The 72,089-nt window shown below is 41.8% G+C and overlaps 1 long non-coding RNA gene and 1 pseudogene across 1 annotated transcript in view; both read right to left on the reverse strand.

The window, feature by feature from the left end:
- Nucleotides 1-483, reverse strand: part of LOC112228045 — a 9,020-nt gene extending 8,537 nt beyond the window's left edge. Inside the window, exon 1 of the long non-coding RNA XR_002949954.2 lies at nucleotides 1-483. This exon is cut by the window's left edge and continues 201 nt beyond it. This is a non-coding gene — a long non-coding RNA (uncharacterized LOC112228045).
- A 6,415-nt stretch (nucleotides 484-6,898) lies between these two features.
- On the reverse strand, nucleotides 6,899-59,023 carry LOC112227597 (annotated as a pseudogene).
- Nucleotides 59,024-72,089: the final 13,066 nt, after the last annotated feature.

Below are 72,089 nucleotides of genomic sequence, written 5' to 3' on the forward strand. Positions count from 1 at the left end.
CTAACAGAGACATCTGATCTTGTGCCTGATAGTCATATACTTTCCACCTCCATGCTGAACAAAACTCTTCTTTCGGATTCAGGAAAGGGGAGGATGGTGGGAAGGAACTCCATTGTTATCCTTTCATGTGCAGCAAACCATTTCCTAACAATGTTGGTTCGGTGGAAGCCGACCATTATCCCACACAATTACATAATATGGCAAATCTGGTCTAACTAAACCTCTTTGGTGTTCTGGTATTAGGTCTCTGTAAAGTGTATTTAGGAAGGCCAGGAGAAGTTGGGTGTTATAGGGCCCAATGTGTGGAATATGTGTGCTCACACCATTCTCAGAAATGGCAGCACACATTGTAATGTTGCCCCCACGTTGGCCTGTTGTGGCAATTGTGACTCGGTGTCCAATGAGATTGTATCCACGCCTCCTGCCTTTGGCCAGATTGAACCCAGCCGAGTCCACAAAAACAAGAATGTGGGTCATTTCATGTCCTTCCAGCTCCATTATTCTCTATATAGCAACAAAATAGAAGGTTTGTTTCACATAGCCTATTCTAGAATTACACAGTTTAGTAAAGTATAAATGTTTTCTGTTCTTATGGGTATTTACAACTTCAAGAAATATATACAGGCATCATTGAAGTACAGTAAAACTCACTGTACAATATACCATGTGCACACCAATGGTTTACCTGAATATACTGGTACCACAGCTCCTACCTGGACATACTGGTACCACAGCTCCTACCTGAACATACTGGTACCACAGCTCCTACTTGGACATACTGGTACCACAGGACCTACCTGAACATACTGGTACCACAGGTCCTACCTGAACATACTGGTACCACAGCTCCTACCTGAACATACTGGTACCACAGCTCCTACCTGGACATACTGGTACCACAGCTCCTACCTGGACATACTGGTACCACAGCTCCTACCTGAACATACTGGTACCACAGCTCCTACCTGAACATACTGGTACCACAGCTCCTACCTGAAAATACTGGTACCACAGCTCCTACCTGGACATACTGGTACCACAGCTCCTACCTGAAAATACTGGTACCACAACTCCTACCTGAAAATACTGGTACCACAGCTCCTACTTGGACATACTGGTAACACAGGACCTACCTGAACATACTGGTACCACAGGTCCTACCTGAACATACTGGTACCACAGCTCCTACCTGAACATACTGGTACCACAGCTCCTACCTGGACATACTGGTACCACAGCTCCTACCTGAACATACTGGTACCACAGCTCCTACCTGAAAATACTGGTACCACAGCTCCTACCTGGACATACTGGTACCACAGCTCCTACCTGAAAATACTGGTACCACAACTCCTACCTGAAAATACTGGTACCACAGCTCCTACCTGGACATACTGGTAACACATCTCCTACCTGGACATACTGGTACCACAGCTCCTACCTGAACATACTGGTACCACAGCTCCTACCTGAACATACTGGTACCACAGCTCCTACCTGAAAATACTGGTACCACAGCTCCTACCTGGACATACTGGTACCACAGCTCCTACCTGAAAATACTGGTACCACAACTCCTACCTGAAAATACTGGTACCGCAGCTCCTTCAATCAGTCACTATTCCTCTCAAATGGCACCTAGTAGAGTTGTTTCATAGTCATTTGATTTTTTTTTTTGAAACTCTGTCTATAGTGGAAATTCTGACAGAATTGATTTTTGCGAATATATTGTTGTCATATATGATTGCACTTTGGATCTCTCTTAGCCTGACGGAATTGTTGGCTGTGACCATGTTGCAAATGTCTTGTTCTTGCTGATGGCTGAATACTGCTGCTCTGCCAACAGCATGAGGTCGTTGTGCAGTCCTATATATGACATGTAGAATTCACAAATACATCGTGCTACAGAGTAGTATATTGTATTCAAATTTTGCTGTATTACTGTATATTCCTCATACATATCTTAAGGTACATTGTGATTTTCAGACTTGCATTTACCTTTACAATAGTTTCTCTATTGTTGTAAATGAAATCTTGTAACGAAAGTAAAATAATCTGTACATATTTACCTGTTTTCCCTACGGAATGTTTGCACAATTGATGACACTGTGGACCTGTTTACATTAGGCTGAACACTATGACCAGCCTCCTCCATTGTAAGACCGTGGTTTATGACATGTCCCACAATTGTGGCTTTGATTTCATCAGGGACTCTTATTCTTTGCATTCTACCTCTTCCTTTATTATGTCTTCACCACCACGCATTCTTACACATCTTCTTTTTTCACTTCCACGAGCATGTAGCTGCTGTTCAGGGTTGTGTTGTTCCTCCGTGTTAAAAAATGGTAGTGATTGTGCAAGCTCCATATATATGCTTCCAAATTTGATTGGTTGATTGGTGAGATTGTGATTCCTATTTCATTACTATGTCACCTGGCAGGTCATTTGCCAATTTAGCAGAGATCACAAACGTTTCATGTCATAGATATTTATGGAATATACATGCATGTCTGACAGATTTTGATAATTGAATGGATAATTTTGCATGTGATTGGCTCACACGATGAAAGAAGTTATGAAGAGTACGACAATTTCACTGAGAATCAACTCATCAGTTTTGATCAGCAAGCCATGTGCATATAGTTATTGTGGAAATTGTATACAATTGTACTCACTCTTTCGCACACCTGCCAAAACACCTGCAATTTGCTTAAATGAATGCAATATTCAACAACAGATTTTTACCTTGTCAGCATGGGGATTTGATCTTGCAACCTTTTGGTTACAAGTCCAAAGCTCTAACCACTAGGTTACCTGCCTCCCCTCCTGTCACACATGAAGGAGTTAAGTGCTCCGGTGTTGGGCTTCTGTTTCCTGAAGAGTTGGGGTCTCTAAATCCTCCATGAAAGCACCTGGGTCTGACAACCAACCAGGCATTACAGGACTGGTCCTGGAACTTCTGTCCTCCTGGCCCAGTGTTCCCATGAATATATACCAAATGGCACCCTATTCCCTATATAGTGCACTACATTTGATCTGGGCCCTGGTCAAAAGTAGTACACTAATAGGGCGCCATTTGGGATGCAAACATTGTGTTTCAGGCCCCTGCGCCTTCCACGCTGTGAGCGAACAGCTCAAACAGGCCGCATTTAGCTGAGCTGAGCTCTAGGCCGATGGGAAGGGGACTTACTGAGGGAAGTCAAGGTAAACAAAATTCCCTACGGCCTCAACTGAGCCAGGACCGTTTAGCAGTCCCCCCCATCTCTCTCTGTCAGTAGCGTTCAAATCATTGACTAGGGGGGGGTTGCCTCAAGGAAGGTTTACTGTACTGTAAGACTTAGTCTAAATCTATACTGGTTCCACACACACATATCCAACCTGAGAGAGCTGCTGGACTGGACATCCCTCCTCATCCCAGACCAGACATTAGAGAGAGGCTGGAGTCACAGCACTAGGCAGCGTAACACATAACACACTACATATTTCAAACATACAGTACAGTAGCTAGTTGCACAGAGCAGCTCCAGTGGCGTGTACTAGGGGTATCATCTGCTCACCACATCCAGTCCACAACCTGAAATCCTGTTACAGATAAAGCATGACTAAGAGGAAACTTCAGAAATATTTGCTGCAGTGTTTTTTTCCTGACTGCTGCTTTCACTCACTCTTTCACTCTACCTTCTTCTCCCACTCTCTCTTTATTCTATCCCCTCTCTCCCTTTTCTTGTTCACTCGTTTACTTTGAGCATACAGTACACAGAAAATGAAAACACAGACAGTGCAAAGCAAAGCACAGGAGGAGTGTAGAGCACCCGTGGCAACAACAGCACAACATTTTTCTCATTTAGAGATTAAAGCCATAAAATACATACCAGCTACGAGATGGCAACGGCCAATTTCTGGAATACCTTCAGTTGAAAATTACCAACAATTACCATCTGCATTTTGTAATTTACATCAATTTACTTCACAAAGCTTTCTTGTGAAAGAGCCTCTTTAATACAGAAAGTTGTCTGAAGCTGTCCACAAGGATTTATGGTTTCAGCAAACAATCCCCAGCCCTCTGGAAGCAACGTAAAGCAAAGAGGAGGGTGTGTTGATTTTGTACAAGGGACAAAATCAAGCACCATCCTTATAAAACTGTGAGATACCAAGTGTAGATGTCAAATCAAACGGGAAGGGCAATTCATCTTGGCACTTTTTCTGCTTAGCCCTGGTACACACTTCCTCTGGGAAAGCTAGCAGCCCCCGAAAGCTCCTCATTCCTGAACTTGTTCACAGAGCTGCCCAATAGAACCAGGGAACGGAATGCAGGACAAAACACACAATAACACAGTGGCAAATCCCACAATAACACAGTGACAAAACACAAAACCTCTAAGTGAAGCATTTTGTACACCTAATGAAATCACCGAGGCAAACACAAAAACATAGTTTTGGGGTATTAACTCTGCTCATATAAGGATGTTTTCATATTTTTCATGCAACATTAAAAGTTGCTTTAAGGTTTAAATACAGTTTATGAAATTTGACGAGATGCAATGAAATAGCATTTGGATATTTTAAGACCGAGGGACAGAAAAAAAAGAAGCGAAAAAACTCAGACAGATCACTAATGTCTTTTCCAGTGTAAAATACTTTCTTTTCAATGCTTAATTTCCTCTGCTAAGCTTAGGGGACTGTGTTATACACCATTAAGAATGCTGGGGAGGAAAGTTACAGTACTCTGAGTGCAGAGAGAGAGAGAAAGAGAGAGAGAGAGAATCCTACAAAAGCATTATACTACTTGTGGTTGTACATGTTTTGAGAGCTTTTCAATGGCAGAGAAAATACCCTTTGATATATGGTTGCAATAATACAAGAGGCAGTCTTGAATTTTACACTCCGCCGTAAATTAGACCGAATGTAACATTACAGAAAGAGCTCCTCGATAAACCCCACTCAAACAAGGTTAGGAAATATTGTTTTAACACACCAATCCATAGATCATAAGCAGGATGTACATTTTTTTTATATAGACTTTATTTAACTAGGCAAGTCAGTTAAGAACAAATTCTTATTTAGATTGACTGACTACCGGGGAACAGTGGGATAACTGCCTTGTTCAGAGAAAGAACAACAGGTTTTTAACTTGTCAGCTCGGGGATTCAATCCCAGCAATCTTTTGGTTACTGGCCCAACGCTTGAACCACTAGGCTACCTGCCGGCCCTACATAATGCGGCCAGGCCTCAATGTCTCACTTAGTGTTACCCCACTGGGCACATACATCAATTCAACATCTATTCTCCTCTGGGTCAACGTAAAATCATTGAAATGACATGGAAACAACGTTGATTCAACCAATGTGTTCCCAGTGGGGCAATACTGAGGACTGGCCACCCGTCAGGGCCTGGTTCCTCCCTAAGTTTCTTCCTGTCTTCCTAGGGGGGTTTTCCTCGCCACCGTGCTTCTACATCTGCACTGCTTGCTCTTTGGGGTTTTTAGGCTGCGTATCTGCATAAGCACTTTGTGAAATCTGCTGATGTAAAAAGGGCTTCACAAATGCATTTGATTGATTGATTGACTACAGACAGGCTCTGGTGCTGTAATGTTTCCAGGCGTCAGGCAGGTATACATCCACAGACTGTTAGTATGAATCCAGTCAGATGCAGCTGCCATGTGTGTGTTTCCTTTAACTGCTCAGATGAACAACAATTTAAACACGCAATAGTGGTGTAACGTAACGTGGCCTGCCTTTCTTTCTTAATTAAGCTCTTTAAAATCCCCAAAATACATTTTGGATTTGTGTTGAAACAACTCACTCTGCACTGGGTACATTAATAAGGGCACACAGAAAGAGACTGATTAACAGGGTGGTATGCAGGGCGAGCAGACACGCACACACGTACACAAACATGTGTACATACAGAAACACAAACACACTCACACAGCTGTCCAGGTTTTGTTGTGGCTTGAACTACAAAAAAAATATTCTGCTTAACGACTTTTGCAAATTGGACATTACTCTTTCGGAACACCCAATGTTCAGTCCAGCTACCAATCATGGCTAGCGTTGAACCACATACACTGCAACAGCAGATCAAGCTAAAGTACACCATTAAATGAACATGGGAACAAATATTTGGCTGCAATGGTAGAACCACTTCTTAAATTTATATCGCAGTTGTTGTTGAAAAAAAAAACTATGTGGTCACAAAAGATTTCTTGTGTGAAAATCCTGTTCTGAAAGAAATGTGATTGAATTAGAAAAAAAACTGGAACATTTTCCCAAACATTGCATTACACTGTTCTCTACGACATGACATTTAAACACAGTTTAATCTAAGCTTCAAATATTTACATTAATGTCACATAAATATAAACATGACTAGTTAGGAAAAAGCTTTGGAAAATGAAAATAATAAAGAATATTATTCTGTATGAAACACGTACTGTCCCTATTCTGAGTCAATTATGGATTAGGACAAAAGAACATTGAAGTATCCCCCATAACATAGTGTTGTTCTCCTTTAGCTCTAGACAACTGTGGCCCTGTTCCTTGGGCCTAAAACATGTCACTGCTGCATTCTGCTCTCATGTCAGGGGACAACTCCTAGCAACAGTTACCCAAGATACAGCCTTTTGACTTGCTCTGTAATGGCATCTAGGGTCTACAAGGGAAGTGGCACTTTGCACACACTGAGTTGTTTGCTTTGCTGAATTCCCATGACGGTTAGAAAGTGGAGTCATGTTTCGGACAAGAATAAAACTAGCTTTGTTTCTGCTCCGTTGGTCAAAGGCTCTGAAAATAGTTACAGCTTTTCAGCGTTTATTACCAATGTTTTCACACATCACTAAAACAAAGTAGAGTGATGGGGCTCAGAGACTTTTTCATCAATGCTGATTAAGTATTTTGTCTCAAAACACCAACTAAAATGCAAAAAATAACTATGTGCAATTACATTATACTGAAAATCTAAAGGAATTACTGTACCAGTCAAAGTTTGGACACACCTACTCATTCAAGGGTTTTTCTTTATTTTTTACTATTTTCAACATTGTAGAATAATAGCGAAGACATCAAAACTATGAAATAACACATATGGAATCATGTAATAACCAAAAAAGTGTTAAACAAATCAAGATATATGTTATATTTGAGATTCTTCAAAGTAGCCATATATTTAGATTTGTTTAACACTTCTTTAGTTAAAATTAAACATTTAAAGAAAGTTTATGAAGGTGTGAGGAGAATGCTCGGAGGAAAGGATCTTGAGCAAAGATATTAATGAAAATATATGTATTTTTTACTTTTTACCTTTTTTTCTCACCAATTTTGTGATATCCAATTGGCAGTTGCAGTCTTGTCACCTCGCTACAACTCCCATATTTACTCGGGAGAGACGAAGGTCGAGAGCCATGCGTCCTCCGAAACATGACCCTGCACAGTCGCACTGCTTCTTGACACACTGCATGCTTAACCCGGAAGCCAGCCGCACCAATGTGTCTTAGGAAACACAGTACAACTGGCAACCATGTCAGCGTGCATGCACCAGGCCCGCCACAGGAGGCGCTACAGCGTGATGGGACAAGGACATCCCAACCAGCCAAGCCCTCCCCTAACCCGGACGACGCTGAGCCAATCGTGCGTTGCCTCATGGGTCTCCTGGGTTGCGGCCGGCTGCGACACAGCCCGGAATCAATTACCAATCAGTACCTTGACCACTAGGTGTGGAAAGGACAAGTGCTTGTGAGCAAAGAAGTGAACATACCTTCACCACTCTGTTCTCGTGCATGGTGATGTAGTTGCTGGGGTTCTGGAACAGGCTCTGAGCTGCGGTCTGGTGGACCGAGGAGTCCTTGGACTTCAGTTAACGAACGAGGGGGCAACAGCCTCCCCAAACGATACCCTGTTACTGCCGCACATGCAGCAGCGGGCAACTGCCTCAGCCAGGTAACGACACAGATTATCATCAGTCTGTAATACAGAGAGAACAAGACATCAGACATCTATGGCTGCATCTCAAATGGTACCCTATTCCCTATATAGTGCATTACTTTTGACTAGGGCCTATACTATGAATACTACTCAATAGAGCTTGTTTACAGGGATCTCAGAACTATTAAGTTACTTTATGATAATATAATAGATAGTCAATTTATAATAGGACTGAATATTCCCAGTAAACACTAATTGAGAAGGATTATAGGTATTTTATGTCCTCCTTCATTGAGATGCACACACTTGCCAGTACCTCTTTGTTTTTTGATTTCAGCAAATTAACAATCAGTTCCAATCCACCGACAAAGGAGCGCACCATTTCCCCTACATCCTAAATGTCAAAAGCCTGTTATTAGCTTGGCGCTCTCAATCTGTAAAATAAAGGGAGCAGAATTGTAATGGGCAGGGAGGCAAGCCGGGGCATTTGAGCAGAGCAGAGAAAATGAAAGATACACACATGCTAAGGAAAAATAAAAAGCCTTTTCATCAGCCTTAGCAAAAATGAAAACCCCATCAGTGCCAGTCAGCCCAATCGGAGGTAATGTGAGTAGCCATGGTTCTGTCCTGCTTTCCGCTCCACGGAAAGTGCCATTGTCAATACGGATGGGCTGTGTGGTGTGCCAGTAGCTATTTCACATCAAGCACGCCAAATAGGTGAGATAGGTTCTGTTTGTTATAAAAAGCCATTTACAGAAATCAACAGAGTAATTTGGGGGGGATTTCTTGCCAAGTAATACGAGGGCCAAGGGAAACTAATACTTCTACAGCAGACCTATCTAATGTTAGCCTATCCATTTGGATGACGAGTTATTTGGACTTCCTTTTCTACCCCTCCATGTAGGTTAGGCCAACACTGTTCAGTACACTAATACTCAGAATGCCTACAGATGTTCTATCTTCATTTGATCACGCTGTTGTTGCAGAGAATTTTCCTGTGCAGCAGGAAATGCTAATTGCAGTGTATTCAAGGTATAAAAAGTCTTCTAAAGTTTGAAATTTCCACTTTAAAATGTCAGATTGGATTTATCCTATCAAAAAATGTATCAACCCATACAAAAAGGTCCATTAATTATAATCCACATAATAGTTCACATTTCCTGTTGCTGCAGGATTATTTTCCAGCTGTGAGAAACTGGTCAAATTAAGATAGCACATCTGTATCTAGTGACCTTTCCATGTAGCCTACACTGTTCAGAAGAACAAGGGACCGGAGTCAGTCACAAAGGAACGGAAGGAGTCAGTGTGTTTCCCTGACCGTTCAGGCCAAGCTAGAACCATAGACCCTGATTTGAGTTCATGGGCACCAGTAATGGGCTGATACCACAGGAGTCTCAGACACTTATGGGGCTACCGCTGCTGGTGAGCCTCTTTCAGAACCACCTCGGACGCAGCCTTCATTGAGGCTTGGCAGATCGGGATGCTTTTTAAATCATACATCAACATAATCGTCACCTAAGGGGGGAATATACAGCATCAAAGGTGCTGTAAAGTACTTAAGTAAAAATACTTTAAAGTGCTACTTAAGTCATTTTTGGGGGTATCTGTACTTTACTATTAATATTTTTGATTACTTTTACTTTTACTTCACTACATTCCTTAAGAATATTATGTATATTTTACACCATACATTTTACCTGACACCCAAAAGTACTCAATACATTTTGAATTCTTAGCAGGACAGAAAAATAGTCAAATTCACACACTTATCAACCTAACGTCACTGGTCATCCCTACTGCCTCTGATCTGGAGGACTCACTAAACTCTCATGCTTCGTTTGTAATTTATGTCTGTGTGCCCTGGCTTTCCGTAATTAAAAAAAAAAGAAAAGAAAAAGGTGCCATCTGGTTTGCTTAATATAAGGAATTTGAAATTATTTATACTTTTACTTTTGATACTTAAGTACATTTTAACAATTACATTTACTTTTCATACTTACGTATATTTGAAACTACATTTTTTCAGACTTCCTCAAGTAGAATTTTACTGAGTGACTTTTACTCATGACAGTTGGGTACTTCTTCCACCACTGAGTATCAGGGTGTCATACACAGCTACTGCCATCCTGTAATGTCTCAATTAATATGGAAATAATGAACCAAGATTATGGAAAGTGTATAATTAGAGAGGGCAGAATGATAATTGTCACAAAGCACGCTCCATCTACATTCCATCAACATTATATCTCCATCTATGACATTATTGCCTCGGTGATTAAGACCTTTAAAACCTGTTTGGGATAGGGGGCAGTATTTTCACGTCCGGATGAAAAGCGTGCCCAAAGTAAACTGCCTGTTACTCAGGCCCAGAAGCCTGTTACTCAGGCCCAGAAGGATATGCATATAATTGGTAGATTTGGATAGAAAACACTCTAAAGTTTCTAAAACCGATAAAATAATGTCGGTGAGTATTACAGAACCTATTTGGCAGGCAAAACCCATCCAGGAAATTTAAATTGGGTTTCTATGGGAACGTAGATTTCTGTGCCACTTGGTTGCAGTTCCTATTGCTTCCACTAGATGTCAACAGTCTTTAGAAATTGGTTGATGTTTTTCTTTAGAGAAATTAAGAAGTATGGCTATTCAGAATGAGGGTCGAGCCTAGTGTGCTCTTTTGTTTGGGGCGGGCGACCTGAAACTCGCTCCATTTTCATTTTAGCCACAATTGAACACAGTGTATTCCGTCTTAAACTTTATCGATTATTTACGTTTTAAAATACCTAAAGTTGTATTATATTTGGACCAATATTACAGGTAACCTATTAGATAAATGGTAGTCATGTTGGGCGAGTTGGAACTGGTGTTTTTCTGAACCAAACGCGCCAAATAAATTGACATTTTGGAGATATAACGACGGAATTAATCGAACAAAAGTACCACTTGTGATGTTTATGGGACATATTGGTGTGCCAACAGAAGAAGATCTTCTAAGGCATGAAGGCATGAATTATATTGTTATTTCTGAGTTTTGGGTCATGCCTGGTGGGTTGAATTATGATTGTCATGAGTTTGTTTGATGGGTTGCTGTCCTCAGATAATAGCATGGTTTACTTTCGCCGTAAAGCCTTTTTGAAATCTAACATGGTGGCTGGATTAACAAAACGTTAAGCTGTATTTTGGTGTATTGCACTTGTGATTGTATGAAAGTTAAATATTTCTAATAATTTACTTTGAATTTCTGCAATTTCACCGGATGTTGTCGAAACGTTCCGCTAGCGGAACCCCTAAAAGGTATACGGGTCAACGTTCACAAGACCGCATGCCAGATGGATTACTAGGACGTGTACTCTGAGCATGCGCTGACAAACTGGCAAGTGTCTTCACTGACATTTTCAACCTCTCCCTCTCTGAGTCTGTAATACCAACATGTTTCACAAGCAGACCACCATAGTCCCTGTGCCCAAGAACACTAAGGTAACCTGCCTAAATGACTACTGACCCGTAGCACTCAGATCTGTAGCCATTAAGTGCTTTGAAAGCTGGTCATGGCTCACATCAACACCATTATCCCAGAAAACCTAGACCCACTCCAATTTGCATACCGCCCCAACAGATCCACAGATGATGCAATCTCTATTGCACTCAACACTGCCCTTTCCCAACAGGATAAAAGGTGTTAATAATGCTACGTGAATTCTCATTGACGTGGCTGTAGAGGAACAGGTTGAGAGCTTCAAATTCCTTGGTGTCCACATCACCAACAAACTATCATGGTCCAAACACATCAAGACAGTCATGAAGAGGGAACAACAAAGCCTATTCCCCCTCAGGAGACTGAAAAGATTTGGCATGGGTCCTCAGATCCTCAAAAGGTTCTACAGCTGCACCATCGAGAGAATGACTGATGACTGACTGGTTGCATCATCGCCTGGTATGGCAACTGCTCGGCCTCTGACTACAAGGCACTAAGGAGGGTAGTGCGAACGGACCAGTACATCACTGGGGCAAAGCTTCCTGCCATCCAGGACCTCTATACCAGGCGGTGTCAGAGGAAGGCCTAAATAATGTAAAAGACTCCAGCTACCCTAGTCATAGACAGTTTTCTCCACTACCTCACGGCAAGTGGTACCGGACCACCGGACCACCAAGCCTTAAGAGCCCTGAACATCTAATCAAATGGCTACCCAGGCTGACTATTTGCATTTTTACGATTTTACGATGCTGCTACTCTGCTACTTTATTATCTATGCATAGTCACTTTAATAACTGTACCTACATGTACATATTACCTCAATTACCTTGACTAACCAGTGCCCCTGCACATTGACTCTGTACCGATACCCCCTGTATATAGCCTCGCTATTGTTATTTTACTGCTGCTCTTTAATGACTTGTTACTTGTATTTCTTGTTTTTTTTGTGGTATTTTTCTTAAAACTGTATTGTTGGTTAAGGGCTTGTAAGTAAACATTTCAGTGTAAAGTCTACACCTGTAATCGGTGCATGTGACAAATAACATTTGATTTAATTTGATTAATCATAACCCCCTCCCTTTGGAGGTTGTGTGGGGTTGTGCTCACTTGTAAAAGACATTTACATCTCAATGGGACTCACCTTGTTAAATAAAGGATAAATAAATCAATAGCCACACCAGTTAACCACAATCACACTAGCCTCAATGTGAGTGGCCTATTTCACAAGGGACAAATCAAATAAAATGTTATTGGTCACATACACATGGTTAGCAGATGTTAATACGAGTGTAGCAAAATGCTTGTGCTTCTAGTTCCGACCATGCAGTAATATCTAACAAGTAATCTAACAATTTCACAACTACCTTATACACACAAGTGTAAAGGAATGAATAAGAATATGTATATGTAAATATATGGATGAGTGATGGCCAAACGGCATAGGCAGGATGCAGAAGACGGTATAGAGTCTCAAGCCACCAGCTATACATATCAGATGAGTAATGTAGGGTATGTAAACATTATATAAAGTGGCATTGTTTAAAGTGACTAGTGATACATTTATTACATCCAATTTTTTATTATTAAAGTGGCTAGAGATTTGAGTGGTAGCAGTCTGATGACCTTGAGATAGAAGCTGTTTTTCAGTCTCTCTGTCCCAGCTTTGATGCACCTGTACTGACCTCGCCTTCTGGATGATAGCGGGGTGAACAGGCAGTGGCTCGTGTGGTTGTTGTCCTTGATGATCTTTTTGGCCTTCCTGTGACATTGGGTGGTGTAGGTGTCCTGGAGGGCTGGTAGTTTGCCCCCGTTGATGCGTTGTGCAGACCTCACTACCCTCTGGAAAGTCATACAGTTGCCGTACCAGGCGGTGATATAGCCCGACAGGATGCTCTCGATTGTGCATCTGTAAAAGTTTGAGTGTTTTTGGTGACAAGCCAAATTTATTTAGCCTCCTGCTGTTGCCTTCTTCACCACGCTGTCTGTGTGGGTGGACCATTTCTGTTTGTGTACGCCGAGGAACTTAAAACTTTCCACCTTCTTAACTACTGTCCCTTCAATGTGGATAGGGGGCTGCTCCCTCTGCTTTTTCCTGAAATCCACGATCATCTCCTTTGTTTTGTTGACGTTGAGTGTGAGGTTATTTTCCTGACACCACACTCCGAGGGCCCCCACCTCCTCCCTGTATGCCGTCTCGTCGTTGTTGGTAATCAAGCCTACCACTGTGTCGTCTGCAAACGTGATGATTGAGTTGGAGGCGTGCATGGCCACGCAGTCATGGTTGAACAGGGAGTACAGGAGAGGGCTGAGAACGCACCCTTGTGGGGCCCCAGTGTTGAGGATCAGCGATGTTGTTTCCTACCCTCACCACCTGGGGTGGCCCGTCAGAAGTCCAGGACCCAGTTGCACAGGGCGGTGTCAAGACCCAGGGTCTCGAGCTTAATGACGAGTTTGGAGGGTACTATGGTGTTAAATGCTGAGCTGTAGTCGATTAACAGCATTCTTACATAGGACAGGATTGCAGGCATTGAGGAGTTTTGAATGGAGCCTTCTAGCTCTGACAGACCAGGGCTCAGAGAGCTGGACAGGACATGGTGGTGTTTCTCTCTCCGCTCCCCTCAGATGTGGTGCCAGAAGACGAGCAGTGTGTGCCGGGCCAGAACCAGGGCCAGGAGCTGACCACCCCTCCGCTCCACTCTGCCCCAACAACACACAGCACAGGAAGCATTTCCTCAGGAATACTGATGATGCCACGACTCACCAGCAACAGGGGAAGCGCTTCTCAAGCCACCAGCTGTGAAAGACTAGTGAGGATCCCTTTCATGGCCTGGACAGAACCCCTGATCCCTGAAGACCGCACCATTATGAAGCTACACACGTAAGGCCCATGTAATCCTGCTGTCCCTTTCCCCAAAGATAAAATGAAATAGAATACACATTATCTGGTCAGTGTGCGTGATGTAGCCTAGACCCGAGGGAGAGGGAAGGAAGTGGCACAGCACTTCCCAAGTGGCACAGCAGAGTAGTTTGCCCTGACCCTCTCCAGCAAGCAATCAGGCTCCTACTTCCATATGCTGCTATATGGTAGGCTACTATGTCAAATAAAAAATACACCATTCACTGCAAGTTGCCCGTGTCCTGGCAAATTCATTACATGAGCAGAAGGGCAGGTTACATCCTTGATTGAGGGAACAAAGCTAATTGATTGATTCACTGCAAAGCCCCAGCTGACTGCCTGCACGCAATAATGACTGGGGCTTTACTCACAGCAGAGAGCTGGCCAGGCAAGCCAGGCAGGCCGGTAATGGGGCGTACTGTTCCTGAATCCTCTATGTGTCTAAATGTGTCTGAGGACGAGTAGAGGTATGGACTGGACTGAAGCATCCAACAGCTGCATTTACACCGTGATTCTCTCAAAATCCATTGTGGAACTGCTAACTAAAACCACATGGGGGTTTTATCTAAATAACTACTACTACACCAAGCAGTGTCGAATTCCCCTCGCTCTCCTCGACGGGCAAAACCCTGCACTGTTTAGCTCTTGTCATTGACCCTGTCTCAGAAATCAACCAAAGAGCATGTTCATGTATTCCTACAAAAATTGGCACTGTAGAGTCCAGACAAACATTGTCAAACTTTGTTAGCGTTCAAATAGTGAGTTGACCTGCGGCTGGTCCTCCTCTTCCATATGGTTGCCATATATCATTTTTGCGACACTTCTGAGCCAGAAAAATTCATTCTAGCGAGTGAAAATCTCCCTCACCTTAACTGAGACACCTGCCTGAACTGGACCCAGTGTATCTGTTTAAACAGACTGTCCGATTGACATCCTGTTTACGTTATTCATGTCGATAATCTAATAGAACAATGTTCTATTTGTATTTCTGAAAAAATATACAACAGCTCAAGGGGGGGGGGGTGACACAGTTATATTTCAGCAGTTCTATATGAATGCAATAGAATGTGGGTACGTCCCATATGGCACCCTGTTTCCTACATAGTGCACTACTGGTCAAAATAAGTGCACTATATAGGGAACAGGGTGCATGCTATACAGTCGGACCTAATGTTGTGAGGACTGTACATTAGAATATGTTCAGCAGCCTAGATTGGATATGCAGCATGGGGTCACAGGAGACACGGGCTGCCTGGCACCCTGCTCGTTGTGTAAGAAGAAACTGCTGCTGGTTGTGTGACACTGTAACTCAGAGCATGTTGAGAGAGGATTTTCAACAGAGGAATCAGAACATGCCACAGGATATTACTCCTCCAAGTCCCTGCCTGCCTGCCTGCCTGCCTGCCTGCCTGCCTGCCTGCCTGCCTGCCTGCCTGCCTGCCTGCCTGCCTGCCTGCCTGCCTGCTTGCCTGCTTGCCTGCACTGTTTCCCAGTTCACCAACAAAGATCAGAGTGTTCTGCTTTATATTAGAGGAGGGTTCATGTAAGCCTATAGTGACACAGCACTGCCCCTGCTACAACCTCCCAACACCAGATTGACTTTAAAGCTGCAATATGTAACTTCATTCTCATTGAAAGCCAGTCTAAGAAGCCGAAGATCTGTTCTATCTGTGATATTTCTATGCTTCCCGGTTTTTAAGTTTCGCTTTTGAGTCTTTTACGTTTGAGCTTGTACACCAGCTTGAAACAGCTGAAAATACAATATTTGTGGTTATGGAAAATATATTATACAGCGGTTTAGATGGTCCAATGATTCTCTACACTATACTTGCTTGTTCAGTCACATAAACTCCAAATTAGGCAAACTAGAATTTTTGCAACCATTAAATGGCGGAGAGATTTCTGCATAGTGCATCTTTAAGGACAGAGAGCCTTGAGGAGGCAGACATGATGATATAACAGGCTGAACAGTGACAGAGAGAGGGATCCAAACACGATAAACATGATAAAATATTACAACACTGATCAACTTGCAATATAACAACAACTTTTATGGCAAAGACAAATTTGTTGTTGAGTAGAATTGTCATTATAATTAAAAACAAATGTAGTGCTACTGTGAGTGAAATACATGGACAACTACCCCATGCACCACTGGCCTGGACATCTGGATTTGGGTTTTTCAAGATGGACCAAAGCAGGCGCACTTCATCCAGACGGTCAATGATCCTGTTGAGGAAGAGAAAAAGGAGAAGAGTGAGAGAAAATAGAGAGGGAGAGAGAGAGAGAGAAAGTGAGAGAGAGAAGAGAAAGAGAGCGAGAGAGAGACAAAGTCAGAAAGAGAGAGAAGAGAAAGGAAGAGGGAGAGAGAGAGAGAGAAGAGGAAGAGAAAGTAGATAGATTGATATTACAGTGGGCACAGTCAGTGTGATCTACACCATACTTTCATAGTTAAGAGGAGCATTTGAGAGCTTCTCTTTCTCAGAACTGTCTGGGCTGGTCTGTGCCATACAGTAGCAGTTTGTCCATGTCCAGGCCCTGAAAACCCATCACAGGGCAGGATCAAAGGTATCAGACACTTAGCTGAATGGGTTTTCAATCACAAACCAACCTTCACCAGTCCAATTCGGTTTCCACCACAGCTCTAAAAACCTGCTCTCTGTCTGTCTTGTAAAAGTGAATCTCCATGAGAAATCACTGACCACCTACGTGATGTTAGGCCAAAGGTTAACTGGTGTAGATTCATGTATAGTGAGTGAAGTCCATACAGATATTTATTTATAGAACCAAAACAACATTATGCTGTACGGTGGGTAGTTCAGGGGTACTTCTTTCCAAATCAAACAGAGCCAGTAGACAGGTCTCTCTATATTTCATTGCGTCTGAGTTGAAGTTTACTTAAGCATACGCCATATTTCATGCCTCGTACATGACTGTAGTTAAGGCTGTAGTCAGGGTCTGGGAACCCAAAGAATTACGCCACAGTGCGCCCGTTGTCTGGTATAAATAACATGTAACGTGTTTCCCATGTGTGCTTCCACCAACAAGGGCCGACATTGAATGCTGTCATAATTAATTAAACACTCCCTAATCACGGTATCTCCGTGACTGCAAACGAGCGAGCACTCATCAGAAGAAGTCCCCTGCGCCATCTGTCTTCCGTTTGCACATAAATCAGTCTGGGGGATCATAACATAAGATTCAAGTCTGTAGGGCCTCCTAAATCAAGCCCAACAACAAACTAAACTTCCTATCAAGTGCCAGAAAAGTACTGTCCTCAGAAGAGCAGGTATGAAACACGTTAGCATGAAGGAGACAACTGACAGTTTGGATGAGGGATGGAAACGGGGAGACCACAAAGTCTCAAGGCATTTGCACAACGTGTGCTCTTTCTTGTAAGTTACAGAAAGTAATAGGAGGGATTGTAAATGTGATATTTTCCTGTATTTGAATATTTATTTTGTCTATGATTTAATGAACCTATACAGTGCAATAGAATAAAAATAAGCGAATAAAATAATGAGTTACTTAAAGTTATTTAAATATATTATATATAGGTAGTCTTATCGATAAGTTTGTTTTGAATAGTTGTCACGCCCTGAACGTAGAGAGCTTTTTATGTCTCTATTTTGGTTTGGTCAGGGTGTGATTTGGGTGGGCATTCTATGTTCTTTATTTCTAGGTTTTGTGTTTCTTTGTTTTGGCCGGTTATGGTTCTCAATCAGGGACAGCTGTCTATCGTTGTCGCTGGTTGGGAATCATACTTAGGCAGCCTGCTTTGCCACCTTAGGTTGTGGGATGTTTTTTTTTTTTTAAAGCATTCAGAACGTGATGTTCGTTGGTCCTTTTGTTGTTTTGTTTAGTGTTCAGTTGAAATAAAGTATGAACACTTACCACGCTGCATCTTGGTCCACTTCTTCCGACGAGTGTTTCAATAGTGAGCGTTACAATAGTAACCCTTCCAACAACCAAAAATTTTTTTAAATCACGTTCTGAAAAGAACATGAAAAGAACATGAAAAAACATGCGTAAGTCAGACATGGCTTTTGGACACATATGAAGTTTCACATATGTTATTTTTTCACATAAACTCAGTCATGTGGTTTCCCAACATTTCACAGGTGATATTAGGATAGCATACCTTCCGGCAGGTAGCCTAGTGGTTAGAGCATTGGGCCAGTAACCGAAAGCTTGCTGGATCAAATCCCCAAGCTGACAAGGTAAAAATCTGTAATTCTGCCCCTGAGCAAGGCAGTTAACTCACTGTTCCCCAGGTGCCGAAGATGTCGATTAAGGAAGCCCCCCGCACCTCTCTGATTCATATTTCAGTTGAATACATTCAGTTGAACAACTGACTAGGTATCCCCCTTTCACATGTGTGCTTTGGAAACTGGCAGGATTAGAACCTGGGGCTCCCACAGGAGAAGCCAACATCTTGACCATTCAACCAACAAACACGTCCGACTCATGTCAACTACACTTTCATATGTGCATTTTCACACTGCAAATCCAATTTTCGCAACTGCAATTCATGTGAGGTGAAAGCACGCTTTTCTTCTCACATGTGAAAAGGTGGTGTTAACATGTGAACTCTAAATCAAATAAATGTGAAAATATGATTTCAACATGTGAAATTTAAGCTCAACATGTGAAAACAGCTATCTCACATGAAAAAAAGCTATTTGTGTTCATTTTTTGTAAGGGAACAACTTATTTTCCTGGCCATGTGATCCTGCACCAGGAAAACAAAGCAAAACAAAGCCAAGTTAACTGACATGGATTTTGCGCCTGAATTTGGAGCACCAGACTTTGGACCACAGACAAACAGACATCACCCTGTAGTCCAGTAAATCATTGAGACAATAGCAGGCCCTGGCCCTTAATCTGAGAACCAGCTCTGACCATATGTGGTCTGGAGCAGGAAACAATCAAATGTGAGCTATGTTAATTGCTCAAGCGAACTACTGTACACACATGTCCTCAAAATAAGTCACTGCCACAAGACATACAAAAAGCACTTGTGGAAATAATGACTTTCAACTAAATGTGAATGCAAAATGACAAGGCTTAAATATACATTCCATGTGAAAACATGGACCTGAATGAATGGGTTCTGATGTAACATTCTGCCTGGGCTGTGTGTTGAATGTCTTCGAGAAATTAGGCTAGGTAGCCTAATTGCTGAATGGCCTTATTTCTTCACAACAACGTTCTGCACTTTTTATTGCACCACTGTGGTTCTGCTTATCATAACCATATTACTTTTTCCTGACAATGGCGTTAATGGCTTGCCTAACAAAATGAATAAGTTATTTATTTGCGTCCAGTGTTAATTAAGTAAGGGTCTTGCCGTCTGTAACAGCCTTGTAAAAGCAATGAAATTCAGATGGGACTGTATACTGTACTGTTTGCAGCATTTGGGAGCATTGAAACCAAATGAGCACATACTGTAGTCTAGAAGCAGGACTGGACTGTACGTGTTCAGTGTTTGTTTTTACAGCCCTGAGGGCTTGGATGGCTGAAGGTATGCTACCCTGACCAGCCTAGCACCATGAATGACCACAGAAGTACAGTAAAACTGTGGGACGCGCCACCACAACCATATTTATCACAGCAGGGTCAATAAACAAGGCTTTTAAAAGTGTCACTCAGCTGAAAAAGAACATGAAACATGAAACCTACCTGGTAAAGATGAATGATTAAGATCATAGCCTTACATTATCATTAGGACACATGCCAAGTTGTGTCATAACACTGTCTGTCAACAACATTATTAGAACCAATTATGATGCTGAATGGCCGCTAATAACAGAGGTTATGACACATTTTGAAGAGCTTGCAATGACATTGCAGTGCATTAAAAACAAGGTGCTTACCACCACTGTTGATCATCTGAACTGGGTGGGTGATTTACACCACATAATTAAATATATGATACATCTCTATGACTTACGCCATGTTCTCTGGCTCTGTGGCGCAGGCCCCCACAGCCTTGGTGACATTGACCAGCAGAGCCTGGTTCCCGGTCAGCAGGTTGACCAGGGGCTGGATGCCTCCACATTTCCTGATGGTGGCCCTGTTGGCAGGTTTCTGGGCCTTGTACTCCTGGAACCTGAGGGAAGGCATAGCACCGGGGTCAATCAATCACTTAAGTCAACCATTCACTTTAATCTTTATATAGCCTTATATGTTATATGCTGCTTTGGACATACGTGTATGGGCTTGAAGAATAGGACAGTGATAGACATTTTAAATATTAGAGTCACATAATTCTCAATCATAATCAATATCCTGTTGATCAATGGTTCCCAAACTTTTTATAGTCCCATACCCCTTCAAACATTCAACCTCCAGCTGTGTACCCCCTCTAGCACCAGGGTCAGCACAATCTCAAATGTTGTGTTTTGCCATAATTGTAAGCCTGCCACACACGATACATACGATACATTTATTAACCTCTTTGGGCTGAGATCCCGCTAACAGGATCGATATGACAACAGCCAGTGAAAGTGCAGGGCGCCAAATTCAAAACAACAGAAATCCCATAATTAAAATTCCTCAAACATACAAGCATTTTACACCATTTTAAAGATACACTTCTTGTTAATCCCACCACAGTGTCCGATTTCAAAAAGGCTTTTACGACGAAATCAAACCAAAATAATAATTTTAGGTCAGAGCCAAGTCACAGAAAAACACAGCCATTTTTCCAGCCATAGAGAGGAGTCACAAAAAGCAGAAATATAGATCAAATTAATCACTAACCTTTGATGATCTTCATCAGTTGACACTCATAGGACTTCATGTTACACAATACATGTATGTTTTGTTCGATAAAGTTCATATTTATGTAAAAAAATCTCAGTTTACATTGGCGCGTTACGTTCAGTAGTTCCAAAACATCCGGTGATTTTGCAGATCAATTTACAGAAATACTCATAATAAACATTGATAAAAGGTACAACTATTTTGCACGGAATTATAGATACACTTCTCCTTAATGCAACCGCTGTGTCAGATTTCAAAAAAGCTTTACCGAAAAAGCACACCATGCTATAATCTGAGTACAGCGCTCCGAGACCAAAACAACCCAAACATATATCCGCCATGTTGTGTAGTCAACAGAAGTCAGAAATAGCATTATGAATATTCACTTACCTTTGATGATCTTCATCAGAATGCACTCCCAGGAATTCCAGTTCCACAATAAATGTTTGTTTTGTTTCGATAATGTCCATCATTTATGTCTAAAATACCTCCTTTTTGTTTGCGCGTTTAGCCCAGTATTCCAAATTCATGACGTGCGATCACTAGGTGCAGACGAAAAGTCCAAAAGTTCCGTTACTGTCCGTAGAAACATGTCAAACGATGTATAGAATCAATCTTTAGGATGTTGTTAACATAAATCTTCAATAATATTCCAACCGGAGAATTCCTTTGTCTTCAGAAATGCAGTGGGATTCAAGCTAACTCTCACGTGAATGCTCGTGGCCAGCTCGTGGCTCTCTGGCTGACCTCTGACTCATTCCCCTCTCATTCGCCCCCACTTCACAGTAGAAGCATCAAACAAGGTTCTAAAGACTGTTGACACCTAGTGGAAGCCTTAGGAAGTGCAATTTGACCCCATAGACACTGTGCATTCAATAGGGAATGAGTTGAAAAACTACAAACCTCAGATTTCCCACCCCCTGGTTGGATTTTTTTCTCAGGTTTTTGCCTGCCAAATGAGTTCTGTTATACTCACAGACATCATTCAAACAGTTTTAGAAACTTTAGAGTGTTTTCTATCCAAATAATACTATGCATATATTAGCAACTGGGCCTGAGTAGCAGACAGTTTACTCTGGGCACCTTATTCATCCAAGCTACTCAATACTGCCCCCAGCCATAACAAGTTTGTAAACATAAGAATGAGTGTGAGTTTTTGTCACAACCCAGCTTGTGGGAAATGACAATGAGCTTTTATAGGACCAGGGCACAAATAATAATAATCAATAATATTGCTCTTTTTTTAACCATCTTACATATAAAACCTTATTTGTTCATCAAAAATGAATTAAAATGAATAACTCGCCACAGGTTAATGAGAAGAGTGTGCTTGAAAGGATGCACATAACGTTGCAATGTTGGATTGTATTGGAGAGAGTCTCAGTCTTAAATAATTTTCCACACACAGTCTGTGCCTGTATTTAGTTTTCATGCTAGTGAGGGCAGAGAATCCACTCTCACATAGGTACGTGGTTACAAAGGGCATCAGTGTCTTAACAGCACGATTTGCCAAGGCAGGATACTCTGAGTGTAGCCCAATCCAGAAATCTGTCAGTGGCTTCTGATTAAATAAAATTTTCACAGAACCGCTTGTTGCAATTTTGATGAGGCTCGTTTGTTCAGATATCGGTAAGTGGACTGGAGGCAGTGCATGAAGGGATAACAAATCCAGTTGTTTGTGTCATCAATTTTGGGAAAGTACCTGCGTAATTGCGCACCCGACTCACTCAGGTGCTTCACTATATCACATTTAACATTGTCCATAAGCTTGAGTTTGCACACAAAAAAATCAAACAATGATGGAAAGACCTGTGTGTTGTCCTTGTTAATGCAGACAGAGAAGAGTTCCAACTTCTTAAACAATTTTGTCCCGCACATTGAAAATAGTTGCAGAGAGTCCCTGTAATCCTAGATTCAGATCATTCAGGTGAGAAAAAGCATCACCCAGATGCAAGCAGTCAGACAAGTGAAAATTATGGTCTGTAAAGAAAACTTTAAGCTCGTCTCTCAATTTAACAAAAACGTGTCAATACTTTCCCCCTTGATAACCAGCGCACTTCTGTATGTTGTAAAAGCTCTACATGGTTGCTGCCCATATCATTGCATAGTGCAGAAAATACACGAGAGTTCAGGGGCCTTGCTTTAACAAAGTTAACCATTTTCACTGTAGTGTACAAAACGTCTTTCATTCCCTTGGCAGCAAGAGCCTCTTGGTGGATGCTGTAGTGTACACAAGTGGCGTTGGGAGCAACCGCTTGCACTCGCGTTACCACTCCACTATGTCTCCCTGTCATAGCTTTTGCGCCATCAGTACAGATACCAATATGAGCAGCAGCTACGTTTGGCTACATACAGACCGTTAGTGGAATTCCCACAAGAGAGTAACGGTTAATGTGAATGGATGTCAATTATTTGATTAGGCTACCTGTATTTGACATTGTGTTATTATTTCGCTGAATACTAGATGGTTTAATTTTATTTTTGGCAGTGAAACGAGGCTACTCAGACGAGGATAAAACCTCACACAAATGTTTAGCCATGTTGGATTTTTATAAAAAAATGTTTTTTATGTGAATCACATTCAAATTTGGAGTACCCCCGACAGCATTGCACACTACTGTAGAAAGTGTCCAAGGTCATTTGGTTTTGGTCACAATCCACCAAAATATATTCTGTGCAAGTAAAACAGTAATGAACAGAACCATGGTGTTGAGGGTGTGCATAAGTTGTGTTCCATTTCCTGCCAAAGCTAACTTTGACTGATTTAACATAGAAAAACAATGTTATTCCTATGGCCACCACTGAAGTGTTATCTGCAGGTCACTCATACAGTAGAATTACCTTGTAATTGCACACATAACTCTTGATAAATGGATTGCGAGTCATGTCTATTTTTGTTAAACCGATCCCAGCTTGCGTAATTACGATGGCAAAAGGAACATAACACAAAGCTTCCTGAATCAGCCCCTCATACAAACAGAGGGCTCCACACAAGTGGAAGCATTATTAAAGCTTGTCAAAAGACACAGGAACCACAGAGAGGCTTCTGTGTAGCAGCTTTATGATTGATTGTTTTGCTCCATCTCTTTTTGTAAAGAGATCTGTTACAGTAACACATTCATTCAAATTCGTGGTGCAAAGAACTTGAATGCTGCCTGCCTGCCCTTTTATACCACAGCCAGTTAGTTTTTAAGAAGTAATTTCAAGGACCACGGGAAAGGAAGAGACCCTCCAAGACGCTCAATGGGGATCATAAAGGGAATGGGAGACTTTCAGATGGATACATTCTAATGCTTAATGTAGAACAGAAAATTGTACTCACTTCAAAATGAAGGCCTGAATAGGCCTTGGGCTCCGGTGAGCAATTTTCTGTAGATAGAAATGTGAGGCAAGAAAGAAGTATCATTACGATACATAATTATGGTCTGTTCATCATAGACTCTGGAACAGAGGTAAGAGAAGGAGGACTGGATGGATAGTCAGTAATTGTATCTGAACCACACAATCTTGACCTCAAACATTATTGTGTTGGCAAATACAAATGAGTTTTGGCAAGGAGCACTTTCCATTGCAAAGTTATTCCCTCACTCTTTTGTTACAGAGCTTAGTTTTACAAAGCGTTTGTGTGTGTCCATAACACCAAAGTATATATAGTTCGAAGTGGACACATATCAATGCACCTATAAACCTGCTTTTAAATCTGCACGAAACAACGGTCCAAAACATTCCTAGTGCGAGACGGAAAGATTGAAAGGACTTTTTTATGAAGGCATTTCATGCACATAGGCTATAGGTCTAGTCTCCCTCCATATTGCAGGCCTTATGAAAATGTTAATCTCTGGACATCTAGACGATGTAAAGCTTTAAAACAAACACACTTAAGTTATGAAGGTAATTATATTTTTAACCGTCAATCATCTCTCCTTTTGATGCATCATTAATCAGGCAAATAGCTAACAGATGTTGCTTCTTCTGGATTTCTGGTCTCCCTACCCACATCTCAGGCCCACTTCCAAAATGGCACCTTATTCCTTATTTAGTCCATTATTTTTGACCAGAGCACTATGGGCCCTGGTCAAAAGTAGTGCACTACATAGGGAATATGGTGTCATTTGGGAGGTAACCTTTAGGGCCCTCCTGTACCATACAGCCAGGCCATGTTAAAGATAACTCACAAAAAAGCCAGCTGTTTGCTATTGGCCACAAGGGCTTGTTTAAGTTGTTCATGTACTACTTGTGAATACAAAAAAAGGTCAACCATATTCCAAAACGATTTTTGCCTCAAAACAACACTCGGCCCATGATTGCTTCTGAAATGAACACATGCCCTGAACAACTCTCCCTGAAACTCTCTATTACCGTTTGCAGCCTTTCTTGCTTGACAGTAATGGCTTGGTCATTTTATTCCAAGCCTGCGTCTGAACCTTGACATTTTTATATGTTATTCAAATAATCCTGAGAGAGTAAAAAAAAAACCTCAGATCCACTCGCAGATGTAAGTGTGTATTAAAACACTCAGTGCTATACTCTGCATCACGCTGGTTTCCTCTCTTCCCTGCCTGCCTGGACAACCCACGGCCACATTTCTACCTTTGTTCACACCCAACCCCTTGAGCCGTCCCAAAAACTAAACTAAACACAAACGCTACACAGGAAAGTAACTGTTAAATCTCTCACTCTCACTGACTGGATTCCTTAGCTATTTATCACATCCCCACTTAATGAGTGTGAGGGCACCCTTCTGAGGGGTTTGATGTTTGCTAATGAAGTGCCACCCAATTGTGGTTTTGTATGCGATTATTGGTATCATTCTAATCATTGCTATTATTATTATTATGGCCCTTTTTGCATAGCAACAGTGTTATGAGTAATTACGCTGCGGCAAGCAGCCTGTAATGGGAGCAAGTGCACGGAGGTGCCACATTACTCATTGCCAGTGCAGTTAACTTGTTTTATCGTCTTGCCAGGCTGGACTCTGAAGGGCTCCCAATCTCTGCCATTTTTTTAATGCAGCAGAACTGGACTGAATATGAAGGCTTGTTTAGTAGCCAAAGGACTGAAAGGCAGTCTGAAAGGTTCACTTTGTTCCCTGAAAACCCATACTGTATAAATTCTTTAGTCTTTACAGCTAAATATGTTGCCAGCCAACACTCCTCTTTCTATGCAAACAGAACATAGACTTTTGTTTATGACAACAACCACTGGTCCAGTTGTCCATCATGAACTTGGCACCAGAGATAGTCATCTGCACATGCTCTTTCCATGACACAGACTGACCAGGTGAATCCAGGTGAAAGCTATGATCCCTTATAGATGTCCCCTGTTGAATACACTTCAATCAGTGTAGATGAAGGGGAGGAGACAGGTTATAATGAAGGATTTTTAAGTCTTGAGGCAATTGAGACGTGGATTGTGTATGTGTGCCATTCTGAGGGTGAATGGGCAAGACAACATTTTTAAGTGCCTTTGAACGGGGCATGTGCCAGGCACACTGGTTAGTGTGTGTCAAGAACTGCAATGCTGTTAGGTTTTTCATGCTCAACAGTTTCCTGTGTGTATCAAGAATGATCCACCACCCAAAATACATCCAGACAATTTGACACAACTGTGTGAAGCATTGGAGTCAACATGGGCCTGCAACCCTGTGAGCGCTTTCGACGGCTTGTAGAGTCCATGCTGCGACGAATTGAGGCTGTTCTGATGGCAAAAGGGGGAGCAACTCAATATTAAGAAGCAGTTCCTAATGTTTTGTACACTCAGTGTATAGCCACCAGTTTAAAAGAGAGGGTTATTGGCATACTTCTGTAATGGGATCGTTGTTTAATTGAATGTGGCAACAGGCACCTGCTTCCAGTTGGGAAGACTTAACTTAGACTCTAAAATGTAGGATATCATTCTGTCAGTTATGAAATATGAGTTAGAGAGAGATCGGTGTGAGTGCTACTGGGCCCTCTGCAATTTTAAATCCTTACAGGGTTTTTGAGTCAAAGGCTAGACATTTCCACATATCTTAATTCATCACATATTTTTTTTAAACACTTTTTAAATATATAAGAAGACAGCCTTATCAGTTTGTCGGCATCGTTTCTGAAAATAAGCCTTGAATTTATTAAGAGGTTACCGTGGTATAAATGAATGCATATGGCTTGTATTGTATGTCCCCCGAGTAGCCCAGAGTAAGAAAATAAATACAGCTAAATCAATTTCTTTTTTAGCAACCGTCAACAGCTGTCAGGGCACGATTTCTGTCCGTTATTTATTTTTAGGGGAAATGACTAACATTAAAAAAATTCAAACACAAAATAAAGCTAGCCAGGAAAGATTCCAGAAAGTGTCACTGTTGAAGAGAACTAAATGACAACTAAGTAGGCATTCGTAACATGACAAATGTTTTAAGATTCTGTCAGCTTACATTATGAAGTAGTACTTTTTTAAGGCAGCTTTCTCTCAGTCTGCTTGGCCATACTCAATACTAATTGGAGGAGAGCTGCTTCAGACTAACACATTATTGGGTGTCTATAAAATCAAGACTTTACTTAATCTTTCGTTAACAGTAAAAAAGAGCACATTCCTCCTGCAAACATTCATGTAAAAGATCAGAGATAATAGAATCTGTGGGAGAACTACATTTTGCCCAAATAATCACTTTGACCAGACGTAAAGGATGAGATGTGACAACATTTGGGAGTGAAACATGTGAGACAGCAATATGAACAAATGAGAGGTCCTGCAATAACACCACACGTGATTGCAGCCCTTCGACCCTCATCCCAACTGCTGTCGGCTTTCCACTGGAACGTAATGTAGACCCATCTGCCCAAACTATCTACTTGAATCTCTAAAACACGGAAAACACTTGTTCACTACGCTAGCAAACATATTTTCAAAGTATTCCAAGCACCTATGGCTACCCATTCAATAAATGCTGAGTCAAATATCTCTGTACTTCTGCATGGGGGGGGTTGTCAAAGTCAGGGCTAGACCCCACTACAGTAAATAATATTTAATAAATGGGATCACAACCAGCAAACACACAGTTTAACTTTGGTGCTGGTTAGGCTCAAGTCTGAGTGGGGCTGGAGTGATAATGAAGATAAATAATAAGGGGGCGTAACATTACTTAGCCACGTTCTCCATGCTGATGGAGCACTTCCAGATGGCCCCTGTGGTGGCGGCCAGGAGCTGCTTGTTGTCTGCCTGGCTCAGCAGAGTCACCAGGGACTGCAGGCCCTCGTACTGACGTACCAGGTCACGGGTATGCTTGTCTTCCGCACACTAACAGAGACAGGGAAAGACAGGTAAAATATACAGCTTTTTGGGGCTATTAGTACACATCTCAAAACGATGATGGACCTATTTTTGGAAGTTCTTTGCCCTAATGCTTATGCATTGTTCACATTCCCAGCATCAATGTACATTTTTGCTTGTTAATGGGTTCCTTTTCAATGAGAATAGGTATGGACCTAAGACAGGAATTTAACTGGGGGGGGGTGAGGCATAGGACCTGAGGCATAGGTTTTTCACAAAGTCCTCGATCATGCCCTCAGTATGGATGGCAATTCTGTAACGTAAATTACGTAAATTAAAGTGTAGGGAATCAGAGACAGTGTTTTGGGTTCCAATGATGAATCACACAGTGGTTCTCTTCAGGGTGGCACTCCATGCCTTAATCTGCTGAACATGCTTCCCACACCATGGGTGCACCCGAAATGGCACCCTATTCCCTATGTAGTGCACTTCTGTTGACCAGAGCCTCACAGTGAGCCCCTCACCTCTGAGGCACACTCCGGCAGGGTTCCCACCACAGGGATTAGTGTGTTCTCATGGGGAGACTTGAGCAGGCAGGCCAGATGAGGGATTCCCCCAGCCTTTGCGGATGGCCTCCTTGTTTCTGGTGCTCTTTCAGCGAGCCACTTCCACGCCTCTCTCCTGCTCCTTTGTCAGGGCCACCGAGTCAGGCATGCAGTCTAGTAACTCCACCTGGGAACACGTACACAGACTCAGACACACACACACACACACACACGCACACACACGCACACACACGCACGCACGTGTAACGGATGTGAAACGGCTAGCTTAGTTAGCGGTGCGCGCTAAATAGCGTTTCAATCAGTGACGTCACTTGCTCTGAGACCTTGAAGTAGTAGTTCCCCTTGCTCTGCAAGGGCCGCGACTTTTGTGGAGCGATGGGTAACGATGCTTCGTGGGTGACTGTTGTTGATGTGTGCAGAGGGTCCCTGGTTCGCGCCCGGGTATGGGCGAGGGGACGGTTTAAAGTCATACTGTTACACACATACACACACATACACACACAGAACATGTACACACACACAGAGCACAACACACACACTCGATGATCCAGTGTGTATCAAATACAATTTATATCAGACATTGCGAAAGTAATGTCAGATTTGTTCAGTGGATATGAAATCCACAGGAGATGCTGTAATGATAGCTGTGGTTTCCATTGACGCAATGTATTAAACGAGAATAACAAAATAGTTGGCCATGGTCAGGTGCATAATTAAATCCTATTACCGTGGGGTCTGAAAGAATGAAAAAAAAGACTCAGCATGTGGAAAAACAGCAGGTCTACGTGTTGATGTTACGATATTGAAATGCCAGAGTGCCCCTTTATGACCGTCAGCCTGTGTGTCAGGGCTGTGCTAATCCATAGTTCCTGCACGGCCACTGACACAGAGCAGGCAGAGCTATTACACATGTTATGCAGTTTAAAGGTGGTCTCAGTCTGTAGTTTAGCGTGAAGTTAATCTCTCCTCTGCAAATGACTGCAATGAGCACATCCGATTTGGTAATTGACATAAATATACAAGGCCCACAGGCTTTAATCACAGGTCGCTCTGTCAATAAACATCAACTCAGGTCCGAGGATGTCAAAGGACATTCTATCTGTTTCCCCCTGAATGACTTTGATGTTTGTCACATGACACCAAGGAAAGGGGGAATGGAGGGTGGGGACTATCAGGGAACTTAGTGTATGGAAACTTGAGGGAGCTAGAAGAGCCAGTACTGTGAGGAGTTTGGTTGGGCTGTGCTGTGTGTTGGTGTGTAGTGGAGGAGTAATTCTGTGCTGTGTGTTGGTGTGTAGTGGAGGAGTTATTCTGTGATGTGTGTTGGTGTGTAGTGGAGGAGTAATTCTGTGCTGTGTGTTGGTGTGTAGTGGAGGAGTTATTCTGTGATGTGTGTTGGTGTGTAGTGGAGGAGTAATTATGTGATGTGTGTTGGTGTGTAGTGGAGAAGTAATTCTGTGCTGTGTGTTGGTGTGTAGTGGAGGAGTACTTCTGTGATGTGCGCTGTTCTGTAGTGAGGGAGTTATTCTGTGTAGTGCTGTGCCATGTTGGCCTATGTTGTGCAAGTTTGCGCTTTGCTGTGCTACAGTACAGTATGTGATTCCAAATTGGCTCTGTCGTGGGTTAGTTAAAGCGTGCTGCTGGCAACAGCAGCAGGGCTGTGGGTTCAATTCCCGCATGGGTCATACATACATATATATTTATGTGTCACTGTCAATGCCGACAGTTGTGCAAGTCTCTTTGGATGAAAGCGTCTAAATGGCATTATTATTATGTTCCCTTGTGCAAGGCTATGCTTTGCAGTACAGTATGTATTTTACAACCATACTCACCAGTCTCTTGATTCCTCCGTTGCTGTCTGACTGTCTTCCTGGCCCGTCGGAACTTGGCCATGTTAGCAATGGCGTCTACGGCCAGATATTTCAGGTCATTGTCTGGGGAGTCAGCAATAGCCCGGCGGATCTGACTGCTACGACTGATCTCCTTCAGAATCTTCAGAGAACCTAAATTTAAATCAAACACACAGATGATGAGTCAACAAAGCATATCTCTTCCAAGCAAGCAAACATTTTTGGGGCCTATATTAAGAAGAACTGTGAAGCCAATGGAAACAACATGAGGTACATCTGTCAACAGGAGCACAAATAAAGAGAATTGTGTAAAACCCCCAAAACGTGCCACAGTTTCTGAAGAGTTTCAATATAAAGGCATGCTGTATAAAGAAGCACCCACGCATCTCATTAGGTCTATTGGAGTCGAATTGATATCCTGTGTCCTTAAAGGCACCGGGCCTGCCTGCTCAGGCCTACAGTCAGTATACTCTTTGTATCTGAAACACTAGGCTGGCACACACAGCACAGCTCTGTTCCCCCCGCCGAGCAACCAGGTCCGCTTGGCAGGGAGCAGGGACTGGGAGGGCTACTCACTTTGCATTTGATTTCTTCTGTATCCAGCAAGTTAATGAGGACTTCAAGGCCACCTACATCCCGGATGGCCAGTTGGCACGTCTGCTGGGCTAAATGAAAGTCCCTCATGGAGCACAGAGCAATCACAGTGGCCGTCTGGTTGCCTCCCTGAAATAATAATGAAAACAAGGCACCAATGAATGAATGAAACCGCAGACAGAGAAAATAAGAATTAAAGAGACATTTAGAAAAGGGAAAACACAGTGTCTCCCCTCCTGCCATACTTTTCTCCCCCTGTCTTTTTTTCCTGACTCTCACTGGCTTTAACCATGCCTGGTGTGGCTATGTTGTTTGCCACAGTTTGGTAAGTGTTTAGCTTTGTGACACTGAACACTGGTAGAGATAAACTATCCGATACAGAATGGCACTCTGACCACTAAGCTGCCTGCAGTCAGACAACCATAGACAATGACCTAAGTTAGAGATTAAAGAGAAAAATGAGCATCGAAATGATGAACATAATAATGAGTAAGCACTTCAAAAGACTCTGTTTTGACAGTTGCTATAGACACACACAATAACTCAAGGCTTGTTTCTAACCAATTAGCTACTTAGTAACTACTACTAAGCAAACAAGTGGTTTGGGGGTAGAAAATATTTTCTTTGATTTCACTAGAAGTGCCTCAATATATGGGCAGATGTCGGTTTATTGCTTCTTAGGTGCAACATACAAAACAATGTAAAAATGTAAAACAGCTGACTTGGGGTCATTCTCCTGCCATTCTCGGTTACTTTTTAGTCTGCATTGTGTTTTTTCGTTGCAGTGTATTGTGTTTTCATAGTCAAGTTTCAAGTTTGAAATGTCACGTGCACAAGTACAGTGATGATTGTTTTTCTTGCAAGCCCTAAACCCAACAATGCAGTAATCAATCAATAAACAAATGAGAAATAAAAAGAAGAAATAAGAAGAATACAAAAAAAAGAACATACTGTATATACATGATCCGTTCCAATATTTGCAAGGGGCCAAGATGACTAGGCAACAGGGTGTATGATGAATAGAGCATCAGCAGTGTAAATGATGATTGAATGTGAGTGTGCGTGTGTGTAGAGTGACTAGAGTCAGTATACGTGTGTGTGCATGTTATGCGTGTGTGTTGGAGTGCCAGTGTGCGTTAGTTTGTAGAGTGCTTAGAGTGTACATAAAAATGAAGAGTCAACTCAATCTGTGTATCCATTTTGTTAGCTATTTAGCAGTCTTATAGCTTGGGGATAGAAGCTGTTAAGGAGCCTGTTGGTGTCAGAATTGATGCACAGGTACTGCTTCCTATGTGGGCAGAGAGAACAGCCCATGGCTTGGGCGGCTGGAGTCTTTGACGATTTTCCAGGCCTTCCTTACACACCACCTGGTATAGAGGTCCTGGATGGCAGGGAACTTGGCCCCAGTGATGTACGGGGCTGTCCCCACCACTCTCTGTAGCGCCATGCGATCGAGGGCAGTGCAGTTGCCATACCACGCAGTGATGCAGCCAGTCAAGATGCTCTCAATGGTGCAGCTGTAGAACTTTCTGAGGGCCCATGCCAAACTTTTTCAACCTCCTGAGGGGGAAGAGGCGCTGTCGTGCCTTCTTCATGATGGTGCGCACGTGTGTGGACCATTTTAAGTTCTTAGTGATTTGGAAACCGAGGAACTTGAAGTTGCGGTGTATCTTTTGTGAAATGTGAAATGGTTTAGATCAGGATGGGACAAAAGCATCTGACGGCAGATAGAAACAGAAATTCCACACAGTAGGTAGAAAATACAGCAGTAAGCTGATGCAATACGGGATGTGTTACATGACTTGTGACACGACATCTTGAAGTCAAAATCTCCTGGCAATTGAACAATTCGAATCTTATTGTTTCATTTTTTTCCATTTTTTCAAAATGTTTTCTTTCTGTTCTTGTTTTAAATTAACCACAGATAAACCTAGAAAAAAAGCAAGTTGCTTTTATTAGTTGCACACTTTATTAGTTGCACATCTCAGCCTCAGGACCATCCCAAACAGTTGACTCTACCGACACAGAGGAGACTCGAACGTCTTACGTAATGAACGTATCAATGTGAGAGAGAAGAGTTCTTCAAAGGGAATATCTAGAACATGTTTTAACTATAAATGACATAGTATGTTCTATGCAGTTCATGTTTTGGGGGTACAGTCATAGCAGAATGTACTGTATCAGGGTTGACTGTGATATGAAGCAGTTGTTTGATCAAATCGTTCACCCCCAAAAAGAGGTAGCCTGACACACTGTTGGGAGTGGGATAACGGGCACATGTGTTCCCCATATTATGATGTTGGCCTAAATGTGAACCATTGGTCTCGTAACAGCAGTGGATCTCCTGCTTCTTTTTTCTCTCCTCCACCACTTCTCACTCTTCAAAGGATTCAGTGGGGCTAGGATCCTACCTTGTAAAAACAAAACGCTACGTTTAGAACTGATACCACAGAGAAAACATCATATGCTTCCATTTTTGTTAGCTTACGTCTGGAACTATTGTAGACATTCTTTAAAACATTGACAACATCTGACAATCTTTTATGATGGACTGTCCTCCAGCTAGCATGATAGGGGCAGATGCGCAGCCAGAGGGGGCAGCCTACAACTCAACCACTATATGTCTGACTACGTCCCAAATTGCACCCTATTCCTTAAATAGAACACTACTTTTGACCAGAGCCCTATGTGGGGAATAGGGAATGTGGGGAATAAAGGAATAGGATGCAATTTGGGAAGCAACCTTTGTCTGCATCTAAACACTACAGATTATGAAAGACACATGGAAAAAACTGTAAACACAACTAATGACTGGGGTTTACATAACATGATGAGACAACATTTGTATACAGTATTTATGTGACTTTTGTGATTCGCCACAGACAACAATACTGCATAGGTTTACTGCAGAGGTCAGATGTGTTTTGTTTAGAGTAGTTTAAACCCAGGTGAACTGTAACGCTCGTCGTGGGTGGAAGAAGAAGAGGACCAATGCGCAGCTTGGTAAGTGTCCATATTGTTTTAATAAGAACACTGAACACTGAACAAAAACCTTAAAACGACAAAACGAACAGTGACGCAAAACACAGAACAGAAAAGAATCACCCACACCACACAGGTGGGAAAAGGCTGCCTAAGTATGATTCTCAATCAGAGAGAACGAACGACACCTGCCTCTAATTGAGAACCATACCAGGCCAAACACAAAACCACAACATAGAAAAAAGAACAGACTACCCACCCCAACTCACGCCCCGACCAAACTAAAACAAAGACATAACAAAAGAACTAAGGTCAGAACGTGACATGAGCACCTTTTTCTTATGACCCGTTCTGCTCCGTAAACCCACTGCTGAAAACAGTGAGGGACCCACTGCTGAAAACAATGAGGGACCCACTGCTGAAAACATTTCGCTACCAGCGGGATTTGGCAATAACAATAGCAAGTTCTAAATGTCTTCACAAATTACATCCAGAGGAAAAATATCTTTAAATATCGCACATTACAAAGCAGGGAAAGAATGCAGGAGATTCATAAACTCTCATGATCTGATAAATGTAGTCACTTACCAATATATAAAACAAGCATTTATTATGGTCCTTTAATCCAGACACATACATTACAAACAGAGCAAGTGCAACAGGCACTATGCACAAATATAAATATACAATACCAGTCAAAAGTTTGGACACACTTACTCATTCAAGGGTTTTTCTTTATTTTTACAATTTTCTACATTGTAGAATAATAGTGAAGACATCAAACTATGAAATAACACATATGGAATAATTTAGTAACCAAAAAGTGTTTAAAAAAGTATTCTTCAAAGTAGCCACCCTTTGCCTTGATGACAGCTGTGCAGAGTCTTGGTATTCTCTCAACCAGCTTCATGAGATAGTCACCTGGAATGCATTTCAATTAACAGGTGTGCCTTGTTACAAGTTCATTTGTGGAATTTCTTTCCTTCTTATTAATGTGTTTGAGGCAATCAGTTGTGTTGTGACAAGGTAGGGGTGGTATACAGATGATAGCCCTATTTGGTAAAAGACCAAGTCCATTTTATGGCAAGAACAGCTCAAATAAGCAAAGAAAAAGGACAGCCCGCCATTACTTTAAGACATGAAGGTCAGTCAATGCGGATTATTTCAGGAACTTTTAAAGTTTCTTCAAGTGCAGTCGCAACAACCATCAAGTGGTATGATGAAACTGGCTCTCATGAAGACCGCCACAGGAAAGAAAGACCCAGAGTTACCTCTGCTGCAGAGGATAAGTTCATTAGAGTTACCAGCCTCAGAAATTGCAGCCCAAATAAATGCTTCACAGAGTTCAAGAAACATCAACTGTTCAGAGGAGACTGCGTGAATCAGGCCTTCATGGTCAAATTTCTGCAAAGAAACCACTACTAAAGGACACCAATAAGAAGAAGAGACTTGCTTGGGCCAAGAAACACGAGCAATTAGACTGGTGGAAATCTGACCTTTGGTCTGATGAGTACAAATTTGAGATTTTTGGTTCCAACCGCCTTGTCTTTGTGAGACGCAGAGTAGGTGAACGGGTGATCTCCACATGTGTGGTTCCCACTGTGAAGCATGGAGGAGGAGATGTGATGGTGTGGGGGGGCTTTGCTGGTGACACTGTCTGTGATTTATTTAGAATTCAAGGCACACTTACTCAGCATGGCTACCACAGCCTTCAGAAGCGATACGCCATCCCATCTGGTTTGTTCTTATCATTTGTTTTTCAACAGGACAATGACCCAAAACACACCTCCAGGCTGTGTAAGGACTTTTTGACCAAGAAGGAGAGTGATGGAGTGCTACATCAGATGAACTGGCGTCCACAATCACCCAACCTCAACCCAATTGAGATGGTTAGGGATGAGTTGGACCTCAGAGTGAAAGAAAAGCAGCCAAAGTCCTCAGAATATGTGGGAACTCCTTCAAGACTGTTGGAAAAGTATTCTAGGTAAAGCTGGTTGAGAGAATGCCAAGAGTGTGCAAAACTGTGGCTACTTTGAAGAATCTGAAATCTAAAATATATATTTTGATTGGTTTAACACTTTTTTGGAAACTACATGATTCCATATGCGTTGTTTCATAGTTTTGATGTCTTCACTATTATTCTACAATGTGGAAAATAGTAAAAATAAAGAAAAACCCTTGAATGAATAGGTGTGTCCAGGCTTTTGACTGGTATTGTACATATTGTATGTTTTATTGTCACATACACTGGATAGATGCTGTGAAATGTGTTGTTTTACAGGGTCAGCCGAAGTAGTATCCCACCCCTGGAGTAAATTAGGGTTCCTCAAGAGCACACTAAGCACTAAGAAGTGCCCTGGGAAGCAGACATCACACAGAGGGAATTTACGTGTTAAGGTCGCTATGGAATTCACACCAGACACGCAGGGCGGATGATCATCATTAATCAGCAACTCAATAGTAATTCCTCAGGTAAATGAGGAAGACCATTGTATAAAAAAATGTATCTACCTATCCAATAAGATTATGGAATCAACAACTGATTTACGCAATAAAACACAATAAGAGATCAAATTTAATGTAATTGTTCAGACCTACTCACCACCAAAAAACTGAAATCTGGCAGAAACCTTCACTGCTTGATAACTGCTTGATACAACTCTTCCAAACAGCAAGGTAATAACATGGGCATGGGTGTGTGCATGTGCACGTGCGTGTGCACGTTCGTTCGCATGCGTGTGCGTGTGCGTGTGTGTGTGTGTGTGTGTGTGTGTGTGTGTGTGTGTGTGTGTGTGCAGAGCTGGATCTATGACAGATGGAATGAAGCCACAGTCTGTGTTTCTAGTGTCTGTGTTCCTCGACCTCGGTCGGTGTAAGATAGAAGCAACCAGCTTGGCAGTGTCCGCTTCCTGGAGAGTGCATGTGATTTTTACTCTTCTGCCATTTCTGGAGCAGACTAGCTATGTAGGGTACAGATTAAGAAGAAAAAAGACAGAGCCTTCTGCCAAGTCCATTATGGGTAACGAATAGGGAAAGAATGATTGGTGGTTCTCTCTTACTTCATATTGGACATAGGATCTTCTATAAAATAAAATGTTGAGCATATGACTGGCCTTGTAGCAGCTAGCGAAATAATACAGTTTGTGTCTGGCTTCCAAATGTTTTGTGGTATTTTGTATCACTAAAAAGTTGTTTCACTTAAAAAGTATGGAAACATGTACAGATGTTCTGTAAAACATTCTCTAGACATAAGTTACAGCATTCATAGTGGAAATTACTTAGTCTGGTGGAGGAGTAGGCCACTTAATTTCTCTGAGTTTCCAAAATAATTGTTCAAACTTATATGTGTTGTATTTATATTTAGCCTTTTAGTCTAAGGCTTCCAATCAAAAGTTACATTTTTTCTGGTGCTTAAGAACCTTTTTCTGAGAAAAGTTTTTATAACATGTTAACAGAGCTGAATACTCAGTTCAAAGCTGTGAAACACCTAATTCATTAGAAATATCATTCACTCGTAGAAATGAAGTTAATGTGAGGGTAGTGACTGACCCTGGCTCTTTTGCAGGGCAGGAGAACATGAGGTAGTTAGGAAAAGTGTTCTCCTGAGAGAACCTGTATTTCCGCTACTGACCAGCAGAGGGTGGACAACCTCAACCATGGTTACACAAAGTGTCATCGTGGATGGACGTGGGACCCCGCTCAATACCCGGGTGATTCTATTATGACGCCTACTTAAATCACCATCTTACATTTTACTTGGAAATTAATATATTGTTTAAATTATAAAAAAGGATGTACACCTCATCTATCAAATCAAATCAAATTGTATTTGTCACATGAGCCAAATACAGCAGGAAATGCTTACAGTGAAATGCTTACTTACAAGCCCTTAACCAACAATGCAGTTAGGAAAATACCCCCCCCAAAAAAAAACAACATAGAGATAAGAATATCAAATAATTAAAGAGCTGTAGTAAATAAGAATAGCTGGGCTATATACAGGGGGTACCGGTACATAGTCAATGTGCGGGGGAACCGGTGTCGAGGTAATTGAGGTAATACGTACATGTTGGTAGAGTAAAAGTGACAATGCATAGATAATAAACAGAGTAGCAGCAGCGTAAAATAGGGGGCAATGCATTATTCTGGGTAGCCATTTGATTAGCTGTTCAGGAGTCTTATGGCTTGAGGTTAAAAAGATGTTCAGAAGCCTCATGGCCCTAGACTTGGTGCTCCAGTACCACTTGCCATGTGGTAGCAGAGAGAACAGTATATGACTAGGGTGGCTGGAGTATTTGACCATTTTTAGGGCCTTCCTCTAACACCGCCTGGTATAGAGGTCCTGGATGGCAGGAAGCTTGGCCCGGTGATGTACTGGGCCGTTCGCATTACCCTCTTTAGTGCCTTGTGGTTGGAGGCTGAGCAGTTGCCATACCAGGCAGTGATGCAACCCGTCAGGATGCTCTCGATGGTGCAGCTGTAAAGCCGTTTGAGGATCTGAGGACCCATGACAAATATTTTCAGTCTACTGATGGGGAATAGGTTTTGTCCTGCCCTCTTCATGACTGTCTTGGTGTGCTTGGACCATGTTAGTTTGTTGGTGATGTGGACGCCAAGGAACTTGAAGCCCTCAACCTGCTCCACTACGGCCCCAATGATGAGAATGGGGGTGTGCTCGGTCCTCCTTTTCCTGTAGTCCACAATCATCTCCTTTGTCTCATTGAGGGAGAGGTTGTTGTCCTTGTACCACACGGTCAGGTCTCTGACCTCCTCCCTATAGGCTGTCTCATCGTTGTCAGTGATCATCAGCAAACTTAATGATGGTGTTGGAGTTGTGCATGGCCATGCAGTCATAAGTGAACTAAGTAAGGGTATGGTTGTTACCTACCCTTACCACCTGGGGCAGGCCGTCAGGAAGTCCAGGATCCAGTTGCAGAGGGAGGTATTAATCCCAGGGTCCTTAGCTTAGTGATGAGCTTTGGAGGCAATATTGTGTTGAACGCTGAGCTGTAGTCACTGAATAGAATTGTCACATAGGTGTTCCTTTTGTCCAGGTGTGAAATGGCAGTGTGGAGTGCAATAGAGATTGCATCATCTGTGGATCTGTTGGTGCGGTATGCAATTTGGAGTGGGACTAAGGTTTCTGGGATAATGGTGTTGATGTGAGCCATGATCAGCCTTTCAGAGAATTTCATGGCTACAGACTACAGTGAGTGCCACGGGTCGGTAGTCATTTAGGCAGGTTACCTTAGTGTTCTTGGGCACAGGGACTATGGTGGTCTGCTTGAAACATGTTGGTATTACAGACTCAGACAGGGAGAGGTTGAAAATGTCATTGAAGACACTTGCCAGTTGGTTAGCGCATCCTTGGAGTACACATCCTGGTAATTCGTCTGGCCATGCGGCCTTGTGAATGTTAACCTGTTTAAATGTCTTACTCACAACAGCTGCGGAGAGTGTGACCACGCATTTGTCCAGAACAGCTGATGCTCTCATGCATGTTTCAGTGTTACTTGCCTCGAAGCGAGCATAGAAGTTACTTAGCTCGTCTGGAAGGCTCGTGTCACTGGGCAGCTCTCGGCTGTGGTTCCCATTGTAGTTTTTAATAGTTTGCAAGCCATGCCCCACCCGACAATCATTGGAGCTGGTGTAATACGGAGGGCATAGTGGGATTTCTTATAAGCTTCCGGGTTAGAGTCCTGCTCCTTGAAAGCGGCAGCTCTACCCTTTAGCTCAGAGCGAATGTTGCCTGTAATCCATGGCTTCTAGTTGGGGTATGTACATACAGTCACTGTGGGGACGACGTCCTCAATGCACTTATTGATAAAGCCAGTGACTGATGTGGTGTACTCCTCAGTGCCATCGGAAGAATCCCGGAACATATTCCAGGCTGTGTTAACAAAACAGTCCTGTAGTTTAACATCTGCTTCATCTGACCACTTTTTTTATAGATCAAGTCATTGGTACTTCTTGCTTTAATTTTAGCTTGTAAGCAGGAATCAGTAGGATAGAATTATGGTCAGATTTGCCAAATGGAGGGCGAGGGAGGGCTTTGTACTCTGTGAGAGCTGTGTACTTTGAGAGCTTGAGCGCTGTGTGTGGAGTAAAGTTGGTCTCAAAAAATGTTCCCTCCGGTTGCACATTTAACATGCTGATAGAAATTGGTCAAACTGATTTAAACCTCTTAGGACTAGGGGGCAGTGTTCGGAAGTTCGGATGACTGACGTGCCCACAGTAAACTGCCTGTTACTCAGGCCCAGAAGCTAGGATATGCATATAATTGGTAGCATTGGATAGAAACACTCTGAAGTTTCTACAACTGTTAAACTAATGTCTGTGAGTCTTACATAACTGATATGGCAGGTGAAAACCCGAGGAAAATCCTTTCTGATTTTTTTTTTTTAGGTCACAGGTCATTTCAATGCTAGGTCATTTCAATATACAATTAAAAAGGACCCAGATTACAGCTCATATGGCTTCCACTAGATGTCAGTCTTTAGAAAGGGTTTCAGGCTTGTTTCTTGAAAAATGAACAAATAGTTGTAGTTTTTCCAAGGTGTCACTCATTAGAAAAGTAGTCTTGTTGAGCGTGTTAATGAGGTGCGCGCTCTTCGTCATTTATCTTCCCTATTGAACATACTATTCTCAGTCTTAAATTGTATAGTTTATTTAGATGTTAGAGTGCCCGAGGATTAATTAGAAACATCGTTTGACTTGTTTGGACGAACTTTACCAGTGACGTTTTGGATTTGTTTTGATGCATTTTGAACGAGTGGATTACTGAAATCAAAGGCGCCAACTAAACAGACTTTTTTGGATATAAAGGACTTTATTGAACAAAACGACCATTCATTGTGTAGCTGGGACCCTTGGGATTGCAAACAGAGGTGGATCTTCAAAGATAAGTGATTTATTTAATTGCTATTGGGGATTTTTGTGACGCCTGTGCTGGTTTGAAAAAGCATTTTGATGTGGGGCACTGTCCTCAGATAACAAGAAGTTAAGCTTTTAAATGATGTAGGTGTCACGATCGTCGTATGGAGTAGACCAAAGCGCAGCGTGGTTAGAATACATTCTTCTTTATTAATGAAGAACACGAAGAACACTTAAACAACAATAGGAATAAGACGAACGTGACCACTATTTAAACAATGTGCCAACATGCAACATAACATAGACAATAACCCACGAAATACCCAAAGAAGATGGCTGCCTAAATATGGTTCCCAATCAGAGACAACGATAAACACCTGCCTCTAATTGAGAACCAATCTAGACAACCATAGACCAACATAAACACCTAGATGAAATCATCCCCATAAATCTACAAAAAAAACCTAGACAGTGCAAACACCCTAGAATAAGACAAAAACACACATATCACCCATGTCACACCCTGACCTAACCAAAATAATAAAGAAAACAAAGAATACTAAGGTCAGGGGGTGACAGTAGGACACTTGTATGTTCATGAATGTTTAATATTACTATTTTGTCATTTGAATTTGGCGTGCTCCAACTCTACCGGATGTTGTGGATTATTTTGATCCCAGTAACAGGATCGGATCCCCAAGAGGTGATTTAAGTTTCCCTGCATTAAAGTCACCCCCGGCCACTAGGAGCGCCACCTCTGGGTGAACATTTTCCTGTTTGCTTATGGCAGTATACAGCTCATTGAGTGCGGTTTTAGTGCCAGCATCGGTCTATGGTGGTATGTACTGTAGACAGCTATGAAACATACAGATGAAAACTCTCTAGGTAGATAGTGTGGTCTATAGCTTATCATGAGATACTGTACATCAGGCAAGCAAAACCTTGAGACTTCCTTAGATATCATGCACCAGCTGTTGTTTACATATATGCATAGGCCCCCGCCCCTAGTCTTACCAGAGGCTGGTGTTCTATCCTGCCGATAGAGTGTATAACCCGCCAGCTGTATGTTCTTAATGTCGTTGTTCAGCCACAACTCGGTGAAACATAAGATATTATAAGATATTATAGTTCCGTTGGTAGGATATACGTGCTTTCATTTGTCCCATTTATTTTCCAGCGATTGAACGTTAGCTAGCAGGACAGAAGGCAAAGGCAGATTAGCCACTCGTCGCCTGATCCTCACAAGGCACCCTGATCTTTTTCAGCGAAATCTCAGTTTCCTCCTCCAGTGAATGACGGGGATCTGGGCCTGGTCAGGTGTCTGTAGTATATCCCTTCCCTCCTACTCATTGAAGAAAAACTCTTTGTCTAATCTGAGGTGAGTAATCACAGTTCTGATGTCCAGAAGCTCTTTTCGGTCATAAGAGATGGTCGCGGCAACATTATGTACAAAACAAGTTACGAACAATGCAAAAACACTAACAAAATAGCATGGTTTGTTAAGAGCCGATAAGACGGCAGCCTTCCCCTCTGGCGCCATCATTGCCAATTGATATTGAAAGGGTTACTTTACCTCAGGACATAAAACAATCTCATATCATTATATGATTACATAAACTAAGGACATATCCTCATGCTTATATATACATATACTGTATATGTGGCACAAATCTATTAGGCACAAATAAGGGATCATCTAATGTGTTATTATGTGGCAGTTAAATTAAGAAGCCACCTGAAGCCATGCAATAAAAATGACCACATTCTAGGTAAACACTTACACAGTACACAACCTTTGAGTGTGGTTTGGTAAGTAATAAACTTGTTAACAATGTTGGCACCTACATATAAATAGTTTTTTCACATAAGCCACTTGCAATCACCAGCAACACTTTATCAAAAACAGCAGAGCACAAAGTAGGGTAATTGGTAGCAGCTACGCTGAAAGCATACTGTATGTATAACTGTTAAATTGCCATATATATCTAATTCTAGATAACGAAGCAGTGGCTTCAGCTTGTAAAACAAATACCCTGTGGTTACCAATAGTGCATATTGATGGCAATTACGTGGTATGTAGCATATGTGTAAACTATACTGTGTGTTATTCAATCTGCACAAAGAGAGAGTGCTGACCGTATGGGCACTCTAAATATACTGTATAGCCGACATGCCTTGTTTCTTGCCACACAAAAAGCTGTTAACATACACACAAGCCTCATCTATAGCGTTTAAGTCATTGCGGCAAGCAACATGTTAACATCATTATAACATAATTTCATCAAGCAAAATCATAACTCATTAGATGGCATACTGTATGTGTATTCACAGGCACATGTTACATACATTTTAGGACTTTTCCATTCATGATATATAGCCATTGGTTCTTAACGAGTACACTTTATAAATGCCCCATGAGCTTAGTTAAACCATCAGAACCCCAAATTTAAGCTTGGTTTACTTCTTTGTTCATAAACAATGTAATTGTAAACAATCACTGTATTGCCTGAAAGCATGGTTAAAACTATCATGGATGGTCAGTCCTGCATCTATAAGCTCTGTGAATGAATTTGGGAATGTTTACATTTTTTCAGCCCCATCTCTCAACAGTGGTGGGATGTATACTTTGTTATTGCAGATTGCCCCTTTTAAGACATACTTATTTAAACGCATGAAGTGTAGGCACACATATTAGCACTCTGGGTACATATCCTTGGATAAATAACCCATTAAACACAACACAGATCATTCATGTGTTGCTTTATGAAAGTCTCAATCTTCCTCAAGTACAAATGTCTGTCTATACGGCTGAGATGAAGAAGGAAAAAACTGTTCTTACTTCTAAAATAAAACAGATATTTAACTTGGCTCGGGGTTAGTTTTAGCTTCTGATGGTAATGATATTATAAAATGACTACTGGACAAACCCCATAAATAACTCCACTGTGTGGTTCCCAGACAGATATAATGCTGCCTAGGAAGTACAGGTTTACAAATGCATCTTGTTTTGAAGGCACAAACTCTCACTGTGAATTCACTCCAATCTCCACTCAAAAGTATAATGAAATTTGAAATGTTCCCTTATCAGACATTGGCCCAGCTTCTTTAATATCATTTACATTTTAAATCTGTTTTGGAAAGGAGAGTAACTGCTCTTTCCCAAGAAGGAATTTTTATTTCATTATCTCATGTTTTGTTAAGCTAAAAATATCTACCTGGAACTGAATTTGCATGAATGTTTTCTTTAAAAGATTTACCACCAGTTGCCCTATGAATGATCGTATTAGGGGGGCCCAATTGCAGTACGGTATGTAAAAACATGGACCGAGCCAAATGCTGTATCTCAGCTTACAAAGCTTCTGCTAATATTTAATGGTCATAGATCATAGAGATACAAAAGAATGTCATTCATATTTCATTACTATAGCGTAAATCGATTGAATTAGTACCCAAAAATGAAACACATTTGAATTTCAGTTAATTTTGTAAATTACTATATCGTGAATAGAGATTCAAAGTGGAGAGATTAGGTTATGATTATCATTAAAGTATAGGGGCCAGATTTGAAATATATGACTAACCATAATATCATATGATTGCAGTTACATCAGGTCATGGCCCTAAGCAAAAGTCCAAATAAACTGACCGGTAATCACAGAGCAAGAGAGAGAGAGGGGAGAATTCCTCTCTAATCAGGCAGTGGAAGAGGTATTCCCAGTCAGTCTGGGTCAGTGGCGCATTGGTCCTCTCTCTCTCTTTTCCTTTTGTGTTTTGACACATTAATATTCACCATATGCACTGTCAGTCCTTTCAGAGCCGCGTTTCATTTATGCTCTGTGGTGTGGGTAAACAGTGTGCCCAGCTGCTGTTTTTAGACAGCTCTGCTCTCTTCTCTCATATGTGTTGGCTCACACGTGCACCCAAATAGGCCTAGTGTGTGTCAGAAACCAGGAATCCACAAACCCAGTCCAACCACTTCTATAAACATCCTACTACGAAGCAGGCGCTTTAAAACAGGAGCACATTATATATACTTTTATATCTAACGTCATTCTGTTATATTGATCGACAACTTTATGTCGTAAAATTTACGCAAAGCAGGCAGGTGGAATTATTAAGTTAAGGAGATTGCATATTGTTCCCTCTCGGGTGACATTAGGACCATTTTGACTATCACAATTCTACAGACACAGAGCCATACCTTAAAGGGATTCATTTTTTAGACAGTTTCAAGAAGTTTGAATATTGACTCAAGTCTGCATCAAAATTGCTGTATGGATCACAGGAAAAGGACAAGGATTTGATTGTTTCCTGTCCATTGTGAACTGCCTGTCCTGCTAGAATAGTAGATGTTTTCAACAGAACAGAACAACTTATTTTCTGTGAAATTCCCAAAGCAGAGTGCTGGGCCAGGCCTCTACAGACTTTATTGTACTGTACCTAGAGGAATATGACCAGGTTCTGGATCTTCCACTACTCAGAGGACAGGTCTGTGTTGCTCTCCGGCCGGTGCTCTGGCTGCTCCTTGTCCTCCTCACTCTCAGATGAACTCTCGCTGAAGTCATCGGCGCCTCCTCCTGGGGTCTTACTGAAGAACACAGACACAGCAGGAGATAAGAATCAACATCAAGTTTTGTGTAACAGCTATACAAGTACATATCCATACACAGGAAGGGTTTAAACTTAAAATATTATATCAGTATATGATACATAACAAAATATGAAGTTTTCCTTTTGTTATTTAAAATAACTGCAAGATTATTCTACACAACAAGCACCATTAACAATCTAAAGTTAATCGGAATTGTCAGGTTTGAACTTTCTCACAATCTAAGCAGCAGCAGCCATGAATAGAGAGAGGGATTAAAGTAATGGGCAAACTGGAGTCGTCATCATACTAAACAAAGAAGGCCTCTCTTTTTCTACCGTAGCCTTCATACTATAAACGCCAACTGAAATGCAGATGGCTTTTAAAGTCAGTTGCACCACTCAAATAACTGTATCATGAAAACGGTGCACCGCGGAGCAATGAAATTTGGTACACGTTCAAATGGGGCCGCGGGGAGATGGTTCCTATTTACACAGATAGCATTTCCAGGGGAGGCCATTATCAGAGGAAATCAGCCGATATGACCGTTTCTCAGGCAACGCAGATGGGCCACGATAAACACTGAACCAAGCCTTAATTAAGCAGTGAAGCGCTGTTCCGATGTGTCTGCTTTGACTACTGGCCTGGAGTAACGCTAGTAGGCTCCCAAAGGTCCCTTTCTGTACGTGTACCAAGTTTCTCTGGTTCAAGGCGGGGGGAAAGCTATCAGCAGAACAGTGGCTAGAGTCGACCCAGTAACTTTACTAGCAGACCTGTATACACTGGCATTCACAATTATGGGGACAGCTGGAAACATCGCTGCCAGGCACCAGAGGAAAGGCAGGGAAAGCGTACATCAGACCCATACATTGGCTTATATAAAAACACTTATTATCAGTTTCCACAGAAGCTATCACTACGGGTCAAAGAGTTGTGCCACGTTTTTTCTGTGACTTCAGCAATCTCTTTCCTGTAAGCTGCTTGCTCTTCTGTAGGACTAGAAGGGTTCCTCATTTATGAAGTGTGAGGAGGAAACCCCACCAGGTGACTTACCTTTTATGAGAAGACTGCCTACCAGGTGAGGAAGACACAAAGAAATCTGCTTTTCTTCTGCATCTTCTCTCCTCCGTCTCAGCAAACATCTCATTTGCTGCACTCCTTTTGGATTTCTTCTCATCTGCTTCCCTCAAAAAATGTAATAAAATAAGAGGGGACATCATTATGCGTTTTTGTATTTTGGAAATAGTTATTTATCGTAACATATCATCATCATTTATGCATTGAGGGAGAAGAGGGATGCAGGGATTTTGGGCTTTTTTGTTGTTGCCATTTTAGATAGCTTTTATCCAGAGCCAGCTGCCTCAAAATGGGGACACTTATCACAAGGTCCAGCTACAAAAGCTTAAACCCCTGCTAGATCTATTTATCAATCAAAGAACATGTGATACATCATTTTTGGGAATTTTACTCCTGCGCCCAACTTGTCTGTCTATAATTGTACAGTGGGGTTCCAAGCAGGGAACACATCGATTAACTGGGATCGTCCATATAATCAGGAATATTTGCGCTTGCCCTGAAAAATGTAAAGCCATATAAACCATCTCTTTATAATGTGTGACTGCTGGCATGTGGAGAAGACACACTGAGACACATGCAACCAGTGAAGTGCGCCGACTCCAGCATCACTTCCTTCTTAAAATCTCGTCTATTGGAGCATAACGTTCCCAAAGGCATACAGAACGTGTAGCGTTGCAAATATTCCAAAGACCTCAAATACATGGAGTGGAATTATCACATACTCATATGGTGATGCAAGACCGAGGTTCTTCCATTTCCAAGATGGTTCTAATTGTTTCTTTGCCGCCTGGCTTGTTCTGCACAAGCTGTTGTCTCGCCTTCTCATGCACATTCTTTTCCTGATGCTCGTAAGGCCTCTGGGTTTGGCCTTGTTCCTCTGTATCAACCGATTCCACATGTTGGATCTTTTGTGTTGACGGAGGTTCTTCTTGAACGGCAGAATCCCGTTGAGGAAGAGAATAAGTGAGGAAAAAGGACCTCTCAATTTGCACCGAAATGCTAGCAGTGATACATACAATAAATTTGGTCCGTAAAATTCTATGGACTTGGGTCCTTAAAAAAGTTCCTCCTCTGAATGATTGTTCTTTTGTGATTTCTTTCAAGTTATAAAGCATATTTTCCATACTGCAGCTGACATGTGGCCTCCTCATCCAGTTATTTGAGAGACACGTCACACATTGGTGTCTGAAAGGGTTGCCATTCAATTCTTCTCAGCCCAAGAAGAACCATGTAAAAACTCATCGGGGTTTGATTCAGTCACTGTTCATAATAAAACAGAACTTTCTCAACAGTCCGTACTGCAGCAGAATAACAATCCAGCCTTTATAATTGAGCGACAGTAATAAAATGACACATTCCCAGTGCTTTACTACACAGAAGAGGTTCCCCTCTATTAATTGGCTGAACAATGTCAAACGTTTATTGTTTCATTACAGTCCTCCCGCTAAAATCTTGCAGCTTGTCACAGACAAAGGAGACCCTTTGTTTCACTGTTATTCAGAGATGATTTTTACGTTTTTGAAGGTCTTTTTACCCAACTTTACAACCTAACGTAAGAATGCCAACAAGACACATATGCATGGTTCGCAGGCAGGGAATGTTTTTAAATCAAAGGCACCTGCTAGGCAGAAAATAGCTCGCCTCAGACTCCCATTGCTTGCAATAAGCTAAATAGTTTTGTTTTTTTTAAGAAGTAAAGGGGGAGAAATAATTAACATGGAATACTAAGGCCGTGTTCATACGCTCGGGCCAAGCACGCTTGGTCACTTTCCAAAACCAGCTTGTTTGTCATAAAACCCAAAGTGACCTGCTGTTGGAACAATGCAGGCCAATTCAGGCCACTATGGCTGCATTTCAGGTGTCCAACTGTACCTCTTTTTTTATGATACCTGAAATGGACAGAAGGAAACATTCCAAACTCTATGGCACGTTAGAGCAACACACACAGCACAGCACAGGGACGGCTCTGTCAGAGCAAGTGCACAGACACTTTAAGCAGGTCTGACGCCTGCCTGCCTGCAACTCTCCTCAGACTTCTGACGGTCTCGGCAACACTTTTTTTTTTACTACAGGCGACTTCCAAATCATTACATTGGCACTATTCATCTTTCTCCACTTGTGCCTTGTTCCAAGCCCTCACTGAGAGACCCGAGACTCCAAATATTTACACATGTTTATTGGACTTGTATCCATTGTATCTAATTACTTTCTCCATACAGTGATGGAAAATAAGCTAAATAGTAGCTGTCAGTGGAAGAGATGTGCGAGGCTCCGTGTGGAGAGTGAACATGACAGCAGAGCTAGATTGATTTCAGGATTTGAATAACAAAATTCTGAGGGTGCTTTTGCATTTTTTGCATGTGATCCCGCATGCATAACACAGACAGACACCGTGTCCAATTTATAATCACGTCGTAGTTTCAAAAACCAGTCAGTCCAACACTACACTGAGAAGTTGAGTATCGGACTGCGGTGTGTGTCCCTGGTGCTGCACTCTTCTCCTCTGGCTGCCTCCAGCTTATTTGATTGAGAATGTCTGATCTAATAAAACTGTGAAAAATGATCTGCTTCCTCAATGCTGGAAACGAGTAGATCATGTTCAGAGATTGGTGTTGTTATCTTTGGCTATCAACCTGTCGAGCTTCATGTTGACTTGGGACACCACCACTTTGGGCTCTTAGCACTGCAATCAGAGAGCGGGTCCCAGCTGGAGCTATTTCAGATAGTGTTTCTGACCTGACGCGGACGAGAGCCTACTCCTTTCATGGGCCACTCGGAAGGGATCTTGTCCTCAAGAGTGAGTGCAATTACTTTATTACTGTATGTCTGAAACGGTTTATACAGCAGTGCCTGTTGCACCATAACAATTATATTGTCAATCAATAGAAAATACCGTTATCTGCAATCAAATCGGCAGTCACTGCTGAGTCAAGCTGATCATTTCACACACACGAGGTGTATTTTAAGTCATGCAGAGAGAAAATGGTTTGGTGGAGCGTAAAAAGGGCAGAAAAACATGGCCTGATCTGAGTGCAGAACACTCCATTACATCACCATGCCATGATTTGGATATTGCTGTAGTAACTTCATAGGAGAAAGAAGTATGCAGAGAAAACCTGTGACTTCATTTGTATCTCGGCAAACCCGTTCACAGTTGTGTTTTACGGCCTACTGTCCATCATCCTCAGAACGACCAACGGGTTCAGCCTCATAGCATCACTCAGCACAGACACCGGACTCATAAAACATTAAAGCCCGTATGGCCTTTTTACACAGTGAGCGCAGCAACCTGGCACTGCTCATTGGGGTTTATACATCCCTCACTTACCCTTCACTCAACTCAACCCATCTCCATGGCACTAAACGCTCTATCACCAGCTATAAATACGTCAAACTTGCTGGTCAAGCACAATTCAATTGAAAGAAAGGATGAGGTGGCTCCTTTTCATCAATAATGTAGTTATTTAAAATTGGGTAGAACAATGGTTGTTATAGGCCACTGCAGTAACATAATGTAAATGTCTCTGTAACGTCCATGGATTATGCATTTGGGGGTGAGGGGGGGGGGTACAGATCGTACTACAGACAACTCTTGTACGTCAAAGCAGACATTTCCTTTTTCTTGAGCTATTGTCCCTAAAGCAAACACTTACTTACCACGTTTCTAAAACTGTGGTGGAATAGACTAAATATATTATTGTTCGCCCCACTTTATATCTGCAAACTATATTATTGTGATAACATCTATTCGTTTATTTTAAAGAGAAAGACTTGTAAGACAGGGGTAAAAGGGAAAATCAGTTTTGATAATCACATCTCTGTTTCAATAGCTCAGGTACAGAATTATGGTGATCATAAAGCATCCCAGGAGAAATCATCAGGAGCAACATTGATAATAGTCTTTGCTAACAGAAATGAACGATGCAAAATGGAAAATACTGTTATTAGTTAAGGTACACTATTTGTTGAAACTAGTTTACCCATAAGACTGTCCAAATAGACAAAAGGAAATGAATGAATATAAAAATATATATATCAATATAATTATATCAATTATATAAAATATTTGGTGTAATTTCCTAGAGTATAAATACTATGTAGAACGTGTATAGCTAGCTGTATAGCTAGCTTGCCTGTAAATTATATAACATTTTCCATCAATACATTATTGAGTCACTCATGACAAAAAATATGTCCAAATATTCAGATGATAAACACATTTTTTTCCCAACCAAAGCTTGAAGCCATTATTTGTTAATTTATCAAATCACAGGAAACAGCACTACTGAATGAATCACATGGCAATTCAGAGCAACACATGATTCTGTCTGTGTGAGTAACTGGATTGTTTCATTATATTTTTTTACATTCTTTTCAACTGGGGTGATTTGGAAAGTAAGGTTAGGTACCGAGGCTACAGCTTCAGAGAGTTTTCGTTTCAATCTGAGAACCAGACACTAGCTCACAAGTGAGGATGAGTGCAGATACTGATTCACAATCTCAAACTCACTCTACTACATATAACAGAATATAATATATGATCAGTCAAATGCGTACTGCGTCATCGGGTTACCGACAGAGAAAATATTACTCAGAGAAAACAACAACCTTTTGTTTGAGATACTGCTCCTCCATGTCAAAAACCTACCTGTTTATTTATGTTCTCAGCAAGATGGGGAGACTTGCTTTTCAGAAGTGTTACCAGGTCTTTGTAAACATTGCTTGTTCTGTCATAGGCATTTCCCTCACCCTCCTAGCTTATGCCCTGTGAAGACAAAGATGACATTCGATGTATCAAACAAATGTCACAGTATTCCCATCTGTCAGAACAACTGAGGTTAGAGTGCCAAGGTTTCAAAATGCAGCTTCACAGGCTGGAATTCAAAAACCGGTGTGCGCCGCCTCTAACCACTACACACATTACGCTCAACTCTGTAATCTTTGAGGTTTCATTTGTGTTAATATACCGTCAATGTCAAACATGTTGGAATGCGGGTTTCAGTGTCCTGAACTGAACCATTCCCAGGTGAGGAAAGGGAGACGGGCAACATACTAACGGGCAGGCAGGAAGTGACGGAGGGAGTGAAAGACACTGAGCCATGTAATATGTTCTCTTTAATTAATTGCACACATATGTTACGGTCAATGGGGGTTGTTTTAAACGTTTACCACCACAGGGCAAACTTGGAATCCAACCATACAATGAACGTTGCATCAGTACATAAATCGCGAAACTTTTCAGTGACACTTACGTAATGTTTTCTGAAACTTTATGGGCATGCGTTAAGGAGACATTGTATAGCTTAAATGATATTAATATGAATACATGTATTGACTTTCCGTGCTTGTTCATAACAATTGTCAAATAAACATGTGCTGAAATATATAGATTATTACACCCATTGATGCCTAAAGCATTTATGACAAAACACATCCTGTAGAAAGAAAATCTAATGCTGAGTGTAAGAACACGCCTGACTAAAATTCAGGTAATGAAAACTGACATTCAGTGACACTAATCTATCGCTAGCTTTCTTACCCCGTTGAGAAAGACTCAGCTGTGCTGAAGGTGATGTGCAAAGGTTGAGTGTCACACGGCTGTACCACCAGGTGACAGATTTCACCATGCACCTGCCTTCAAGGAGGAGTACGACAGCTATTGGTGAATTCATAATCTACAGAAAAAGAAGAAGATGCCAGAGCACGTCAGTTCAGTGTACAATGTACGTTAATCAAGACAGTATACAATAGTCCTCGATAGGGAATTAGGTGCAAAACGCAGCATCATATAGTGCAAAATACATCATACTGGCTGTATTTCTGTATTTTGAAAACTGGGCAGCTACAAAGGGATGCACAGCCGAGAGCTGCCCAGTGACACAAGCCTACCAGACGAGCTCAATTACTTATATGCTCGCTTCTAGGCAAGTAACACTGAAACATGCATGATAGCATCAGCTGTTCTGGATGACTGTGTGATCACGCTCTCCGCAGCTGATGTGAGTAAGACCTTTAAACGGGTCAACATCCACAAGGCCGCAGGGCCAGACAAATTACCAGGACGTGTACTGCGAGCATGTGCTGACCAACTGGCAAGCGTCTTCACTGACATTTGCAACCTGTCCCTGACTGAGTCTGTAATACCAACACGTTTCAAGCAGACCAACATAGTCCCTGTGCCCAAGAACACTAAGGTAACCTGCCTAAATGACTACTGACCTGTAGCATTCACGTCAGTAACCATGAAATGCTTTGAAAGGCTGGTCATGGCCATTTATCCCAGAAACCCTAGACCCACTCCAAATTGCATACCACACCAACAGATCCACAGATGATGCAATCTCCGTTGCCCTTTCCCACCTGGACAAAAGGAACACCTATGTGAGAATGCTATTCATTGACTACAGCTCAGTGTTCAAACCATAATGCCCTCAAAGCTCATCACTAAGCTAAGGACCCTGGGACTTAACGCCTCCCTCTGCAACTGGATCATTGACTTCCTGACGGGCCGCCCCCCCAGGTGGTAAGGGTAGGTAACAACACATCCGCCACGCTGATCCTCAACACGTGGGCCCGTCAGGGGTGCGTGCTCAGTCCCCTCCTGTACTCCCTGTTCACTCATGACTGCATGGCCAGGCATGACTCCAACACCATCATTAAGTTTACCGATGACACAACAGTGGTAGGCCTGATCACTGACAACGATGAGACAGGTCAAGTCTAGGTCCAAAAGGCTTCTTAACAGCTTCTACCCCCAGGCTCCTGTTCATCTAGTTAAAGGGCTACTCTCTGTTTATTATCTATGCATAATCAGTTTAACTCTACGTACTTGTACATATTGCTTTTGTTATTTTACTGCTGCTGTTTAATTATTTATTACTTTTATTTTTTATTTTCCAATTTTTACTTTAAACAATTTTTTCTTCTTAAAGCGTTGTTGGTTAAGGGTTTGTAAGTAAGCATTTCACTGTAAGGTTGTATTGTTGTATTTGGCGCATATGACATTGATTTGAACTTGATTGCTGACATGCAAAACATTTTGGGACTATATCACCAATGGACTAACGAAACAAATGAAACATAGACTAAAGAAACAAATACCAAAAGATCGTTTTGGGGTGGAGTTTTCCTTCAAGGTATGTAGGAGGAGAGGATCAGGGGGAAAATAAAGTTCTAATACAGGTTCAAAGAGTGCAGTATCACAGGAAGAGAAATCATCGAGGGTGCCTGAGCTGCCAGTGAGTATGATGGATCATTCCACCATAGAGAGAGCACAAGTCTGCGTCCCAAATAGCACTGTTTTCCAAATAGAGTGCACTACTTTTGACCAGTATTGTACAATATAGGGAATAGGTTGCCATTTGGGACAAAGCCCAGGTCTGAAGACAGCAGCCCACCTTACTTAGAGCTCGCTGTGATTTCACTCTCTGATAAATCATCTGATAAATCGTCCTCTGAAAACAGCTAGGCTGCAGAGCATCGTGACACACAAACCACCATATTTTAATGTGCGGTATCACAGGTTGGAGGCCATTTACATAGAAGGTTTAAATGTTCTGTAAATGTTCCTCTGTAAGGGGACACATTTTTCACAATACTGAATTGATCACTGTGGTTCTGTGGCATGTAGGGGAGGTGTGTTTTTTGACGAAAGTTGAATTGTTTATGGCGTTGCAAATCTGCCGCGCCGACTAAGGCAAGTAAAAAATAATATTAATGTCTCAGTAAACTGAAATCTGACATATATAATGACTTCCATGTTTTTTACGGGTGAACACAGACATTTTATATTTTTAGAATATCCCAGTATTACCCCCTAATAGCAATCGCTTTCATTCACCCCCCCCAAAAAATGTGTGAAATGTGAAGATAATTCAAACCTGATGTGTATTGAACAGACTTCAACACCTTTTTCTCCCCTTCACTGCAGAAGTGTTTCAACAGCTCGACATCATTCTTCACTGTGGCAGGACTAAGCCTAACCTCCCTGTACAAAAAAAACAAAAAACAAAAACAAATACAGATAATTAATCTTGGGCCCATTTGTGGTTCTTCTATCTAGTAAGAAACTGTTTCTAATCAGAGTCAACCCCATGTGTTTGGACTTGTCTGAAGTCAAGTGGGAGTCCGTGTGTATTAAGATGGATTGATTCGTTGTTGATAGTTAGAGAAGCAGACAGAGTGAGGAGGAGGAAAGGAACCCACTGGGAGATCTGCTTGAGGGAGTTGCTGAGGACTTGAGTGTCCAGCTGCTGCTGCAGGATGAGCAGCTTCACTTTGATATCTTCCTCCTTGGCCTGGTCCCCCTCATTCACCTTCTCCAGGAGACGCAGCACCGAGCTGTCCTCCCCATCCACTGTTGCAAAACTAGGCCCCAGCATCTTCGCAACAGGTTCTTTGTTGGCTACAAATTACAGTAAAAAATGTTGAGCATATCTTTATTTTACCAGATTGTCCCTTTGAGGCCTTATTTAAAAGAGAATCCTGGTCTGGGGTAATATAGACATACAGTAGATGTATGTTTTCCTTTCTCGAACTAACATAGCTATTAGCTAGTACCACATTATGGCTTTGGGGTACAGTAAATATAACTGTGAGGAATTGCAAACATAATCTGATGCCAGGTTCTAATTGGATAAAAGTAGAAGATAACAAGGACAAAGGAATGATGTCCGTGGCTTTATGGGAAGTATGTAGCCCGACTACTCAGGGACAAATGGGATACAAATCTCATTCTGTGGTTTACATGGTTTTACCTTCCAGACAAGCTCGGACCTCCTTCAGCCTCTTATCCTTTGCCAGCTGCACTATTTTGGAGAGCTGACTAAAACTGTGAACAGAAATGCTCAGAGGAGTGATTTCAACATACTGTAGGACGCCCATCCTTGTCCGTTTCCTGCGACTTTACCATAGGGCAACTGAAAAGTAGAGAAACACACATATTTTTAAGTATAAACTGTCAACAAACACAACATTTTATTTTTCTATCAGGGCACACGTTTCCTATTCTACCGTGTCTGTGCTAATGTCATAAATATGCTTTTTGGAAAGAAAAGTAATGTTCTCAGTGTTCACAATTTCCACTTTTCTTTTATCAGTGAAATCTACAGGAGCTAAGAGCCAACTGTGGGATAAAAAATGTGTGTGCCCCACCCCACTTGTCCATAGGAACCCATTAAAATTTGAAATATATATAAAATACCTTAGAACCACATATATATATATATATATATATATATATATATATATATATATATATCCTAATAAACAAAAAATTACATGTAAAGACCTTGGAGAAATTACTTTTTTGAATAAATATATATATTTGTATGCTTACAGTGCCTTTAGAACGTATTCATACCCCTTGACCTTTTCCACATTTTGTTGTGTTACAAAAGTGGGATTAAAATGGATTTAATTGTCATTTTTTGGTCAACGATCTACACAAAATACTCTACAATGTCAAAGTGGAAGAAAAATTCTGACATTTGTAAAACATTTATGAAAAATGAAAAACACTAATGATATCTTGATTAAAAAAAATATTCAGACCCCTGAATGTTAGAATCACCTTTGAGTGAGTCTTTTTGGGTAAGTCTCTAAGAGCTTTCCACACCTGGATTCTGCAACATTTGCCTATTATTCTCTTCACAATTCTTCAAGCTCTTCAACCAAATTGGTTGCTGATCATTACTCAACAACTATTTTCAGGTCTTGCCATAGATTTTCAAGCAGATTTAAGACAAATGAACATTCATTGTCTTCTTGGTAGGCAACTCCGTAGTAGATTTGGCCTTGTGTTTTAGGTTATTGTCCTGCTGAAAGGTGAATTCATCTCCCAGTGTCTGGTGGAAAGCCGACTGAACCAGGTTTTCCCGATTTTGGCTGTGCTTAGCTCAATTCCGTTTCTTTTTTATTCTGAAAAACTCCTCAGTCGATAACAATAATTATTTTGCTTTTGCAACAGCTAATCTGCATCCTAATAAAATACCAAATACCACTAATGTGTTGTATTAGATTTGCCCTAAACATAACACTTTGTATTCCGTGTCTTTTTCCAAACAGCATGCATGGTTTGGGATATTTTTATTCTGTACAGGCTTCCTTCTTTTCACCCTGTCAATTAGATAAGTACTGTGGAATAACTACAATGTTGTTGATCCATCCTCAGTTTTCTCCTATCACTGCCATTAAACTCTGTAACTGTTTAAAAGTCACCACCGTGGACCCATGGTGAAATCCCTCAGTGGTTTCCTTCTTCTCCGGCAACTGAGTTAGGAAGGACACCTGCATCTTTGTAGTGACTTGGTATATTGATACACCATCCAAAGTGTAATTAAAAACTTCACCATGCTCAAAGGTATGTTCAATGTCTGCTTTTAAAAATGGTATACTTCTTTGTGAGGCATTGGAAAACCTCCCTGGTCTTTGTGGTTGGATGTGTGTTTGAAATTGTCTGCTTGACTGAGGAATGTTACAGATAATTAATTGTATGTGTGAGGTACAGAGATGAGGTAGCCATTCAACAATCATGTTAAACACTATTTTTGTGTCCATGCACTTTATTATGTGACTTGTTAAGCACATTTTTACTCCTGAACTTATTTAGGCTTGCCATAACAAAGGGGTTGAATACTTATTGACTGAAGACATTTCAGCTTTTCATTTTAAAATAATTTGTAAACATTTTGAAAAACACAATTCCACTTTGACATTATGAGGTTTTGTGTGTAGGCTAGTGCCCAAAAACATCTCAATTTAGTCCATTTTAAATTCAGGCTGTAACACAACAACACTTGGAAAAAGTCAAGGGGAGTGTAAGTCCACTTTTGAATTTATGAAAATACATGTACGCAATTACAGTACTTACTGTATACTTATGCTAAAATAAGGGGTATTTTTGTCAATTGCATTAAGATCAGTGATTTTAGTATTATGTAAATCATTTGGGATTAACAAATGACACAGTTTGATGATGTATTGGGTTACTGAATCTCTAATACAGCTCAGTACAGTTTCATTAGCGAAACATTCTAATCTCCAAAACCCGCTTATCATCATCGTAATGCACCAATATTAGGAAAAATAAAATGGATACTTCAGTAATTCTGGCTTAATCTGATAGTGTGCCTTCAGTTCTTTATTCAAATATTTCAAAATAACATGTGTACCCAAGTAATTATGCCGAAAAACAATACTCAGAAATGTTTGTGTTGCGGTAATGAGATAATTTACAAAAAACATATTTTTTCTGTAAAATGTTTAACTCAGGCCTTTTCATTCAGTAAGCAATGTTAAAAAATATTAGAAATTGACTTTTATTTTTTGGGACTTTGAAAACTGATGAGGTAATGAGCATTTTTGCATGGGTAATTATGGAAATTGTGTTAATATGCATAATATCTGATCAATAAAAACATAACAATAATTAGGAAATAGATAAATACAGTTCCTAATCTTGGCGATCCAAGAGGAATTATGGAAAATGTGTTCATTGTTGTCAAGTGCCAGTTTTGTGAGAATCACCCATCATCACATGCAGACAGCTAGGAAAAATAGCCAAATATCCTGACGAAGCAGTGTAGTTTATGTTGTTTTCTGTCCTAGCTACTGAAGTTGAACAGAAAACAGATTCATTCAATTGTACATATGAGTGCTGCTGCAGGGCTCTAAATACGTTTTAACGCCCTGAAAACATCCCCAGTGAGTAACATTAACATTACACAAACAGCCTGCCTCATGATTACCTGATGTCATACTCTGTTTAGAAATCAGAAGCCTCCAAAGAGCTAGTCCACTGCAGCGGCTCATTGAACACATGTTTAGCCTCCTGAGGGTGTCTGGAGCTGAACTGTTCCACAAACTGTAGGATCTCTTTCAGCAGAGACTCGTTGACTGGGGTGATCTCCAGTTTGCCTGTCCCAGAACTTGCTGTGGTCCATTGCAAGGCTCTGGTCAGTGCTACAGTATCTCCATGGTAGCAGCTGAGGCACTGGCAACATCCTGAAACTGTTGTGGTGGAATTGGTGACAATGACAATTCTAGCTAGACACGTCAACAAAATATAAATTTGCTAGCTACAGTTAAAGTATACTGGCAGTCACATAAGACTGCAAATGGCTGGCTAAGTTTACAGCCTGTTGTTAACTGTGAAAAGGAACAACTGGCTACAGTAGCCAGCTGACCCCATTGCTAACTTAACATCATTCCATCAAAACCTGAAACTTCAAGACATATTTTAAGCGTTTGTACAAATGAAATAATCTGCAAATGTTCTGAGTACAGTGAACATTTATAGTTAAACATTTATATTTTCCATACAGTTTTTATATCTTGCAAACTATCTAACCAACTATTCAAAGTATTTTGTTTGAGGACCAGCAGCTAGCTAGCTATCAAGGTTAGCGGTTAGTCAGTTTTCTTGGAAACAGCCAATTGTAAAGCCTCCTCCGGTTGCCAGGATACCACTCAACAACTTATTGGGAGATAGGTCAAAAGGAACAAGGTTCGAAAAGCACAACTCTATTCCTCTCTCCCTGCCTGCAGCCTGCTGGTTGGCTATTTGCTTTAATACAGTGTGATGCCTTCATGAAGTTTTCTGTGGAATCTAAAGTAGGATGTCCACAGAACCACACATTTGAGTGCCTCTTTATAAACTTCCTCCTGGATAGATGTATGATTTGGCTTTGGCTGTGTTTTACAGACAAACATTCTGGGCAAACTGAAAAAAGTCTGTTTGAAGGAGATTCTGCAAATAAAGTAAACCAGACTTGATTCATTCAATAATTGAGATCACTTCACCATTCACCTACTGTATCAAAAATGTTAGTTTTCAAGACAAAAACCATGTCATCTGGCTATAATTTCCAAAGTTGATTATTGAAGTGATTTCATTATTTCAGGTTGGCATATTTTTTAGTTGAGAATGTCCAGGAGAATGAATTATAGGTATTGGTATGTTTTGAGATTGGTAAACTATACACAAATCAGGCCTAGTTGATTAACCAGATCCAATTGCATATTTTCCTTTTCAGGTAGATGCAAAAGGAAAATAACCAGATGACTTGCAAAGCTTTGATTGTGCACAAGTGTGGAACCTTCCCTTCCTTTAGCCACAAAGCCCCATCAGAAGTGAGCTCAGAGTCAGACAGTTAATGGGGCGATCCAACCTCCACAGAAAGGTAGCTTGTCTGACTCTGCCTTTGTCTCAAATGGCAGCCTATTCCCACCACAGTGCACTACTTTTGACCAGAGCCCTATGGGCCCTAGGTAAAAGTAGTGCACTATATAGGGAAAGAGTGCCATTTATGATGCAGACTCTGTATACCATGAACTCCTCTCCTTGTATTGGCTAAGCATGTGCCCCAGACCATGATTTATAACTGTGGAGCAGACATGTTTACATTTGATTTGAATAACCCCCTCCTCCTTCATCCTCGCTATGCTGAATGAACAGCCACAATTTGTGCAAATCAGTGCTGTGTGTCTTATTGTCTGGCAGCTGCCTGCCCTGCCCACCCTGCCCAGGCTGTGGTGTCCCATGACTCATTGGGAATGACAACACACACAGAGTATCTCATGGCCCCATGGCCAATAAAACCACTTACAGTGCCTTGCAAAAGTATTCATACTCCATAGATTTCTTCACTTTATATTGCGTTACACACTGGAATTTTTTTGTAACAATCTACACAAAAGAACTCTATGTCAAAGTGGAAGATTTTGTTTGTTTGTTTAGAATAATATAAATTAAATAACAAGCAAAAGTATTCAGCTCCCTGAGTCAATACTTGTTTAAAAAAAAACACAGTTAGACTCACCGTTACAGCTGTGAGTCTTCTTGGGTAAGTCTGTAAGAGCTTTACACACCCGGTTGTGCAATATTAGCTCTTTATTATTTTCATAATTCTTCATTCTCTGTCAATTTTCAAATCTTTCCATAGATTTTCAAGCAGATTTAAGTCAAAACTGTAACTTGGCCACTCAGGAACATTAACTGTCTTCTTGGTAAGCAACTCCAGTGTCAATTTGGCCTTGTGTTGTAGGTTATTGTTACTCTACAGTGTCTGGTGTAAAGCAGACTGAAGCAGTTGTTCCTCTAGGATTTTGCCTGTGCTTATCCCATTTCTTTTTATCCTGAGAAAATGTCAAGCATACCAATACCATACGTGAAAATAAGGAGGCAGATACTCAGTGATGTGTTGGATTTGCCCTTAACATAAAGCTTTGCATTCAGGCCAAAAAGTGTATTCCCTTTGCTGTGTTTTTTTTGCAGTATTACTTTAGTGCCTTACTGCATACAATATGAATTATTTGAAGTGTTCTTTTCACTCTGTCATCTAAGTAATTATTGTGGAGGAGTCACTACAATGTTGTTGATCTGGCCTCAGTTTTCTCCCATCACAGCCATTGAACTATTAAAAGCCATTAAAATCATCAATGTCCTCATGGTAACATCCCTGAGAAGTTTATTCCTGTCCTGCAGCTCAGTTCAGGGGGGTTTATTACATCATCCACAACATAGTTATTAACTTGCTTAAAGAGATACTCAATGTCTGATTTGTTATTGTTACCCATCTACCAATCACTGCCCTTCTTTATGAGGCTTTCAAAAAGCTCCCTGGTCTTTGTAGTTGATGGACAGGTGAGGGAGGGAGAAAAGAGAAAAACCTCCTGTTAAAGTAGGCAGCAGGCCTACAGAGCTGAGGTTAATCCAGTCATCTGGGTTTGAGATATCCCCGGGGGGAAGCAGTAGCTCATACCTGAAAGAAAAGAAAATCAAGAAAAATCATCCTGAGTGTTGTTGTTGTTAAAAGGAAGGATTTATGAGTTCCCCGTTTCAGGTATTTCATTTGGAACAAGGGGTCTGTGTAAATGAAGAAGCACGGAGAAGAATCCACGTAGCCACAGCGAGGTGCTGGCGCAGGCCAGCGGTTTCGGGCACAGGAGTCCAGACAAGCTTGTGTAGGAGTTTGGATAGAGGAAAGGGGGATAGAGAATGAGAGAAAAAGAAAAGGAGAGAAGGAGGATGAATGACTGCCTTAATATATCTGGCCCAAGGTCTCATTAGCAACTCTAATTGCTGTTTGTTAAAATGGCTAAATGGAACAGTCTGGAGCTTCCAGAACCTTTTCAAAACGGAAACAAATATGGCTCTGCAGTCTAGGGCACCTGCTGAGTCTTAGATGCACTTAATACAACCAAATAAATAAAACCAGTCTCCGTGCTTCCATTCCAATGCTTGACTGGAGCTGTTGATTGAATTGCATGGAAACATGCTGTGGACTTATAGAGAGAAAAATACTGTGCCCTGTGCAACCCTTTGCGGTGCTGTGCTTTTAAAACATTGCCGTCGTGATTGCATCCTTCCACAGTGTATTCAATACTCAAACCATTTCCATTAACACTGAAATTAAACGTACACAAAGAAGGTGTGTGAGTACAGGAGTGATGAAGTGTATGGACCACTGTCCCTCCTGTTATGAAGGTAGTATAATACCGTATCTCCTGCTGTATTTTCCCTCCCATGCACACTCACACAGTCCACAGAGACCTATTATTATTATTATTACAGGCTTCACTTCAAGTGCAGTTCAGGGCTGTGGTTAAGTTAACTAGGGATGTGTCCCAAATGGCACAATATTCCCTATATAGTGTACTACATAGGACTCTGGTCAAAAGTAGTGCGCTGGGGATTAGGGTGCCATTTGGGATGAAGGACATAGAACAATCCAGGCAAGGACTGGGGTGACACTGGTCACAATAATGAGCACCTGCAAGATCTGTCACAGATTAATTTTCCAAAATAGAAAATAGTAAAAACGCGTCTAACAAGAAGAGAACATTATATTACCACATACTCCTGTTTTAAAGCTGTGGTAATTTTCCTATAATCTGCTGTGTTTTGTAGGGTCAGGGAGTTAGAAGGGGGTCAAATGTTGCTCTGAGACAGATTCAGACTGAGTGACTTATGATGAACAAGACTTGATGACCTGTCATATAACATTTTCCAGGGAACAATTTACTGCAAACGTGCTACTTTGTAGAGTGGCCCCACAGCACAGTATCTCAGGGCACAGCGAATAGGGTTATCTTTTTTTTGTTGACTTTACTACCTCACATTGCAGCTCTATTTTATCATTAGATATAAACTTGGTATAAACAGGATTTGGGTCGTTCTAAATAATCACCCAGTTTATTCACTGTTTGGACAGGCAGTATCACAAGTGAGTAGCAAAAATGGAAACCACAATAGTGCTTTTGGATCTTGGTTCTGTGAGGATGGACTGATAGGTGAGGCAGACAAAACAGGGGTGCCAAAGAAAAATGCACTTCACTGACAAACCCAGGTTGAGGAGCATCTCATTGTGTCTGTGCGCGTGTGTGTATTTCAAGTCATGGCTGCTGCTTATTCAAATGGTTTCCAATGGTTTGTTATGAGGGTAATATAGATGGATATGCAAACGTTGTGTCAACGTCAGTGAATTGGTTAATTGGCTCAACATCTATAACCTTTCTGTTTTCAGTGGACTTCAAAAAACTCCAGGGAAATTTGAACAATCATCTCTAGAATAAGACCCACTCGGACACTGTTCTTAATGAAAACATCATTAACGAATTGTGATGAAGGGTACACAGGGGCCACTATAAAATATATGCAATGAAGTCCATTATATCTACACGAAACTAGTCTCACAGTAAGAATAACAAAACCCGATATTGTTGAAACTATTTACTCCGTAACAATTAATATCATCACTAGGGCTTCTTATGGATGTAAACCTGCAATTTTGGTTTTCAAAAGTTGAGTATATATTTCAAGTTGTTGGTGCCAATGGTTTCTTTGGAGCAGGCGGTTGCTTGTCAAACATAGACGTAAAACAACCGTTATGAATACATAGATTCATGGAATGAAAGATCTTGAATCTGTATGTATTAAAACCCATTTTTGTTTATTTTGCTATTTGGTGGCACTGGCAAAACCCCACCAATACCTCTTGCTAAATAATGTCTAACTTTTAAAAGTGGGTTTGGATTTGTACTAGTATTGGTTAACCTCAAAACATATCTTTTAGAAAATTTGAAGTTGAATATTTCCAGCCGTTGCTAATGATTGGATGTCCACACTGTCATCTACAGAACTATATTTATATCTACAGAACTATATTTATATCTACAGAACTATATTTATATCTACAGAACTATAAGTCCACAAGCTGTCATAAAAAAAAAAATCTTAATTTTACCATGGTTTTATCATACCAGGTTTTACATGAAATCAGCAGGTTTGTCAGATATTTGTAGATATATATAAATGTCCATGCAGTGTAGGGCAAAACAGACAGTATCAGCATGATTTGTTCATCATCCAACATACTACAAGCAACATTCTGTTTTCATATTTGAGCTATCAGGAGTAAATATTTATGCTACAAATTATAAAGGATAATGTTAGAAATATACTACTGTGAACAGATCCAATTACTGAGTCAATTTGTTTGTCATTTAGGTTTTTTGAAGCTAGGATGACACTTGTAGCTACAAAGTAATATTGGACAGATGTCACCAGCTGCTGGACTGCTGTTGTGACCATTGGCAGGATCTGTCCTCTATCGGGTCTGTCCCCTATCCTGCGTCCTGATAGGTTCATCCTAGGTCGAGTTGGCTCCAACCCCACCTATTTACCAGTTCAGTCCTTCTATTATCTCTCAGCGTACTGAACTAACCAAGCACCACTCTGCCAGACCAGCCCTTTTGCCTCTCACCATACCCCCTTACCCCCCTTAACCACCCCTCTTTCTCTCGCCCCTGCTCTCCGTGCTTGGCGCAATTTGACTTGTGTTTTAAAATCTCCCCTGGAAGACATCAGGGCCTCCTTGTTCCTCCGCCTGTCTGTTGCTCGGTCTACCTCAGGATGAACAGACAGAGAGAGGCACTGCCATGTGCTGGGCTTGGAGTGGGGTGAGAAAAGAGGCAGAGAAAGGGGGAGGAGAGGAGGAGAGAGGAGGAGGAAAGGTGAATGGAGAGGGGTTCTCCGAGTGGGGCAAGAAAAGAGGCAGAGAGAGCAGGAGCAGTGGAGGAGAGGAGGAAGGGGAGCGGGGGAGGCAGGCACTAGCATGCACAGAGAGTCAGAGAGAAGGGGAGGAGAGGAGGAAGGGGAGCGGGGGAGGCAGGCACTAGCATGCACAGAGAGAGAGTCAGAGAGAAGGGGAGGAGAGGTGGAGAGAGGATGAGGAAAGTAGAAGAGGAGAGGGGTTCTTAGGCGCTACTCCCTCCCCATCAGTGGTTGAGGAGGTGCTTTTTGAGTGCTTATGTTGCAGCCACTCAAACGCTGGCACCCAGCTCGCCATAGAGTGAGACGCAGACAGAGGGAAAAGAAACCAGTACAGGGATAGCAATGACTATCTGGAAATAATGACACATTAGTTAGGCAAGACAAGTCACATGAGAAAACAAGGGTTTCCTGTGAACAGACAAGAAATGTTCATAAACAGTAGTCTGTGTGTGTGTGTGTGTCCCAAATGGCACCCTATTCCCAATGTAGTGCACTATCAGGCCCTGGTCAAAGGTAGTGCACTACATAGGGAATAGTTTGCCATTTGGGACTCATCCTGTGTAAAGTCCAAAGGGGAAGTTCACTAGACAAGTCGTGTTAAGGGAGAATCCATCGGTACACTCACTGACTTTGAAGTGAGGAACTTGGAAATACAATTTGTTACTGAGTACAGTGTGTTGCTGAATGCTGAAGGCCTATGAACACGGAGAGCTTTCCAATGCTAACTATGTAGCTAATCACAGAACACAGAGGACCAATCAGTCTGTCTGCAGACTACGTGTGTGCCGCTCCACTCCAGAGAGAAAGAGGGCTGGACCTGGCCATTGGACCTCTGCTGGTTGTGGGCATTTCCCATTTCCTGTACCAAACAGCAGGTTTCAGAGGGTGGTGGTGGTGTTTGGGTGCTCCCCGTCTTCTGGCTCTCCTGTCAGCCCCGGCCAACCCGGCCACAGTAGGCAGGGGCGACAGATAGCCTAGTGGTTAGAGCGTTGGGCCAGTAACCAAAGGGTTGCTAGATTGAGTCCCCGAACTGACAAGGTAGAAATTTGTCTTAACCCACTGTTCCTAGGCTGTCATTGTAAAAAAGAATGTGTTCTTGACTGACTTGCCTAGTTAAATAAAAAAGAAGCCCCCTGTTCTCCTCAGCCAAACCCAACCACCACTCCCTTTAAGGATCCCTCCACTCCTACAGCCCCAACCTAACCCGCCGTGTCAACATTTCTCTGAGAACACAACCGGCACTGCCATTATTTCGCCGCATGTCTCCTACAAGGCCAGATTGGCCAATTGCGTACAGGCAGAAATCTGTGTCTTCTAACACATGAACATGGAAATAAAATATTCCATAAATAGACCATACTATGGTAAAAATATATGAATACAAACAACAGGTTGTCACGCCTGCTCCCGCTCGAGCTCAGCCGGATTGCCGGGCTCCCTCGCCTCAGCCAGCTTGTCGGGCTTCTACACCTCAGCGCCCTAGGGGGGTTCCGCCTGCTCCACTAGAAGCTCTCAACCTGCTCCACTAGAGCCCTGTCGATGAGAACGGGGTGTGCTCTGTCCTCCTTTTTCTGTAGTCCACAATCATCTCCTTTGTCTTGATCATGTTGAGGGAGAGGTTGTTATCCTTGCACCACATGGCCAGGTCTGTGACCTCCTCTCCATAGGCTGTCTCATCGTTGTCGGTGATCAGGCCTACCACTGTTGCGTTGTTGGCAAACTTAATGATGGTGTTGGAGTCATGCCTGGTCATGCAGTCATGGGTGAACAGGGAGTACAGGAGGAGACTGAGCACGCACCCCTGAGGGGCCCCGTGTTGAGGATCAGCATGGCAGATGTGTTGTTACCTACCCTTATCCCCTGGGGACGGCCCATCAGGAAGAATGCCATATGTGCGCAAAGCTGTCATCAAGGCAAAGAAACGTCCCTTTTCAGGACCCTGTCTTCCAAAGATAATTAGTAAAAATCCAAATAACTTCACAGATCTTCTTTGTAATATGAATATGCACCAGTTGAACGGTCGTTAACCTCTCTAGCGTCCCACCTGGCCAACATCCAGTGAGATTGCAGAGCGCCAAATTCAAATACAGAAATACTCGTTATAAAAATTCAGAAATCAAAACATATTTTACATAGGTTTAAGATGAACTTCTTGTGAATCCAACCACAGATTTAAAAAATGCTTTACGGCGAAAGCATACCTTATGAATTTTTGAGAACATAGCCCAGCAGACAAATCATAACAAACAGTAACCAGCCAAGTAGAAGAGTTACACAAGTCAGAAATAGAGATAAAATTAATCCCTTACCTTTGATGATCTTCATATGGTTGCACTCAGAAGACATACATTTACTCAATAAATGTTTATTTTGTTCGAAAAAGTCTCTTTATATCCAAAAACCTTTGTTTTGTTCACGCGTTTTCTTCAGTAATCCACAGGCTCAAACACAGTCAAAACAGGCAGACAAAAAAATCCAAATTGTATCCGTAAAGTTCATAGAAACATGTCAAACGATGTTAATATTCAATCCTCAGGTTGTTTTTAGCCTAAATAATAGATAATATTTCAACCGGACAATAACGTCGTCAATATAAAAGGTAAACAAGAAAGGCACTCTCTCGGTCGCGGGCATGAAAAAGCTCTGTGACACGGCAGGGTCCACTCATTCAGACTGCTCTTACTCCCTAATTTTTCAGAATACAAGCCTGAAACTATTTCTAAAGACTGTTAGTGGACATCTAGTGGAAGGCATAGGAACTGCAATTTGAGTCCTAAGTCAATGGAAACCGTAATGGCATTGAATAGAAAACTACAAAACCAAAAAACAACTTACTTCCTGAATGGATTTTTCTCAGGTTTTTGCCTGCAAAATCAGTTCTGTTATTCCCACAGACACTATTTTAACAGTTTTGGAAACTTTAGAGTGTTTTCTATCCAATCTACCATATCATTTCTTTTGGGCCCGAGTAGCAGGCAGTTTAATTTAGGCATGCTTTTCATCCAAAATTCCGAATGCTGCCCCCTACCCTAGAGATGTTTTAAGACACTAACAGCTTACAGACGGTAGGCAATTAAGGTCACAGTTATGAAAACTTAGTAGAAAGGCCTCTTTAGTGTCCTGACTCTGAAAAACACCAAAAGAAAGATGCCCAGGGTCCCTGCTCATCTACTTGAACGTGCCTTAGGCATGCTGCAAGGAGGGATGAGGACTGCCTATGTGGCCAGTGCAATAAATTGCAATGTCCGTACTGTGAGACGACTAAGACAGCACTACAGGGAGACAGGACGGACAGCTGATCATCCTCGCAGTGGCAGACCACGTGTATAGGATGGCAACAACAACTGCCCGAGGTACACCAGGAACGCACAATCCCTCCATCAGTGCTCATACTGTCCATAATAGGCTGAGAGGGGTTGGACTGAGGGCTTGTAGGCCTGTTGTAAGGTAGGTCATTCACTAGACATCACTGGCAACAACATCGCCTATGGGCACAAACCCACCGTCACTGGGCCAGACAGGGCTGGCAAAAAGTGCTCTTCACTGATGAGTCGCTGTTTGTCTCACCAGGGGTGATGGTTAGATTCGCGTTTATCGTCGAAGGAATGAGCGTTACTGTCACGTCCTGACCTTAGTTCCTTTTTTATGTCTCTATTTTGGTTTGGTCAGGGTGTGACTTGGGGTGGGCATTCTGTTTTGTTCTGTGTGTTGTATTTCTATGTGTTTGGCCAGGTATGGTTCCCAATCAGAGGCAGCTGTCAATCGTTGTCTCTGATTGAGAACCATACTTAGGTAGCCTGTTCCCACATGTGTTTGTGGGTAGTTATTTTCTGTTTAGTGTGTTTTGCACCTGGCGGAGCTGTTTCGATTGTTCTTTTATTGCTTGTTTTATAGTGTTCAGTTTTACCATTAAAATGATGAACACTTACCACGCTGCACCTTGGTCCTCACCTTCTTCCACCAACGGCCATTACAGTTACACCGAGGCCTGTGTTCTGGAGCAGGATCGATTTGAAGGTGGAGGGTCCGTCATGGTCTGGGGCGGTGTGTCACAGCATCATCGGACTGAATGCTGTGCGTTACAGGGAAGACATCCTCCTCCCTCATGTGGTACCCTTCCTGATGGCTCATCCTGACATGACCCTCCATCATGACAATGCCACCAGCCATACTGCTCGTTCTGTGAGTGATTTCCTGCAAGACAGGAATGTCAGTGTTCTGCCATGGCCAGCGAATAGCCCGGATCTCAATCCCATTGAGCACGTCTGGGACCTGTTGGATCGGAGGGTGGCGGCTAGGGCTATTCCCCCCAGAAATGTCCGGGAACATGCAGGTGCCTTGGTGGAAGAATGGTGTAACATCTCACAGCAAGAACTGGCAAATCTGGTGCAGTCCACGAGGAGGAGATGCACTGCAGTACTTAACGCAGCTGGTGGCCACACCAGATACTGACTGTTATTTTGGATTTTGACCCCCCCTTTGTTCAGGGACACATTATTCCATTTCTGTTAGTCACATGTTTGTAGAACTTGTTCTGTTTATGTCTGTTGTTGAATATTATTATGTTCATACAAATATTTATGTTATGTTTGCTGAAAATAAAACGCAGTTGACAGTGAGAGGATGTTGCTTTTTTTGCTGAGTTGAAAAATGTACCTATACACAGTTGAACTTGGAAGTTTACATACACTTAGGTTGGAGTCATTAAAACTCGTTTTTCAACCACTCCACACATTTCTTGTTAACAAACTATAGTTTTGGTAAGTCGGTTAGGACATCTATTTTGTGCATGACACAAGTCATTTTCCCAACAATTATTTGCAGACAGATTATTTCACTTATAATTCACTGTATTACAATTCCAGTGGGTCAGAAGTTAACATACACTAAGTTGACTGCGCCTTTAAACAGCTTGGAGAACTCCAGAAAATTATGTCATGGGTTTAACAGCTTCTGATAGGCTAACTGACATCATTTGAATCAATTGGAGGTGTAACTGTGGATATACTTTAAGGCCTACCTTAAAACTCAGTGGCTCTTTGCTTGACATCATGGGAAAATCAAAATAAATCAAATAAGATCTCAGAAAAATAACTGTCGACCTCTACAAGTCTGGTTCATTCTTGGGAGCAATTTCCAAACGCCAGAAGGTACCATTTATCTGTACAAACAATAGTACGCGAGTATAAACACCATGGGACCACGCAGCCGTCATACCACTCAAGAAGGAGACGCATTCTGCCTCCTAGAGATTAACATACTTTGGTGCAAAAAGTGCAAATCAATCCCAGAAGAACAGCAAAGTACCTTGTGAAGATGCTGGAGTAAACAGGTACAAAATTATCTATATCCACGGTAAAAACAATTCCTATATTGACATAAGCTGAGAGGCCGCTCAGCAAGGAAGAAGTCACTGCTTCAAAACCGCCATTAAAAAGCCAGACTACAGTTTGCAATTGCACATGGGGACAAAGATCATACTTTTTGGAGAAATGTCCTCTGGTCTGATGAAACAAAAATAGAACTGTTTGGCCATAATGACCATCGTTATGCTTGGAGGAAAAAGGTGGAGGTTTGCAAGCCGAAGAACACCATCCCAACAGGGAAGCACGGGGTAGGCAGCATCATGTTGTGGGGTGCTATGCTGCAGGAGGGACTGGTGCACTTCACAAAATAGATGGCATCATGAGGGAAGAAAATGATGTGGATATATTGAAGCAACATCTCAAGACATCAGTCAGGAAGATAAAGCTTGGTTGCAAATGGGTCTTCCAAATGGACAATGACCCCAAGCATACTCCCAAATTTGTGGCAAAATGGCCTAAGGACAGCAAAGTCAAGGTATGGAAGTGGCCATCACAAAGCCCTGACCTCAACTGAAAAAGCGTGTGCGAGGAGGTCTACAAACCTTACTCAGTTACACCAGCTCTGTCAGGAGGAATGGGCCAAAATGGGCCAAGGCTACCTGGAACGTTTGACCCAAGTTAGGCAATGCTGCCTAATACTAATTGAGTGTATGTAAACTTCTGACCCACTGGGAATGTAATGAAAGAAATAAAAGCTGAAATAAATCCTTCTCTCTACTGTTATTCTGACATTTCACATTCTTAAAATAAATCATCCTAACTGACCTAAAACAGAGAATTTTACCAGGATTAAATGTCAGGAATTGTGAAAAACTGAGTTTAAATGTATTTGGCTAAGGTGTACGTAAACCTCAGACTTCAACTGTAGTCTCTATTTCCCCTTCACAACACCACAGCGACTGTGCTAATTTCACTAAGGCAGTCTCGACCTCCATACCTCTAACATTAAACATGACAGTTTCAGGCTGAATATTGAAAAACTGGGTACAGAGGGGTCGACAAGTCTCTGGGGAACAGCACAGCGAAAGTTTAGGAAAATACAGGTGGACAGCTTTGCGGCGCCGTAACATAGTCAATGCGATCACACAGCCTCAGCCCCTCTACCTTGTTTTACCTCCACACGTCAGAGGAATTTCCACTACAACTAACGATGGACCCCTCCCCCTGAACTTTCCCCCCTTGCTATCATTTTCACATCACACAGGGGGCCTCTCTCCAACCTTAACCTGCACAGCCTTTACAGGCAATGCATACAGAGGCCGTGTCCAAAATGGAACCCTATTCCCTATTATAGTGCACTAGTTTTGACTAGGGCTCATAGGACCCTGGTAAAAAAAAATAGTGCACTATTTATGGAATAGGGTGCCATTTGAGATGCAACCCTAATGTATACATATGCCACCCAGCATTAATGACCTGGTGACTGGTCCATGCTATGGGTATTAGAGCGAGCCTCAGCTCAGTATGTTGTTATAATTCTCATCAGGGGTTTGTACACTCACTCCTAGACATGGGCTTGCTTCCCAAATGGCAGCTGTGCACTACTTCTGACCAGGGCCCATGGGGCTGCGGTCAAAAGTAGAACACTATGTAGGGAATCGGGTGCCATTTCGGACATTGCCATTCAGCGGTATGAAGGGCATCCCTTGTTCACTCCTCTCCTCTCCCCTACGTTCCCCAGGCTCTGTGTGTAATTGAGTAATACAGCTCAAGGTAACAGGGCCTGAAGAACTTTGCCTACAGACATGAGGTAATGTGTTGTTAATTAGCAGAAGAAAGAGACAGGGTGGGCGGAAGTCCTAGCCAGCACCGGAGCAGACTGGGGATGTGTCCCA

Source organism: Oncorhynchus tshawytscha, linkage group LG29 (assembly GCF_018296145.1).
Source record: "Oncorhynchus tshawytscha isolate Ot180627B linkage group LG29, Otsh_v2.0, whole genome shotgun sequence".
NCBI classification, from domain to species: Eukaryota; Metazoa; Chordata; class Actinopteri; order Salmoniformes; family Salmonidae; genus Oncorhynchus; species Oncorhynchus tshawytscha.